Below are 72,089 nucleotides of genomic sequence, written 5' to 3'. Positions count from 1 at the left end.
CTAGAGGGAAGGTTGGTTACGCTCCAGAACTGTGCAATTTCTTGAGGGAGTTGCTCAGCCTGCAACTAGACAAATTCCGAAGAAAAAGCCTATGAGGGAGATGTAACAAGATCTAATGCATAGGTTATCATTTTGCAAGAAAAATGTTGAAGCTTGTGTACTTGACAAGGCAAGACATGCTGTTGTGAAAGGTTAGTAGGGAGGCTACAAAAAGAAGCTAAGGAAAAATTTTGGAGGGTGGTTGTAGCTGCTACAACAGATCCACAACCATCAATGTATTCTTATCCATTTTTCTTAATATCACCCCTCTACACATGGAAGACAAGTCCCACCTTGGTGTGTATTTTTTCTTAGATTTGATTTATTATAAACTATATCGACTGTCATTTACAAGTAAAATATAAATGAATATAGTAGGTTTTAGAGAGTTAGTACTTTATAGTAATAAGAGAGAGTGACTTAGATATTTGATGTATGCTTTATTTCTATCTTGGAACTACTTGGATGTGTAAAACCGTTAAATCATCCTAGTTGTAGCTTTCTTTGCAAATTTCTATAGGTTGTAAAGCACTTTGTAGGTCTACAAGGGATCCTATTGTTTCCGAGAAAACTAATGTCTATTCAAATCTGCTAGTCCCACTAAGATGGGTAGCTATCTTAGAAACAAACAATTCAAAGTAACTTGTGTTTTCCTTTATGGGAGATAGATGAGAGAGAAGCAAAGAGCACTAACCTTAGTTTTTCGCTTGGCTCCTTGCTTGTTTCCTCTCTCCTTTGATAGAGCTTCGTACTCCTTTCTCACGTGTCCCGCTTCAAAGAACACCTATAGAGGCAAAGCCGCAAAATACCATCAAAGCATAGAGATCTATAACCATAAACAATGTAGAATCAGATGTACATTAACCATACAAATGCACACACAAATACAATATTTAGAAATAAGCAAGCATATGGAGGAAAACTCAAATAGCTTTATTAATAGAATTAGAAGAGAGGATTGCAACCCAGCTGTCTGATCTAGCACCATCCTCCCAGCATCAAAGCCCTCTTCACCTCATGAAAAGCTAGATCACCCAACAATACAATGTTTCACTGAGAAACCAACAACACTTCCTTACAAAATACAAAATTCTAGCCTCTGGATCTCTAGGATGAGGGATCCATATATAGATATTTGCAGGGGGGTGAGTCAGCTTCTGGGATTTTGATTAGTGTCATTTCACTAATAGTTCTTGGTTCCACTTGGAGATTTCATGATCTCTTACTCATCCCTGGGTGAATTCAGAGAGGCAAGTGTCATATGAGTAGTTTCTAGAAGATTCTCTGAGTTTCCACCTAGCAAACTGCCTCTACCATTTGTCTACTCTCGCTCATCACACCCTACAGAAGGGCTTTTCAGTATGCATCACACCCCTTGTGTGTAACAGGTGAGATGCATCGCACCCTCAGCATGGAGCAGTCTATATGGTCCAGTTTTGACTAGTTTTGAGTAGTTTTTCAAGGAGAACTTCTGGGAAATGATGTAATTAGTTGACCTTGATCCTTTAGGGTATGAAACAACACTTTTAGGGGTTTTAAGAGCCCTTGGTTTATCGACATATGTGTTTGGAGTTGCAGTGCCCAAATATGCCAATAACAGTTGCCCCCTAAAGCATGAGGTCGTAAATCTTCTGATGTTGGGTGAAATTCTTTATCATGAGGATCCGAGGTTTTTCGAACTGGAAGGTGACCTGTAATAAGATACACTACAATAAATTATCTTCATAATATTTTCATGATCTAGCTGAGGCGGGCATTCCCATGCTCAGCTTTATAAATTCATTTTCATGTACATAGGGCAGACAACCGTCTGTGTGGCAGACTGGTGATTCTGGCAAAGCCATCATCCGGGGTATTCAAACTCGTTCAATCTTCGCTCAATGTAGAAGTCGATCCATGTCAAAAGATGTTCTGAAGTTGAACATGGAAAGACATCGCCTGATTACCAGCCAATGATGTAGGTTGTTAACGGGCGCGAGAGGAATCACCAGTAATGATAATGACCCTCAAGGTACTACAGTACAATTCACGTGGTGTGAATACATGAGTCGATGTCAAACACCACACAAAATATTTCGGTTGAAGGCCATTGATGTAAAACTGTCGCCGGAAGTGAGAAACTTGCCATAGAGGCATGCAAGCTTCAAAGTACTAAAACGGTTGTTTCTAAGTCAACTTCTTGGATAATGAGCTGTTGTCGACAAAAAGTGACTCATCATAGGAATGCCTTAATGAATCCCACATCTACGACACAAAACGAAGCAAATGATTTTCTGGAGGTGAAAACGATCTGATGATACAAGGTTTAGGGTGGCGATCATGAAAAATGAAGCGTGAAGGTACTATAGTGGATGAGGTGTTAGCCAGGTTGGTGAAATTTCTAAGCGACTTCTCTTGAACATATCAGTGACACTGTGATGGATCAGTAGCGTTAACCCCATGGATGGTATGGAAGATCAATGGTGATGGTGAACGGAATAACCCAACCCGACTCAATCATGGTGATGGAGTGAAAGTGTCATGTTCAAAAGCGACCTGCTACCAATAAAGTTCTTCAAGTTTTCTTTCCTTTTTCCCAAACCATTGCTAACCAGTACCTCTTTATTTTTTTCAAGCTTGAGGAGGATAACATATGCTTGTTCTATAATTTTCCCTTCGAGCAAACCTGTCGCTATGTTTTAGCGAGCCTAGTGACAGTGAAACTCGCTCTTGCCCGGATGGACAAGTTTGTCACTATTGTTTTAACGAGTTTAACGAAAAAGATAACTTGGTCCTTTTCATGTTTAGAGAGTTTGAAAAGAGGCAGAAAGGAAACTCCAGTAATCCTTTTTCGTGGGGTAATCCCTTAAGTCTGAAAAAGTATATAACAATACGAAAGGGGTGACTTTTCTTATCACTTTAGCGAGCCAAAAAAGACAAGCGCTCGATCTTTTTGTGTGATAATCCCTCAGGTCCAAAAAGATTAAAATACAGGAGGGATGGCACTTCTAATCACTTTAGTGAGATGGAGAGGCCAATTTCTCGACAATATTTTCATATTTAGCGAGTCCAAAAATAGTTTAAAGTAGACTCATTATTTCCAAACACTTTAATGAGCTGGAATGCTCGACAATATTTTCATATTTAACGAGTCTGAAAAGGGTTTAAAGAAAACTCAGTTTTTGAGGAACGAGTGATGTTTTCAGGTAGCAACTTGTTCCAGGTAAGTTTGGAACTTCTCAAAACATGGCAATGTGAAGAGGGTGGCTAACAGAATCACTCGTCGCAGCTGTTCCTCAAAAGGGTAAACAATCAAGTGGAAGCATATGATCAGTCAAATGGATGGAGGTGATGGAAAGAACACAACCAAGGTTTGAAAGGCAGATAGAATGGCAATCACAAAGGTTATTTACCAAGGGTGGATTCATTTTTTAATGAGCTTGAATCGGAAGAAACTATGCTCAGCTTCGTTTTCATGTTTACACAAGCTTAAAACAAAAAACTATGCTTGTTATAAGTTCGATGCCCCTAGCATAATGACGCAAATCAAGGTGCATGCCCCCCAAGTTTCATTGCATTCAACGCGGTGGTTGGAGTGAAGGTTTACCTTTGAGATCTTTGAAAGACTCGACTTGGATTTTATGAGATCATAATCAAATACTCGATTTGGAAAGGGAGTTGTTTCATTTTTTAATGAGGTTTACATAGTAAAAGAACTATCCTCATAACCCTTGTTTCATTTTGTAACAAGGTCGACACAAGATAAGAACCGTCCTCAGTGACCCATAGTATCAAAATGGTCTGAGTTCTTCTTAATCTTTGATGATGTAGAAGATATCTTATGACAGGTTTCCACTATGGCCACTGCCGCCAGATTACTTGGAGGCGGGAGGGAAAAAGTACCCATTAAGGAAGGGTCTTTTAGGAGACCTAATCCGACATTTTTAAGCAATTGAGAACTTCTATGGACGAATGGAATGCTTCCAGTAGCTTGTGAACAGTTGGGGAAAAAGGTTATTTGGTCAACGATTGTAATTCCACCTTTGAAGGGAAATTCAATCTTTCTAAAATATGTTGACACAACGACAGCCATAGCATAAATCCAGGGCCTGCCCAGTAGGATATTGTAGTCAAGGTTTCAATCAATGACCTTGACTTCAATTTCTACTATCTTGCCCCCCAATTCAACTTGCAAGTTACTTAAAATCCCGTACAGCGTGTATGTTCTTCCATCAAATGCTTTTAATGTCGTTGATGATCTCAACAAGGGTGGTGAGCCTAAAGTTTTGCAGCAACTCATTGACATAATACAGGTAGATGCCCCCCATCAATGATTGTTCGATGAACAGTTTTTTTGAGGGCTTTTACCTGTAAAAGGAAGGTGAGTTAGGCCGGTAACTGAGGTTCATATCCTTTGTGGTTAAAGGCCACAAGATTGGAATCCATTGGGTCAATCCGACCTATTGTTGATAATAAAGCTTGCTTTTGGGAGGGGCAATTTTATAGTACTTCAAGTGTTGACATAGCAGATGGATATTGAGCCAGATCCTCTACTATATTATAATTTTGTGCTACTCGAGCATGAGGATTAAAGGTTGACTTATGTACTGCTCCCTTTGGTGGCTTTATTGTTAGTTCAGGAATGATGGGTGGCACAACCTCTGACGAAGTTGTTGTCGAACTACTAGGTTGATCTGTAGACTTGTTGTTTGACATCTGTGGATTCCCATAATCTTTATTCCTTGTCAATATCGAAGCATCATCTTGCTATTTCAACATGGATAACATAAGCACTTGGGATTTGGAAGCATGATCGATAGCAACCAGGTTGGTTTCTGGGTTTGAAAACGGATCAGTCAACACCATTGAGGTAGTTGAAGTCTTTAAAAATTTCGCAACCTCAGCTCGATGTGGACAATCTCTCATGAAATGCTCGTTGTTACATGTTAAACATGGATAATGAAGTTTCTGTTTCCCAGTATGGTTTTTAGAAGATTTCTCAGGGGTCGAATATTCTTGTTTCTTCTTTTTTTTTTCCCTTTCTTCTCGTCCCCTAGTTGCTTTGGTTCTTTGCCCTTGTCAGACGACACGACATTAACCTTAGAGGCAGGAATTTTTTCATTTTATTTTTTACTGGAAAATGCAAGGGCTTTACCAGATGGGGCCTTTGTAGTTTTCGTACTTGAGGTTCCATTCACGCCATCACCATCATGAGAGTCCCTATTTGATTTAGGAGGAGGAGGAACGGAAAATTCTAGTCTAGGAGCATCAGTAATTTTGTCATAGAGCGTGCCAGACTGAGTATAGATCAAGTCTAGATATTGTGCACAAGTAATGACTTGCTCTTCAGTAATGACCCCTCCCTTGGCCACATCTTCTATAATAGAAGGTAACAATGACTTAATAAACCATTCAGCTAGAAGCTAATCAAGAACATATGTCTTTACCATTCGACGATGACGTCGTCACTCATGAAAATGATCAAATATGTGAGTGGATGTTGTCTATTTAGAATTGGTAAGGAGCTCCATTCCTATTTCGTACCTTATAGGTAACTAAAAATGGGTTAAAAAGGTAGTGGCAAGGGTGCTGAAGTTATCGAATGAAGCTCTAGGAAATTAGATGTACCATTTCGCTGCCAGACCAGTTAGCGTTCGCTGAAAAAGGTGAAGCCTAATCAAATCATCATTGAGGGTGTTGGACAAACACCACAAATGAAAGGTCATTACATGATTCGATGGATCTTCACCCGGATTTCCATTGAATTTATGAATATCTAACAGAAGTTTATGAGGAATCGCTAGCCACCAAGGGGCATAAGCAATTGGATCATTTGTTAGCTGATTCAGATCTAGTAATTCTAAAGTTGCTATGAAAGGCAACTGTTGATTCAAGTTTGGCGAAGCATACCCAGGATAAGATGGGATCGCTTGAGCAGTGGGTCTTTGCATACCAGCATAATGTATCTGATGTTGATAACTTTGATAAGGTTGATGGACATAACCATTATAATACAATTGTTGGTAACCATTTTGAACATACAGTTGCCCATTACCTGCAAAGATTTGTTGCTCAGGTCCTCAGTAAGCTTGTTGGAATTATGGTTGTTGATATTGTACCAACCATGGTTGTTGGACCATTTTTTGTTGTCCAATACTGGATGTTTGACCAAGATGAGGGGTTATAGTACCCGTTTGAGCCTCAATCGCTCCTGTTAAGGAGGCACTAATATGAGGTTGTTATTGACCCATAGAGACAAGAGTCTATTGTATTACAACCTGAGAGACTTGAGGTTGACATACAACAGGCAACGCTTGTACTTGCGACACCATCACAATAGCAGGTGTAGTGGGAATGTTCGACATAGGTTGATTTGGTTGCATTGAATATACAACTCTTGGTTGTTGAGGTTGTATTGGTACCCAACCACTGGATGCAATTCCAACTTGACCCAAATTTTGTTGTGAACTCTCATATGGTTTCTCTCCCGGAGGGAACAATGAAAAGGCATACTACCCCCCATATGGCAGAAATCCAGTGTTCAAAGGGTAAATTGGTCTTTGGAGACTAGACTGCCCAAATTGATACTGATGTGAAGGATCAATTTGTTGATTCTCAACATAAGAAATTCCAGATAAGATTTTGGATGAACAAATAGGAACAGACTATGTTGTCGAAACAGTCCCTAGGTGGACTCCATCTAGTGGTTGAGAACTAGTTGGGACAGATGGTATACCAGCAAACATTGTCGGAGTAGTGGCAAGAGGCTCTGCTATTGCTGTATCAGATGACACAGTCCTATATGTTGATGGTTGTTTAGACATATTGAGCCTATCCAAAAGATTTCCTAGCGATTCGACAGGAACTTGCGATGAAGGGTGATTAAAAGAACTAACTTCTGTAGTATAAGGATATAGGTGGATCCCAATTATAAAATGCAATGGGGTATTGGATGGAAGATCCTCCAAAATCTCTTGTATAGTAATCAGGCCAAGTGGAAGAGGTAGTTTGTCAAGTCCGTAAAATATTTCTGGTGCCGAAGAAGGTATAGACTCTGCAGCGATAGATGCTGGAGGGGTGACACCTTCTGAATCAGCCCTAGATGGAGCTGGTTCAGGAATAGAAGTGTTTATCATTAAACTACGATCAGTTCTAATGTCCTCTTGTAACTACAAAACTTCTTTTGTAGAGGTAGGGGTACCAGAAATAATTGGAGTAACTAGAGTGTTTGATGATGTTGAACCACAAGTTTCAAATAAACCAGGAGATTTCGACCCAGTTAAACGAGACCGTTTGGCCTGAAACGGTTTCATTTCCAAAGTCAAAGACGGTTGACTCGTTAGTCTCAGCGAACGATGTGATTTTGATTGACTTTCTTCCACGATTGTGGATTACTTGATCAACTCAAAATTAAAAGGGGAAAATGTTATTCTGAATTAAATGAATTTTATGACGCTTTAACACAACTGGCTTTTTCAATTTTTAAGAGTCAAGAAAAAGCTAAAGGTGACTCTAGTCGCCTTCAATTTTTAATGAGCCTGAAGTGACAAGTGCTTAGATGGACCTTTTCTTTTAAGGAGTCGAAAAGGAATGAAAGTGACTACTCTAGAAATCTAGATAGATGGATTACCAAACCAATCGCAAAACTGCAATATACACCTCGGTGGTAAATTAAAGAGAAATTACCGAGGACTTTATGTACAGCAGTAAATCTTCTCGAATGTTGTGTTCAGTGCATTACGATCAATAGGGCGACAGACACGGCTTCCTAAGGATAAAGGATATCAGCCTATTGTGGTATCCCAATATATACTCGACAGTACGTGGGAGCACAAGTCTGTACTGGCACTTGTCATATCAAAGAGGAGGAATCACCCAACCTATGATGAAAATGATAGTTGCCACACTTTACAATGCTGGAATACGTCTCTAGCCTAGACTTCTAGATGTTGTGCGTTAGGTTCCAAAGCATTTTTATGTTCATAGATGTTTATTTTATAGTTGATCTTTCTTAAGAAGTTTGCCTTTCAAGGTTCACCACGTGATGTAGATGTACAATTCCTAAATATGAAATCTAAATGATAAACAGTCGTTTGTTTTCTTTTAGCAATGAAAATCCTAGCTATTAAGGAAAGAAGAGTTCGATTCTCTCATTAGAGAGCAAAGAGCACACATTAGATGCACTTTTCCTAAATCAATTTCCGCATGCAGTCTAAATGCAAATGCACATGCATGTATTTGTTTATCTGTTTCCTTAATGTGAGAATGCCAAAAAGGAAACAAAGTACAGATCTGAAATAATTTTCTTCAAAGTGACTTTAGTAATTTCTTTTCAAAAACGAAAGGAAGACTAAGACGACACTTTCAATTTCGAATGGGAAACTGCTTTCAACACTTCAAATACTGAAAATTCAAATCAAATACAATGGCAAAAGTACAATTGACTATTTGAAATAGGAAGACTTTAAAACACTCTTTTCTTGACTCAAAACGACAGTTACGACACTTTCGAATCAAAAGACGACAGTTTGATTAAGCTACTTTTTTCAAAGGAGGATTGTAAATGATGAAAAATACATAAAAAACATTTACAATTCCTTATCAATGGAGGTTGAATAATGTAAAGGAAGAAGGTTTCAACAATGATATACTGAACATAAGTAGCAAAACTACTGAATAGAGCTGAAAATAATGAAGAAAAAACCAAATTCCAGAGAGGGAAACAATCTCATTCAATCATCGCACCTGTCCTTAAGGGAAATAGGGATGCATCTCACCTGCAGCACACGGGAGGTGCGATGCATCCAAACTGCCAATGAGAGACAGTGCGATGGTCCAGGGATGAGACTGAGCTTGGTTTTCACCCACAGTTTTCAACTAAGTTCAAGGATTTAGGTCGAGCTTATGATAGACAATAAACACAAAGTATATAGGTATGATCTAATGAGGTTATTGAGCTACCACCAGGGCACTTAGGATGTTTGCAAGTCAGATGTTCAGTTCATAAACCAACTCAGAGATTGACTGAAGTAGCGTTGATCTACTTTGTAGTTTCACAGCAAAAGCAATTCGAAGGCTAGCTGGCTTAACTTTAGGCTCCGTCTGTAGTTTATAAAGCAAACAATAGTAACAAAAAAACAAACTATTTTCTCCGCAGTGGAGTCGGCATTTTGTTTCCGAGAAAACTAGTGTCTATTCAAATCTGCTAGTCCCACTAAGATGGGTAGCTATCTTAGAAACCAACAATTAAAAGTAACTTGTGTTTTCCTTTATGGGAGATAGATGGGAGAGAAACAGAGAGTACCAACCTTAGTTTTTCGCTTGGCTCCATGCTTGTTTCCTCTCTCCTTGTATATATCTTCTCCACTCCTTTCTCACTTGTCCCGCTTCAAAGAACACCTATAGAGGCAAAGCAGCAAAATACCATCAAAGCATAGAGATCTATAACCATAAACAATGTAGAATCAGATGTACATTAACCATACAAATGAATACACAAATACAAGATTCAGAAATAAGCAAGCATATGGAGGAAAACTCAAATAGCTTTATTGATAGAAGTAGAAGAGAGGATTACAACCCAACTGTCTGATCCAACGCCATCCTCCCAACATGAAATCCCTCTTCACCTCATAAAAAGCTAGATCACCCAATAATACAATGTTTCACAGAGAAACCAACAGTGCTTCCTTACAAAATACAAAATTCCAGCCTCTGGATCTCTAGGATGAGGGATCCATATATAGATATTTGCAGGGGGGTGAGTCAGCTTCTGGGATTTTTATTAGTGTCATTGCATTGATAGTTCTTGGTTCCACTTGGAGATTTCATGATCTCTTACTCATCCCTGGCCGAGTTCAGAGAGGCAAGTGTCATATGAGCAGTTTCTAGAAGATTATCTGAGTTTCCACCTAGCAAACTGCCTCTACCATTTGTCTGCTCTCACTCATCACACCCTACAGAAGGGCTTTTCAGTATGCATCACACCCCTTGTGTGTAACAGGTGAGATGCATCGCACCCTCAGCATGGAGCAGTCTGTATGGTCCAGTTTTGACCAATTCTGAGTAGTTTTTTAGGGAGAACTTCTAGGAAATGATGTAATCAGTTGACCTTGATCGTTTAGGGTATGAAACAACACTTTTAGGGGTTTTAAGAGCCCTTGGTTTATTGACATATGTGTTTTGGGTTGCAGTTCCCAAATATGTCTATAACACCTATATGACCCCCTTTTCGAAGAAAACGAAGGATAATGGCTATGATATTTTTTCAAAGGTTGAATATGGGCATTATATATCTCTTTATGAGTTTTGTATTTGAATCTTTTCACAATTTTGAAAATCGGTAGACTTAATATTTCATATAACATCCAATAGAAATATATTGATTGTTGTTTTAATATTTTAGGGTGTTGTGTTGATATATTTTTGTTTGTAATGGTTGTATTATCATGTTCGATCAATCCATGATCACCTACAAGCTTGGAATATTTATAATGGTGTTGGAGTAGTGAGGTTCTTATAGGAACCTATGGGTGGCCTATTCAATGTCCTGAGTAGTGATTAAAAGATTTTGAATTTTGGAGAAAGTGGTTTTTATGAAGGTTTAGGACATATGGAAAAGAAATGAGGTGAAATGGAATGGAAGTGAGGTGGAACAGAATGTAAATGAGGGAAATAGAATCCTTATATTACCAATCAATTGTTTTGAAATAAGAAATGGGCTATATAAAAATACCCATGCTTATAGCTATTGTACAATGCACTCTTGTTGATATTGATGTTAATGGATACCTATTGGACTATTTTTAATCTTATTGTTACTTGTTTGTAGATCTTGATGAAGTGATCTATTCCTACTATTATAGAATTGGTGTTTTTTTATATGTTTTATACTAGTTGTTTAAGTCCTTGTTGATGTAGTTCATGTAGGTATTTCCAATTTATAATTTTTATTGGAGTGGAGAATACCTACATATCAATCAAATAATTTGGAAAAAGAAGACAATCAAACAAAAAATAATTTTTTTATTTTTACTTTTTTCTTCCCTTTGTTCTTCTTTCTTCTTCTCAAAGTAATGGTGCAATTGTTGGTTTTCATCATTTCTCTACCTTGTTGATCTTTTAAAGGTTTTATCAATAGAGTACTATTCTTATTGAAAACCTATACCTACCTCCAAGGAGGTTTTCAACTCTCCCAAGTGCCTTATGGAGGTCTTAGCATTATGTTGACGGTTCTGGACCCAGCAACATTCAAGGGGTCTCCCTAATATGTGGTCCCAATTAGACCTCACACCATTTGAGATAGGAGCCCAATCTGGTATATGGTCTAGTTGTCAGTTTCTTAAATATTTTCCTTGGCTCTAACTGTTAACAAGAGATAGGAATGCATATGTACTTTCGAAAAGAAAGTGAGTGTTCCTATTCATTGTTCAATTATAGATGTGTCAAGGTTCTTCTATTGCGGAGGGGAATAAAAGGTGAGTCTATAAGAGAGAGGTAATAGTGCCACTCTAGTTGGAACACACACAAACAAGAATAAATCATCCAACATCCAACAGAATAGTCCACGAAAATGCATCGGTCATGAAACTAACTTAATCAAGGAGGATTTTTATAACATCCAATGGATTAATCCAAAAATATGTGATAGTCATAGAAACCATTACAACACATTCTCAATATGATAAGTACTATAATAAACGAAATAGTTCAAGTACTTTAGTACAGGTGAAAGCAAACATGAATTACAAACATACACAAAACAATCTTACAAATATTCATAATCCATGCATGAAGAACGTGTTGGCCATTAGGCTTCATATATTAAGTAAAATTTCTCATACACATGTATACAATGAACACCACTAGATCCAATAGTGGATTATTGGATCCACTCCCTGCTCCCCAAAAGAACTAGTCACAAGTGTAAACCTCCCCTTTCCCACCAGCTTGCATTTCAAGTGCATATCACTTTGAAAGGTAAAGGTATACACCGAACTATCATCGACGAAGGTGCTTCAACCTGCGTCATGTCAGCTTCATGTTGGCTCGACCTGGGTTCCCCGACCCTATCCCCACTGTCGAACTCCCTTAAAGCTTTTGATGGCCACACCTTCATCCCAAAAGGATACCTAACCAGTTTTCCCATCACATTGTATGGGAAAACAGTAATCGTGGACGTAGAAGTCGTGGACCAGAAACTTGACAATAATATGTTGTTGGGTCATAGTTGGACATATGCCATGACGGTCGTCGTATCCACTGTCTTTTGTATCATCCAATTTCCATTGGATGGAAAGGTCATTATAGTGGATCAGTTGTCTTTCTGCACCCCTGATTATTCCCCATTACCAAGTGGCTCTGTACCCCTAGTAGGAGGTGGAACTGACTGCTATGTCAGTTTAGGTACCGGTCTATTGAAGGCTTCCTCCCTGATGGGTTGTTTTCCTCTACAGCTGCCCCAAGTTCCATAATCAGTCAACATGCTTTCATATATTCCTCATGAACCGACCGATCCATGGATCCTACCAGCTCCTTCGAACCTTGACACATTCGGAGACCAGATGCCGCTGTCACTAGCTGAGTTGGCCTACCAAGCCATTCAATCCACATCCAAACCTCCGATCATGTCGGTTACTACCGATGGTACCACCACCCCTTCCATAACCGTGCCTTCTTTCAACCTCCTTGATCAATTCCTACCTGCAGACAAAGTTATTCGAGAAGTCATGAGTTTAGAAGATCGACCTTGGGAAGATTGGCATCATCGTGTTTCGATATCTAATTCAAACATGATGCTTCTTCAAATCATGTCTCCTGACATACCAGAAATCATTTCCTCTCCCTATACCACCATCCAAATTTTGGATGTGGAAGGAAACATGGGCAATATTTCAAAGACATTGCTCATCGATATTTTTGTCAAGGAAGGCATCGTGGAAAACATCCAGGTTGGAGTCGATTGCAATCCTGAGGAAATTGCAAGCTTCACCTGCCTATTTAAGGAATTTCGTGATGTATTCACCTAGTCTTATGAGGAAATTCCCGGCATAGATCCTTCTATCATCGAGCATGAGATCAAGCTTTACAACAATGTAAAACCTATCTGTCAAAGAGTTCGACCAGTCCATCCCCGAAAAACAGCAGTAATAAAAACCGAAGTGGAAAAATTGTTACATGTTGGTTTCGTTTATCATGTTCCTTTAACAGAATGGGTTTCCAATCTAGTTCCTGTAGATAAAAAACAGGGAACCATCCGAGTATGTGCCAATTACCGAGACTTGAATGCCACATGTCTGAAGGATAATTATCCGACACTGTTCGTCTACCAAATCATCGATGACTGCGGAGGTTGTGAATCATTTTTATTTATGGATGGATTATCAGGTTATAACCATATTGCTATAAAACCCAATGACCAGCATAAAACTGCCTTCGTGTGCCCTTGGGGTGTCTTTGCCTATAGAAAACTCCCATTCAGTTTAAAGAATTAAGGAGCAACTTTTCAAAGAGCTGTGGATTACGCATTTCACGATATCAAGCATATCGTTCAAGCTTACTTGGACGACCTCCTAACCCATTCCAAGTTATGAACACAGCACCTCAATCATTTAAGAGCAATCTTTCTAAGCTGTTGGTTTTACAACATCCGCCTGAATTAGCATAAATGCGTTTTATTCGTCGAATCTGGATGCTTACTTGGATTCATTGTCTCCAAGTACAGGATTAGGGTTGATCCCGATAAGGTAAAAGCAATTGTCCAATTGCCAGAACCACAAACCGTCCTTCAGCTCCAACGTTTGCAAGGGAAAGCAAAAATTTTACGACGATTCATCGTAAATTATGTCGAATTAACGAAAGGCTTCATGCGCCTACTTAAGAAAGAAGTGTCGTATATATGGGATGAGCAAGCTCAATGATCATTTGTTGCCTTGAAAAAGGCACTTATATCCACTCCTCTCCTCAGCGCTCCCAACTATAGTCGCAACTTTCATCTTTACCTGGTAGCCTCACCATCCTCCCTTGGAATGGTCTTGGTTCAAACACACGATGACCAGAGTGAACATGTGATTTATTATTTGTCCAAAGACCTAGCTAGACTTGAGCTCAGATATTCACATGTGGAGAAGCTGTCATTGGCAGTCATCTTTTCTAAACCATTTCCGACACTAAATCATGTTGCAACAGACTACTGTCATTGCCTTGGAGAATCCCATGAGACATATTTTGTCTCGTCAAGTAATTGGAGGAAAATATTCAAAATGGATTGTCATACTCCAACAATTTGATTTTGTTTTCATAGCCACCAAGGCAAAGAACTCATTAGTCTTCACCGAACTTTTGTCGGACCTTCCCATCATCAATCCGAATGAGATAGCCCATGACCCTTTACCGAATGAAGCTATCTATCTTATCAACACCACCGATCCTTGGTATGGAGACATTCTTGTCTACCTTCAAGCACAACGGTTCCACCCTGAACTCACGATAGGCAACTGTCGTCACATCTGTCACCAAGCACGACACTATCTCATGCTTAACGATATGTTATATCGTCGCAGTGCAGATACAGTTCTTCAGTGATGCCTCAGTCATGAAGAGGCAGAGCACGTTTTAAATGACTGCCATGCTGGGGCATGTGGCGGTCATCTTTCTATCAATCTACTGCACAGAAAATCCTGCACGCAGGCTATTACTGGTCGACCTTGTTCATAGATTGTGTCAAGGCTGTCCGGAAATGCAATACTTGTCAAATATTCACAAAGAAAATGCACGCCCCTCCGGCTCTACTGCACCCGATGGTTTCCGTTGACCCGTTTTCCAAATGGGGGATCGACTTCATCACCCGTAATCCCGTTTCCTCTGCTAGACACAACTATATCATAGTAGCTATGGACTATTTCACGAAATGGGCCAAAGCCCTTCCTACCTACAGCGCTAATGGAGAAACTGTGGCGTTATTCCTGTTTAATCAGGTCTTCTGTCATTTTGGTGTACCCAGTACAATCATTACAGACCATGGATCTCACTTCCAGAACCATATGATGTCTGATTTAACATCACTGCTTGGTTTTCATCAGGATCAATCTTCCTCCTACTACCCCCAAGCTAATGGTGAAGTAGAAGCTATAAATTGCGTCTTGAAAACCATGATCCGAAGGTTGGTAGGAAACCATAAAACCGATTGGCACCGAATTTTATATTCGGCGCTATGGGCATACCGAACTTTAGTAAAGACTACCATGGGCTTTACACCCTTTCAACTAGTGTACGGCCTAGAAGCAATTCTACCCATTGAGTGTTAGATCCCTTCCCTCCACTACTGCCGAAGAAGAAATCTTATTATACCTTGCTCAATTGGACGAAACCCATCGAGATGCCAAACTGGCACTCGAAGCTCACAAGTGGCAAGTCAAATCCTAATACGACAAAAAAGTTAAGCTTCGTTCTTACCAAGAGGGTGACCTTGTGTTAGTCTATGATCAAAAACATGATCTCTTGGGGGCAGGCACACTCCAAGCATTATGGCTAGGTCCCTATATTGTCAAGAAAGTCCTCTCAAAAGGGCCATATGAATTACAGGACTGGGAAGGAGTCCCGCTCAAGGATCCCAGGAATGAGCTCTACCTAAAGAAGTTTTATGCCTAGTATTGCACTAGGCATATGCTGTGTAATTTTATGTAATAGAGCACTTTTGGAGATATTTTATTGATCTTTAAAAAATATAAACATCTCCAAGTTTTTTGTCATGGGGCTCGTTAAACATATACCGCAATCAATAGAGCACTTTTAGGGATATTTTATTGCTCTTTAAAAAATATAAACATCTCTGAGTTTTCATCGTTAAGCTCGTTAAATCTTTGCAACGATGGTCAGAGCACATTTTGTGATATTTTATTACTCTTTAAAAAATATAAACATCTCCGAGTTTTCATCATTGCGTTTGTTAAAGACATGTAACGATGCTTTGAGCAACTCTTTTTCGATCTTTTTTCAGCTCATAAACTAAAAAAGACCAAAGGAGCATTCTTTTTAGGTGCTTTTTTTCTCGCTCTTTAAACTAAAAAAATCCCGAGCTATGTCTTGTCGCTTGTTAAAATTGCTAAAGATAACCTGAGCTATGTCTTGTTGCTCGTTAAACTTGCTAAAGATGACCCCAGCATTCTTTTAGGTACTTTTCTCGCTCGTTAAACTAAAAAACCCCGAGTCTTTGTTACTAGGCTTGTTAAAAATTCACGACAAAATGCAAGTTTAGTCTGTCGCCTCATACTCGTAACAAAATAAGGTCGACATCTATAAAAATAGGTTTCTCTTTATCCGGGTTCAATAGATTAAAATACAGAAAAGTAACCGATCCTAGTATACTATTAATCTTTTGTTGCACCCGGTTAACAACTATGACAAAGGGACCACCATGGAGTCTCACTTTACCATCGTTTCAGACTCTTTAAAAATGAAAATACCACTGAGTTGTCTATTCTAGACTCTTTAAATTACACAGACAAGATATAAAGTCGTTCTTTTTACGATACTTTTTAGACTCTTAAAATATGAAAAAATCGACGAGTTTGCCTGTTTGGACTCATTAAACTAATCAGATAGGGCAAAGAGTCGTTCTTTTTGTGATCCTTTTCAAACTCTTTAAACATGAAAAGATCAATGACTTTACCCATCTGGACTCATTAAAAAATCAGATGGGGAAAGTGGACAATACAACTGTATTCTGTATTTGAAAGCATGGTTTGGCAGCAACCGTTCCCTTGAACATGGCATTCCCTCAGATAAACCTTCATTTTGATAGCCTCTCAATATGAACCCTACTAACCTATGAGTTTTAGCCTATATACCCTAATGACACTGCATCTATGTATCCTAACACTCTGTAGTGTTCATGAATCTAGTGTTGTCTGGTTAAAACCATTGTCATGCCTTCTATTGTTCAAGGGTCCCCATTTGTTTCCTCTATCAACCAATCACACATACCCTTTCATCATGCCCTCTGTTTTTTAGACCCAAATGCTCAAAAGATTCCTCAAAACAAAATCATATTGTCAAGTTTCATGTCGACTGATGTAGGACACATCATTGCCTACCTTTCGATAGGTTTCTTCCTATCGACTTCAACACTCTATCTTGGAAGATAACCCAGAAACACATTTAGTGCCTTGGTACTTGTAGACATTAATGGCAGGTTACCTTATGTTTGATCACGGGTTTTCATTATTAGCTCCTGGTTAAGCAATTCTACGAGTGTTTGATGACAAAGAAATCTTTCACACTTTCTAGTTTGAACTGTGCATCTTGGATACCATCACCATTATCGGTGGCCTTCCTCGCATCTGTTGACGGTCTCCATTATTGGTTGGTAATCAGATGATTTCGTGCATGTTCGACATCAACACATCTTATCACATGTACCTATCTATTTTTTTCGGTGAAGTGGAAATCAAGACCTTGGGTAGAGGCTTGCATCATTCAGCCTTGTTTCCTCTCTCAAGCTATGGATATTGTTCTTTGGAGATAGCTATTTCAAGATGATATATTATGACACTGGATCCGCTCTGTGCTTATTAGTGGCCAGCATTGTTATATCTCATAAGAGAAAATTACTCTGACATAGCTACTGAGCATGGGAATGCCCGACTCAGGACATGATTTTAGCAGTTTATACATATGTATATGTGTTGTATCAGGTTTTCCTTGCCGCTCGAAACTTCTCTCTCTCTACAAAATTCTGATATAAAATTACAGTTTTTTCTAAATTATTTTGGCCATCATCTCTTCCTCTAATCTCATACTTTAGGGGGCATCTGTTATAGGTCAAAATGCCCTTCTCATCAACTCAGAGGTGAAAGACAGGATACTGAAGCAAATACCACAATTGAAAGCCTTGAATCCACACCAATTCTCTATGCACACTGCTAACCTGCTTTATAAAGCTTGTTACCAAGCATAGAGGAGCGTTAGTCACCCTGCTAACTCAAGTTGTTAGACCAGGGGGAGCGTTAGTGAAACTAAGGGAAGTTCAGAAGGTCAAGCCAATGAATCTGCTCACAAATATCTAGATATTTATCCCTAAATTTGCTCAAGAAAAGCAAGGAAACTCCAAAAATCAAGATATTTGGAAAAATTCCAATATAAGAATGAAGGAAAATGGGAAAAAGCTTGAAAACAGGGCAGGTTCATGGCTTTTTCCCTAATGAACTCTAGGAGGAGCTTGGCAGCCCTAATTTGATTGCTACATAAGCAGCGAGAGGGCCATTGTGAAAGGGGTTAGAGCATTTGGAAGGATAGCCCATTAAGCTATTGTGAAATTTTCATACACTTGAAGAAGTGAGTTGAAGGAGAGAGAGAGAGAGAGGAAGAAGGGGCAAAGGAAGGCTGATACAACAGATGGTTGTAATCACTCTTCCATTATAAATATAGAACTGCAGTTGTGTTCCCTACTCCATAGTGTCGGTAATGTTGTTCATTTATTTGTTCATTCTAATGCTTGTCAAGATGAGTAGTTAAGTTATACACTAATATATGTTTATTGTGCATTCTTACATTAGTTTTCAAGAGCGTATGTTGTGATTGGTTTACCTTTTCCTTTGTGCAGGAATTGTCTTGGCACCGGCCTTGAAGGAGTTTTTCTTGCCGCATAGAGATCTCCAAACAAATCTATAAGCAACTAAAGGTGATCCTCTTTCCATACCTTATCAATTTATGTTTGATAGATGAACATGTGTGTAACCTGGTAGCTTTTTCAGATAATCTTACAGTCTGTCGAAGGTCCCACGAAGGCCTTTGAGGGTAGTTTTCATCTTACATACACCGTGCATTTTACCCCATGGCACTCACCAAAAGTGTCACCAAAGAAAGAATTAGTGATGGGCCTTTAACGGCCCTCACCAAAATTTTCATTGAAAATGGCTTTGGTGACAAACCTTAAAGGACCATCACTATATACACTTACAACAACGGTTTTTTTAACACTGACACCATATGAGACAGTGGTGACGGACCTTAAAGGTTCGTCACATGCATTAAGCATCATAAAAAACTCATTGGAATGATCAATGATGACGAACATTTTTGGACCATCACCAAAAGTAACCAAAAAGAGCATTGGTGGGGGTCAATAAAAGATCATCACTAGAAGTGTCACCAAAGAGAGAATTCGTGATGGGCCTTTAACAACCCTCACCAAAAGTGTCACCAAAGAGAGAATTAGTGACGGGCCTTTAACGACCCTCACCAAAAGTGTCAATGAAAATGGCTTTGGTGACAAACCTTAAAGGACCATCACTATATACACTTACAACAACGCTTTTTTAAAGACCGTCACCATATGCAACATTGGTAAAGGTCCATCACAGACATGATCCTCACTAATGACCTTTTTTCTTGTAATGCATCTTGCGGCCATTCACCAACTCATTTGTAGTGGTATACTTGGATGACATCCTGATCTTAAACCAGAGTTGGGAAGATCACCTCCACAACATCCAACAAGTTCTCCAAACACTACGGCAACACAAGTTCTGTGCCAATTTTTAGAAATGCACTTTTGGCTTGACCCAGGTTCAGTATCTAGGATACATTATTGATGAATAGGAGGTGCATGTGGATCTAGCCAAGATTCAATTCATTCAGGATTGGCTAGTGCCAACCACTGTGACAGAAATCCACAGCTTTTTGGTTCTTTCCAATTTCTACCGCAGGTTCGTGTTCAGATTCTCTCATATCACTTGGCCCTTGAGTCATGTGTCCAAGGGAGGAGTGAAAGAAAAATTATTTTTTGTCTGAATCTCAACAAAAGAAATTTGTAGAGTTGAAACATCGCCTTTGCTCTGCACCAGTGCTCACATTACCAGACTTACAATAGCCATTTGAGATTGCGACAGATGCCTCTGACTATGCTATTTGGGCAGTCCTTACTCAATAGAGGCATCCAATGGCATATCACAGTGAGACACTTTCAGACACAGTCCGGAAGTATCCCACTTATGAAAAAGAGATGTATTCCATTGTGCAGGCCTGGCGACAATGGAAGCATTACATTTTGGGGAAGGAAACTGTCATCCACACAGACCATCGACCCCTGCAGTTCATACAGATGCAAGGGAAGTTGCAAAATGATCACCATCAGAAGTGGTCCACATACTTGAAACAGTTCCATTTGAATATCAATTATAAGAAGGGCAACACCAATAATGTTGTAGACTGCCTCAGGCAACCACCGATCATGGCGTTAACCACCATGCTCAAATATTGTGGGCACGTGACTTCTGATTGGCCACTTCTCTACAAAAGTGACCCAGAATTTGGACACACATACCATACGCTCTTGGAGGGTCAGCAAGTTCCAGATTTTCACCTCCAGGATGCCCTATTATGCCACCAAGGACACCTTTATGTTCCTTCAAGCAAGCATGCTAAGATGATTTGGGAAGCACACTATAGTGGGGTCACTGGGCATTTCAGGGTCAAGAAATTGGTGGCACTACTACAAAAGTATTTCTATTGGTTGAATCCTCGATAGGATGTCGGGAAGTACATCAGATCCTACACTGCCTGTGCCATTACCAAACCAACCATTAAGAAGAAAGACCTCTATACTTTTCTACCTACCCCTAGTTGACCTTAGGAGTCCATCTCCATGGATTACATGTCGTGCCTTCCTTCTACTAAGCATGGAAATGATTGTGTTTTTGTGGTTGTCGGCATATTCTCGAAGATGGCCATTATGGAGGCCTACAAGAAGAATATCACAGCAGAAGCCATTGCTAAACTCTTCTTTGAACGAGTGTGGGTGCACTTTGGGATCCCACAGTCTATCATCTCATATCGAGACAGCAGGTTCCTCAGTAGATTTTGATCCAGTCTCTGGTCGATGCTGGACACCAAGATCACTAAGTCCATAGCTTTCCATCCCCAAACTGATAGCCAGACAGAGGTCATCAATAGGATGATCATACACATTTTACGCATGTACAACTCAAAGAATCCACACAAATGGGATGAGAGTCTCCCATATGTCCATCACAGCTATAACTAGGCTCTCCACAGCTTGACTAGCCACAGCCCTCTTCAGTTCGGCTTGGGATTCCAGCCACTATGTCCCATTGATGTGGCCATACCATTTGCAGCTACTCGTGAAAATTTGACTCATGTCCAGTCCGAAGCCGATAAGGCAAACATCTTTATTGAGCACACCAACATATCTGCCAGCAGTTCCATGACATTCTAGAGAAATCAAATGCCAAGTACAAGCAGTGACATGATCAACATCGAATGCCACACAAGTTTCAAGTGGGCAACAATGTATGGTTCCATTTGTAGAAGGAATGCCTTACCGGAGTCTATCGGAAACTCAGACCACTCTGATATGATCCTTACACCATTACCAAGGCTATGGGAGACAATGCATTTGAGCTCAGCATTCCCACATTCCTTGGCCTACACCTAGTGTTTAATGTGGACCACCTTTGACCATACTTCCCACCATTGCTGGACACATCAAACATTGCAGAACAACTCACACCTACAAAGTTAAATCCAGATTCCATGGAACAAGCCAAAACTAATCATATCATGGACATGCAGATCAATAACACCTAACAACAAAGGATCCAACTATATCGAGTTGTCAATGTAGGTCAACTCCTTCACCAAGGCAAGTGGCTTGCCAGGAACCAAGTTCAAAAGAAGTTTCCTCATCTCATGGAGGAACTCAACGCAATGGGGACCATTGCTTCATAAGGGAAGAGGAATGATCCAGGTGGATATTGGTGGCCACCCACCTATTCCACTTGGTTCCCCTCCATTGTTTTTTCAGTTTTTCAATTTCCTTATTTGTAGCACAATTTACAATTTTTGGCATTTTTTCGGGTCCTGAACTTTTGGAGCCATTTTGAGGCCCTAAACGACGTTTTTTGGGAAAATCGAGAGTAATAATTGGCCATTCAAAAGTTGTAGTCCTCATATAGATCTTTCTAACGAGGTATTGTTCACATCAAACAGAGATTGTATGCCAAAATTACGACCTCGGGAATTTGATGTACCAATTTACCCAAACGAGGCCCACAGTTTGGCGCTTCATCTCCTAGGGTTTAGGTTTTTGGATGCTTAGGGTTTTCCATTGTTTCTCAATAATAAATAGGCCTTTGAGCCTCATTGTAACATAGTTCAGAGGCATGTAGCTAGTGGTCACTTTAATTGCTTATTGAATTAAACAACAAAGTGCTACATAAATTGTCAACCCAGGGAAGTCTTGTTATTTCAAAGGCAACTGCATACTATATGTACTCAATTCTAAAAGCAACAAAAGTTGTAGTACAAACAAATCACACCTCAATTTAACAAACTGAAGCTCCACTCTGAATTACAGCAAATACACTCTATTGCAGATAACTATCAAAGAATGCTTAATTTCATTCAAAAAGTCATATAATGGAAAAGAATCAATCCACAAAGGAAAACAATGGTTGTGCTATAACGAAGAATTAAGGCCCTATCCCTAGAGTGGTAATCTTCCGCACCTGCCTCTGATTATCTAGCTTTCCAATTCACTTTGTAACTTAATCACCGGTGAAACACTCATGAACTAACTTTGAATATTACAATAATCAATTGAGAAAGAAATAGAGTTTCAGCAAAGGTATTATAAACGATATTCAACAAACAGTACTTGCTAACAAGGCATGAATAAAAGACACACTTTACACACTGCAAAAATATGATGGGTGAATCTTGTGATGAAGGTGGGCCCTGTCCTTCTCACAAGATTCCCCAGGAGACAAGAACTAGAAAAAGATGTTCAAAACAAAATCTTATTCATCCATCAATATGTCATATTACAAAAAGGATTCTAGTCCTATTCCTTCAGCTGAGCCTTTTCCACAGTCCGTTCCTCCCCTCTCTAATGTAGATGTCTCCTCTTTATAAAGAGGAGACATCTATTACAAAAGATTTACATTATAAATTCTATTTTTACCCATTATACAAAAATAGGGAAATCAGTTTCTCGTCAACAAAATGTTGTTACAGTAATACTGTCTTTAGATTATGGGCGTTACATCCAGTGTAACAGCTTCCTCGGTGATCAATCTGGTTCCTCTGTTGCTGTCAAACTTAGAATGCAGATCTCAATTGTTTCAACTTCGAAATTTGCGTGTCGTTCTTACTATTTCAACAACTACAAAAATAGTCTTGCAAACTCCAGGCAGTTCAGCAAGGTGGAATGCACATCATTCTTTAACTGTTCAGCAACTTGACAAATTAAAGATCAACTATGAAGATATCGTGATTATATGCTAAATAATTAAACGTATAGTGATGAGAAGAATCATTGCATACCTTTGGGATAATTGGGTTAAAACACTAACAAGGACTTTTAAATATAGGTTGAAAAGGATGATATCATGGCAAAATGTATGGTAAAAAAGGGACAATATGAGGTCCTAACATCCCCCCCAACTGAAGCAGTTTCATGTCCCCATGCAACATTTACTCTAAGTCTGAGTTGGAGTACTGGGATGTACAGTGCAAATTACTTATACAGTAAGTATAGAAGTTGCTATCAACCGAATCTTTGAAGCCCTGGACACTCTGTAATCTCTACCATGCTGCAAGCTCCTCATTTTTTGACACCTTGAAGTAGGCCTTATGTTGCTGTACTGGCAACCAGAGAAGCAGGAAATGAAAATGATAACCCAACCATTTTTCACCACACTGTTGAACACATTTAACATAATTAGGTATTCGTGAAATTGTTGCCTGAAGATTAAGAGGGTTAAAGAGATGGTATTCCCTTCTCTCCTTAGGGCAATGTTCCAAAAATAGATTGTTTTGCCTGTATGGCAAGAGGTCCTTTATTTTTGACATATTGTTGACACTCCTTTAATACTACTGCCTGTAATTCTCTGATATGCTCAGTCATTCCTGGTTCTCCTATAACCCGATGATGTTCAGCAACAAAAACAGCAGCATTCTGTGGTTCAGCCCGGATCCACAGAAGGCGATTTTCTTCGTTATGTTTCGCTGAAAAGAAAGCATTTTGCCACGTGATTTGATTGGCCATGAAAAAGACAAAGGCTCTAATCTGAATGTCACTAGCCACAGGAATCAAATTAAGCTTTCTATCCTCCGCCATGGATTCATTAGGGAGATAGAGTTCACATACTAGATTCTTTTCACTGACTGATGCTGCTGCAAAGGTTTCAATAAACTGCTGGGGTGTAGACACCTCATGAGGTCATCCATCTCTGACTTCTTTTACTTGGAAGAATGCTAGGCATTCTACTAGAAACACATAATAGTTAAAGGATGGTTTCCTGGTGGCCAAAAGTCTTTGAACTAACTCAAAGATAAGAGACAGTATAGTTTTCAACTCCTTATTTTCCTTATGTTGTGCATGGAACTGTTCCAGGACTTCCCAATTTCTATATACATGATTCTGCCATAATGATTTATGTTCCTGCAATGCCTTTTCTTGTGACAAGGCATACTCTTTCTTCCATATATCCCTAAGTTCTTGAATTCTTGAGGTCTGAGTGAAGATAGTCTCTGCACACCGAGGTTCATGCTGGGTAAACACCGTCTTTGCAGACTTTGGTGCAGGATTTTCAGCTTTAACGACCAGGGTAAGCCGGGATACTTGCGGTTTCACTTCTTCTTCAGAAATCTTTGAAGACCCTGCTGGTTCTTGTGTAACAGCAGGGCATTCCTTTTTAACTATAACAGGAGTAACTACAGGAGTGGATCCAAGCAATGGGGCTTCGATTATCTTATAACTAGATCGAGAATAGAGATCACCACATTGGTTGCACATGTAGTCATTGTATCGATCCTTTTCCGCACTTTTCTCAGCTGCAGATGCTACCTAAGCTAAAGCATACATATTAAGTTCCTTTTCATAGGCTTCCCTTGCCATCATTAACTCCTGCTTATAAACCTCAATCTCAGATTTCATAAACTCATTTTCTTGTTGAAGGGAAGCTAACGTGACAGGGCCTTTTGTAGCAGTTTCAGTCTCTATAGTTGGTTCAAGTGGATGGGAGGATCGTTGTTTGGTGGCAACTTCATTATTTGCATCCTCAGCAGGTGGTTCTTGTGTGACAACTGTTGGGTCATCAGATAGTTCTGTAAGAGTTATATCGTCCTGAGCATTCGAATTTTGCATATCAGCCGACTAAGTGGCTAGTTCTTCTGTAACAGCTACAGTTTGTGGCGTACTGTTGTAGGGAAAAGTATCCGACTCGGATGACCCTATCCCACTCTAAGGGTGATAGTTCCTTAGCAACAACTGTAAAACAAACTACTTAAGGTTTACTTCTTTATGAAAGCAAAAGAGAATGGAGAAATGCACTAACCGTTGCCTTGCGCTTAATGTTGAATCCAAACTCTTCTCTTTGGCCGCTTGCTCCTAGCTCCTTGTTCTTTTGCTTGCCCAGCTACAATGAGATCCTGCAAAATAACAAAGAAGGAAACTACAAGAGGCATGCAATCATAACTGGTTCATGGATTAGTGTAAACCAAACATGCAATCATCACAATATATTATTGAAACAAGAGCACATAGAAGAACCTCAATAGCTTTTATTAATGAAGAAGTAAAGGTTCTGAGAGTATTACAACCATTGAAGGCTCCAACCCAGCAACACCTCCCAGCAGAAAGAATTGCTCCTCTTCACCTCTCTCAAACAATCACCCAATAACTCAATAGTGAAACCAACAGCATATCATTACTTTGCACAAAATTCCAGCCTCTTGAGCTCATAGGAGAGAGCTCAATATATAGATGAATTGAGAAAGGATGAGTCAGCTTGCAACTGATGTGTAGCTGCCTTGTGTCCTCTCTCTCTTCAGTTAATCTTTAGTTGATCTTCAGTTCTTGAGTCCACTTGGAGAACCTTGCTTCCACTTGGAGAAACAGAGCCTCTGACTCATCACAAGGCGAAATACCTGATCCAAGTGTCATTTTTGGAAGATTCCAAAGCAATGACTCATTGTGCCACTTGTCCCATCTCGCTCAGCGCAGGTGGCCTTTGTTCCACTTGCTTTGCAACGCAGGTACACCATGGAGCAACTGAGTTTCAGCGCAGAAACCTAGTGGAGCACCTGCTTTGATTTCAGGATTGCTTGTTTTTGAGTGTTTTCAGGTGGAGAACTGATCTGAGAGCTGTTGGTTTGCTGACCTTGTTCCTCTAGGGGTAGGAACATCATGTTTAGGGAACTTTGGATCCCTTGGATTATTGACAATTCATGCTTGTTGCTGTAAGGCACAAAATTGTCTATAACAGATGCCCCCTAAAGTATGAGGTCGTTTATCGGGTGAAATGCTTTATTGAGAGGATCCGAAGTTCATTCAATCTGCTGAGAAGTGTCCTGTAATAAGATACAATACAATACATTATTTTTCATACATTTTCATGATCTAGCTGAGGCGGGCATTCCCATGCTCAGCTTTATAAATACATTTCGGTACATAGAACAGACGATCGTCTGATTGTAGACTGATAATTCTCTGCTGAAATTATCATCCTTTGAGAAGGATGATCATCTGCTGTAATGATGTACATATCAAATGTTTTTATGTCCTGAATATATATCGCAGCCCGGATGGATGAAACTAGATCCGGGGTCTTCAATCTCTTCCGATCTTCACTCGATGTACAAGTCGATCCATGTGAGAATTTCTTGAAGTCGAACATGGAAAGACATCGCTTGATTACCGGTCAATGATGTAAATCGTTAACAAGCGCGAGAGGAATCACCGATAAGGATGATGACCCTCAAGGTACGGCAGTACAATCTAAAAGGACTTGGCGTCGACCACCATGCAAAATCTTCTGGTCGAAGGTCATTGATGTATACCTGTCGCCGGAAGTGAGAAACTTGCCATTGAGGCATGCAAGCTTCAAAGTACTGAAGGGGGTGTTCCTAGATCAACTCCTTGGATAATGAGCTGATGTCGACAAGGAGCGATCCGTCAAAGGAGGGCCTTAATGAATCCCACATCAGTGACACGGAACGAAGCTAGTGATTGTGATGAGGTGAAAACAAACTGTGATGTATGATTCAGGGTGGCGGTCATGAAGTGGATGAAGGATAATGTATGGCAGTGGGTGGAACACGGTTGACTCTTTGCAGAACCACATCTCTTGAACATATAACGACACTGATGTGATGGTTTGGTAGCATTACCCCAATTGTGGATGGTGTGGCGAGGACCATGGTTATGAGACCGGTGAATGAAACAACCCAACCCGATGCGATACGGAGGACAAAGTGTCATGTTCAAGAGTGACTTGCTACCATTAATGCTGTGAGGTTCTCCCAATTTTTCCCCAGTCATTGCTGACCAGTACCTCTTTATTTTTGTCAAGCTTGAGGAGGATAACATATGCTTGTTCTATAACCTGCCCTTCGGGCAAGCCCATCGCTATGTTTTAACGAGCCTAGCGATAGGGAAACTCGTTCTCATCTAAAGACAAGTTTGTCGCTATTTAATCATTTTAACGAGTCTAACGACAAAGAAAACTCGGTCCTTTTCATTTTTAGAGAGTCTGAAAAGGTACAAAAAGTTAACTCCACAATTCCTTTTTCGTCTTCTAATCCCTTAAGTCCGAAAAAGTATAAAACCATACAGAAGGGATGAATTTTCGATTTCTTTAACGAGCCGAACAAGACAAGCGCTCGATCTTTTTGTGCAATAATCCCTCAGGTCCAAAAAGATTAAAATCTAGAGGAGGGATAGCTCTTCTTGTCCTTTAACGAGCTGGAAGGCCAAAACTCGGCAAACTTTTCATATTTTACGAGTCAGTGAAAAGAGCTCAAAGAAGACTCATCTTTTGAGGAACGAGTGATGAACAGGGATAGCAGCAGATTCCAGGTACAGGTTGGAATTTTCCAATCACGGCAGTGTCACAAGGATGGCTAAGTGAAATCACTCTTCGCAGCTGTTCCTCAAAATGGGTAAACAAACATATGGAGGTGAACGATTGGCCAAATGAACGGATGGAGGTGATGGCATATAAACACGACCAAGGGCTTTTAATATGGCTTTCAAAGGTTACATTTCTCCAGGTTATTTACCGGTTCATTTTTTCTGGATGAGCTTGAACTGTAGGGAAAGATTGCTCACAACTTGTGTTTATTTTTTAACGAGCATGAACTCTGTACAAAACTGCTCGATTCTTGCGTTTATTTTTTAACGAGCATGAACATTGCTAAAACTGCTCGATTCTATACCAGTCTTGATACAAGGAATGCTTTAGGTGAGGTAATCTTATTTAAGGAGCGATACCTCACTAATTACTCCAATTTGGCAGGTTTTAACTTTTGCCCTTCATCCTTTCTTTATGCAAGCTGGAAACGGCTAATCCTACGAGTTTAACGGGTTATACCTACGGGTTTAAAGGGAGGACCTAAAAATTTAAAAAAATAAATAGTCGTCCCGTGCTTGCACTCCAAAAGGTTTGCATGCCCCTAGGTATAAAGTATAATTTCTAGATTCTGTCCTCTTACTTATTATCCGAAAAATGGCTTTGTTTGCTGCCGCAAACTAGACTTTCTTTTCGGCGATGTCTATCATTAGGTTGCTAAGGATGGTGACTACTTGTTACAGCAATTTCCTCTCTTTCTTTGAAGACTGCCCCTACTCTCTTTCAAAACATATTGTTTTAATGGGTGAGGCTTGACATTCAAAGATGGTGCCTTCTTGCTGCCACAAATAGATCCCCTCCTTAGGAGAGCCCACTTCTTTAGACAAAGGGAGCGATTCTTCCGCTTCAACATAACTTTGACAAAAGAATTTTATCCTAGAACAACCCTCTCTTCCTTTTTTGGACGGGGTACGGACTAGTCCATTCTTCTGCGGAAATTAACTTTATACCTAAGGTTTTCTCTGCCCGAGGCAGGCCAGGGTGCATGCCCCCTGGGTCCCAGTTCTTTTCTTCTCGAATTACTCGCATTCATCGGGAAGTAGAACCGGGGGCGGTGGCATTCCTTGAGTGAATAGACCGTTAAGGGATGGTATTTGACTATTTGCAATGCGTGATCCTGGAAATGAAAGTTGGTCTACGAGCTTGACCATTCTTCCTTCGTGCGGAAAACACATGACTCTAAAGAGCGAGGACACTATTGCCTCCATGCAATATATATAGTCTCGTCCAAGGAGTAAGTTATAAACTAAGGGTCCCTGGACGACCATGATGTTCATATGAACTGTTTTCCCTTTCAATGTAATTGGTACATTGGGGAGAATCCCTAACGGGTGACTGGTTCCTTTATCAAAACCTGATAGATTTCTCATCTCAGGTAAAAGCGCCGGGCAACCCAGTGCTTTCCAAGCAACAGAGGAAAGGATACTCACAGATGCCCCTTCATCAATGATAGTTCCAGCCATCACCATTCTGTAGATTTGGACTATGATTCTGAATGGGATACTGGCTGGTAACCGGGGTCTACCTAGTTGATTCCAATCAAAGGATACAACTAGGTTGCTTGGTGGTGGGACCAAATATACGGCCGGATACGACCCTGACGATGTTCCTTCCTGCGATAAAGGAATGGGCGCATTGCCCTGATGCTCATCAGAGTCTGTGTTGATGAAAAGGATATGGACGGTGTCATCTTTATCCTCTTCAGTGAGGGTGTCATTTGAAGATGGGTCTTCAATGACGGAGTCATTGGATGATGAAACCTCTGAAGGAAGAACCAGGTCAACTGCCGTTTCGACCTTTAGACTTTCGTTTGGTCTGGATTCAGTAGGTTCATTCTCAATGACCGACACTTCAGCTGACCACTTGAGCGGGTCAGCTGGATTTTCAACTATCGAGGGATTAGGCGCGAGTTTTTGGTATCCAGGAGGAAGTCGTAGCGGTGAAACCGGACGATCTTCCAAAACTCTCTTTGCCTCATCTAAGAATGGACATTTGTGGATGGCGTGATCGCCTTCACACAATATACACGGTGATCTTGGTCTCCCTCTTCGTCCTTCACTCTCGCTAGTTGACGGACTGCAATCAACATGACTACCAGAGGTTGATGCTACCGGATTGTGCAACCTTGGGGACCAGTCCCTTAGTATCCGGGGAATACAAGGACAATCACGATGGAAGTAGGCCCCTTTGCAAATGACACATGGTGATTTAGGCCCGGTCGGTGTAGTGTGTGGGTTTTTGTCAGCTGTCTTTTGCTTGCCCCCAGTCGCCTTCGCCATAGGCCCCTTCTGCTTCTTTTCTCTCTTCTTCTTTTCCTTCTTCTCCATGGGAGGCTGACTTTTGCCGGCTCTACCTTGTGAAGATGAAGGATCAGAGGAAGAATTGTAAGAAGTGGAAGGCTGGTGGGTAGTTCTAGACTGGTCTGACTGTTGATTCGACTGCTCAGGATTAGTGGCGATCTGGACTACATTAGTTGAAAAGAGCCATACAGGTAGGCCAATTGTCAATCCTGGAAGTGACAATGTTGCCATATGAGGCGCACCAACATCTCCCCAAGAGGAGAAGGGATTTGGACTTCCTCCAAGGTTATTTCCTTGGTTGGTGGGCTCCATACTTTTCAACTGAAAGATCAACGTGGGAATAACAGGTGATTATGTTCCGCTTAAAATAAATTTTATTAACGACGCTTTTAGACACAAACTTGATTTTTCATGTTTTAAGAGTCGAGAAAAAGCTAAAGATGACTCTAGTCGCCTTCGATGTTTTAACGAGCCCGAAGTGACAAATGCTCGGATGGACTTTTTCAGTTATAGAGTTTGAAAAAGGCCAAAAGAAACTTCTCTGGAGTTCTAGGCAGAGGGTGTGCCAAACTTTTCGCGAAACCACAGAATACGTTTTACGGTACGGGTGGTCGATCTTCGTGAATGCTGTGTTCACTGCATCGCGATCAGTAGGGCGGCCGACACGGCTTCCTATGGATAAAGGATAATTGCCTATAGGGGTCTCCCAATATATACGCGACGGTACGTGGGAGCACAAGTCCGTATTAGTGCCACCGACTCTCAGGAGGAATCACCCACCTTCGTAGAGATCGACAGTCACTATGTTTAACGACGCCGGAACACGTCTCTACCTAGACCTCTATGTGTTTGTGTTATGTTACAAAGCGTTGTTATGTAAATTGGGTTTATTTTAATGTTGATCTTGCTTAGCAGTTTGCCTTTAAGGATCACCACGAGATGTATATAACAAATTCCTGAATGCAGTCTAAGATGAGAAGCAAACTTTTCAATCTTTCAACTTTGAAAACCTTAACTACTGAGGGAAAAGAAAGGCAAATATTTTCACACAGATCACAGAGCACACACTAAAATGCAAATTTTTCCTAAATCGTCAAGCACACAGTCAAATGCAAAATGCACAATGCATGTATTTTCTTTTCCCTTTCTTAATGTGGATGGATTACAAAAAGAAAGTGGTTATATAACTTTGATTTCGATTTAGAGCGAAAACAAACAAGTTTGTCCAAAATCAAAAGACACCTTAAGATTCACTTGCTTAATCACTAGAAATACATGAAATCAAACCATACTGACGAAAGTAAAATGACTAATCAGCTATGGACAGCAAACAAGCTAACTCTTTAGACCAGCAAAATGCCTAACATAGGTTCAGATCTAAGAGGCCAAAAGCAAGACTAGTTTACTCTTCGTTATGGGAAATTGTAAATGAGTAAGAAATACAAAGAACAAGTACAATTTCGTTATATAACAGAGGCAGAATGATGGCAAGTAATATTGGTTTCAGAACAGGTACAAGACTGACACTTAGCAGCAAAATCTAAGTGAAAACAGGCAGGAGAAAGGGAGGAAACCCCAAATGCACTAGGCAAATTTGGGCCAACGCAGGTGCTGCACAGCCAAACTGGCTCTCAGCGCAGGTGGCCCCTTCGGGACCTGCGTTGCAAAGCAAGTAGCCTGTGTACTACCTGCTTTGGAAAACGAGAATTGCGTTTTCACAGTTTCCGGGTCATAATTTTCTCAAAAATGCACGGTTTTTGCTCAAATCAGAAACAATCAGTCAAGCACACTCAAAGGGATGATTAGGAAGATGCAAAGCTATCACTAAGAGATTACAAGGATCCTTGTAGATCAGCTCTTCAAATCATGAACTTGCTCAGAAATGAGCTAGAGTAGCTGCCCTCTACTTTGCTTTTGATATAGTCAAAAGCTTTTCGATTTGGTACTCTTTTGTTCAGGAAATGAATAGAAAAATACTACAAACACAATCAAACGGATACGATCCCTAGTGGAGTCGCCAGTTTGTTGTAGGGAAAAGTATCCAACTCGGATGACCCTATCCCACTCTAAGGGTGATAGTTCCTTAGCAACAACTGTAAAACAAACTACTTAAGGTTTACTTCTTTATGAAAGCAAAAGAGAATGGAGAAATGCACTAACCGTTGCCTTGCGCTTAATGTTGAATCCAAACTCTTCTCTTTGGCCGCTTGCTCCTAGCTCCTTGTTCTTTTGCTTGCCCAGCTACAATGAGATCCTGCAAAATAACAAAGAAGGAAACTACAAGAGGCATGCAATCATAACTGGTTCATGGATTAGTGTAAACCAAACATGCAATCATCACAATATATTATTGAAACAAGAGCACATAGAAGAACCTCAATAGCTTTTATTAATGAAGAAGTAAAGGTTCTGAGAGTATTACAACCATTGAAGGCTCCAACCCAGCAACACCTCCCAGCAGAAAGAATTGCTCCTCTTCACCTCTCTCAAACAATCACCCAATAACTCAATAGTGAAACCAACAGCATATCATTACTTTGCACAAAATTCCAGCCTCCTGAGCTCATAGGAGAGAGCTCAATATATAGATGAATTGAGAAAGGATGAGTCAGCTTGCAACTGATGTGTAGCTGCCTTGTGTCCTCTCTCTCTTCAGTTAATCTTTAGTTGATCTTCAGTTCTTGAGTCCACTTGGAGAACCTTGCTTCCACTTGGAGAAACAGAGCCTCTGACTCATCACAAGGCGAAATACCTGATCCAAGTGTCATTTTTGGAAGATTCCAAAGCAATGACTCATTGTGCCACTTGTCCCATCTCGCTCAGCGCAGGTGGCCTTTGTTCCACTTGCTTTGCAACGCAGGTACACCATGGAGCAACTGAGTTTCAGCGCAGAAACCTAGTGGAGCACCTGCTTTGATTTCAGGATTGCTTGTTTTTGAGTGTTTTCAGGTGGAGAACTGATCTGAGAGCTGTTGGTTTGCTGACCTTGTTCCTCTAGGGGTAGGAACATCATGTTTAGGGAACTTTGGATCCCTTGGATTATTGACAATTCATGCTTGTTGCTGTAAGGCACAAAATTGTCTATAACACGTACCCTGGTTATCTACACTTTGCTCATCAGCAGGTGGTTCTTTTGTATCAACTGTTGAGTCAGTAGCAGCCAAGTCTTGGTTTGTTTCCTAGTCATGGTCGTCAGCAGGTGGTTCTTGTGTGACACTTGCTAAGCCAGTAGCTAGTTCTTGTGGGGCAGCTACCTCTAGGTCATCTATCTTTTGCTCCTCAGCAGGTGGTTCTTGTGTAACACCTATTGAGCCAGTAGCTAGTTCTTGTGGGGTAGCTACCTCTAGGCCGTCTATCTTTTGCTCCTCAGCAGGTGGTTCTTGTGTAACACCTGTTGAGACAGTAGTTGGTTCTTGTGGGGCAGCTACCTCTAGGTCGTCTATCTTTTGCTCCTCAGCAAGTGGTTCTTGTGTAACACCTGTTGAGTCAGTAGCTGGTTCTTGTGGGGTAGCTACATGTTGTACGTCGTATTGGGTGTCTACTTTTGATAAATCAGTAGCTGGTTCTTGTGTAACAGTTGTGTCTTCTGAAAGGAATGATGTCACAAAATCCTGAACATTTTTCATTTTGAGGAAGGTAAGGATTCAGGGTCTGGTGGGGTATGGGGTTTTAGGATAATGGGTGGGGAATTTGGGGTGGCGGTCTCAATTACTTCTTTAGAAGACGTCCTCCTTCGTCTTCGAGGTAAGGAGGTAGGAAAAACAATGGTTTTTCTTTTATGGGTAGCCTTCTCTGGGGTAGGAGGGTCATCAGAAGTGATAGCTTCTTTAATTAAGGCCCTTGTTCGTCTTTTTGATGGGGGCACAGCCTTTTCTTGCTTTTTCCTTTTCAGCTTAGCAAGGGAAATGTCGTCGTCTAAATCATCGCTAGGGATATGGACAGTGGGAGTGGATGATTTAGGTAAATTATGGGGTGGGGTTGATGCAATGGAGGGGTCAATTGGACTAACTTTCATGGGTGGCTGGGGATTTCCAGCATTTAATTAGGGAGTTTCGGCTGCTGCTTGAGAAATTTCGGTAGTTTCTTGAGGGTTTTTGGCTGCTGGTTGAGGAACTTCAGCAGCTTCCTAGGGGTTTTCAGCTGCTGGTTGAGGAACTTCAGCAACTTCCTAGGGTGGGTTGTTAAGGGGAGGAGGATTCTGCAGGGCAAAGCCCCTCTGGATTAGAAGTTAAACTAGGCAATGGTGAGTGAGAGAGAGGAGTAGGTACTTTGCATTCGTGGAATAATGTGACATATTCTTTAGACACCCAAGCAGATAGTATGGCATATTTAATAAACGACCATGTCTAAAATGATTCAACAACACAAATTCATGCTGGTACACTACCTAGTAACGTCCTTTGCAGGTAAGGTAGTGCTTGACAAACTCTGCAACATTTTTCCATGGAGGTGGTAATGAATGCAGTGCAACACCCCCACCTTTAGGTTCGACCCGTTCCCCAGGTAGAAGAAAATCTTGCTGTGCGTTCAGAATGATGTGTTTACGACTGAACCAACGAATGCCATCGGCTGGTAATCCTGAAACCTGCGCTATATCTTCCTCTGTTACTGGAATTCGCACTCCCTGAATAGTAGAGTAACCTTCCTTTAAATTACGTGCGAATTCCAGGACTTGTTGAGAATCAAATCCTTGGAGCCTTTGGAAATAGTCCACCCAGCCTGCTTGTAGAAAAATTTGATATGCTTCTGGGTGTAATTCCAATAGAGCCATTGAACCAGGTTCATTTCGAACAGCGTTACCTCCCATAGTTATCGGTTCAGTAAAATGCACAATACAAAGCCGAGTTACCGCAGCAGAGACAGAGTAAGATATTGCAAATGAGGTTATGACATAATAAGACAGAGACGGGGTGACGGGACATGGTCGTAATAAAAAAGATGGTGATTGGCATATCGGGTAATGATTGCAAGATTTTGATATTCCCCCCCCCCCAACTACGGCTAAAATGATAAGTTTTTAATGTACGGAAATTTCGGAAATCATATCAGAATCTTCTCATTAACTATAATTTAATATTTACACATAAACACGCATACCTCACATTTTACCTTCGATTGTTGTGCTGAAAGTATAATCTCGTCATTAATAGATCACCAATGGTTATAAAAAGGGGTTGTAAGATATGAGGGTACTTATATGAAAGCCTTTCTATATAGTGAAGGAACACAATTATCAGGATGAATGGCTGATTCTCTCAATGGAAAGTGATATGTATTGGTCGTTTTTGAGAGGAATTGATTCCTCAATTACGGAAAAATGGGAAAATTGATGCTTTTTAGGAAAGATGGAAAAATTTGGTGTTTCGGCAATGGAGAAATCAGTGTCTCAGCAATGGGGAAAAGTTGGTGTCTCAGCAACGGGGAAAATGGGCAAAGATTGGTGTTTCAGCAACGAAGAAATTAGTTTTTCAACAACGGAGAAATTGGTGTTTCAGCAATGGTAAAAAGAGATGTTGTTGTTAAAGAAAAATAGAAAAATGTTGCTGAAGGGTAGTATGAGGAGATGGATTATGAATTGAGGTGGAATGGTAATGTTTCCCAAACTGAAACCTGATCCTGCTTGCAATGCAGTTGTTCCTTCAGCCAGCCTCCAAATCTAAGACCTGCAAAATAATAAATTGTAACATGGCAGCCCTTGACAGGGATTATTAGTTAAGAAATCTAATCTAATAAAAAATTATAATAGAAAAATTAGGTGCAATGAGGGGTAGTAGACTCCCCCAAGAAGATATAATGTGAATCTGTCATACAAGTGGTTTTAAAATCCTCTTTAGAAATAGGTTGTTGGTACAAACAGAGCTGATACCCATTCACTAACAATGGTGTTCTGGAATCATCAATTGTTAGGAGCCTTACTGTACCATTTGGAAAAACAGTATCTATCTCGTAAGGTCCCAGCCACCTTGTTCGTAGTTTCCCTTGAAAATTTTCAAATCTGGAATCATATAATAGAGCCCAATTGCCTTTTTGGAACTGCTTATGCTTAATAGTTTTATCATGCCAACTGGTTCTTTGTTGTTGAATCATAGTTGTTTGATGGATGACATCCAACCTTTTTTCATCCAATTCCTGCATCTGCTGCAACTTAGTTGTCTGTGCATCAGTCAAATCAAGGTTAACAACTAAAGCAGTTCTTAAGATTTTAATTTCAAATTCCACAGGAAAAACAACACTTTTACCATAAACCAATTCATAAGGTGAAAAACCTGTAGTGTTTCTCCACGTAGTTCTATAAGCCCATAATGCCTCAGGCAGTCTTTGAGACCAATCCTTCCTATTCTCCTTCACTGTTTTTGTTAAAATAGCTTCTATGGCTTTATTTATACTTTCCACCTGACCATTAGCTTGGGGGTGGTAAGGTGTAGTCATTTTATGATTGATATGATATTTTTGAAGCGTAGCTTTAAAACCATGAGAATTGAAAGGAGGTACTCCATCTGTGACTAGTTCTCTAGGCACTCCAAATCTAACAAAGATTTCTTCAAATAAAAAGGTTAAGACAGATTCTTCATTATCTTTAATAAGTGCCTTAGCTTCCACCCATTTAGTCATATAATCTGTACAAACCAATATATAAACTCTTTGGTTGGATGGAGGATTGATGGGCCCTACAAAATCTAGAGCCCATCTTTCAAAGGGTTCAAGGATTACGTGAGGGTTCAGTGGCATTTCATCTCTATGATTGGGTTGGCCCATTCTCTGACAACTGTCGCAGGCCCTGACATATTTCTTTGCATCCTTGAAAAGTGAGGGCCAATAATAACCCATCCTGAGAATTTTATGTGTTGTTCTCTTATCAGAAAAATGCCCACCACAAGGGCCATCATGACAAGCCTTCAATATATCATAAACCTCATCTTCTCTAATGCATCTTCGGATTTCCTGATCAAGTCCTGTATGAAAAAGACACCCACTTATCCAGCTATACCGAGCACTTTGTTGAATGATCTTTCTTTTCTCCCGATGTGATAGGTGTGATGGTAGCTTTCCTGCAACCAGATAATTGGCAATGTCTACATACCATGGTGAGTGAGCAGATACTGCAAACAAGTATTCATCAGGAAAGGAATCATCTACTGGAGTATTATCATCAGTTTTTATCCGAGAAAGGAAATCAGCAACTACATTTTCTTTACTTGGTCAATCCACAATTGTAATATCAAATTCTTGTAGTAACAATAACCACCTGGTAACTCGAGCATTTGTAACAAATTTATTTATTAAATACTTAATAGTCGAGTGGTTAGTATGAAAAAAAGTAGGATAACCAGTAATGTAATGTCAAAATTTATTAATAGCATAAATAACTACTAAAAATTCTTTCTCAATAATTGTGTAATTAAGCTCAGCAGGGGTCATATTCTTACTAATGAAATAGATAGCATAAGGAAGATTATTCTCTTTTTGTCCCAAGACAGCTCCAATTGCAGTATCCAAAGCATCAGAGGATATATGAAAGGGAAGTGCCCAATCAGGTCCCCTCAGAATAGGAGATGTAGACAACTGATGCTTAAGTTCATCAAATGCTTTTTGACAGGCATCAGTCCACTTAAATTCAACATTTTTCATAAGTAACAGAAACAAAGGAGACGTTATTTTGGAAAAAAAATTGATAAATCTTCTGTAATATCCAGCATGTCCTAAAAAAATTCTTACATCAGTTTGTGTTTTAGGAATAGGAAGGGTTTGAATTACCTGTACTTTGGATGGATCCATTTGAATCCCAAGGAATGAAATGAAGTGTCCTAGTACAATTCCTTCGTTCATCATCATATGACATTTTTCGGTACTCAAGGAAAGATTAGCTTGTATGTATCGTTTAAGTACTTTCTCAAGGTTTTGTAATGCATCTTCAAAAGTCACACCATAGGGAGTGAAATCATCCATAAATATCTCCAAAGAATCATTAAGCATATTAGAAAATATTCCTATCACTGCTCTTTGAAACATTGCTAGAGAATTACATAGTCCAAATGGGAGAACTCTATAAGCAAAAGTCCCCCAAGGACTAGTAAAAGTGGTCTTGTCTTGATCTTGGGGTACAATTCTAATTTTGTTATATCCACTAAAACCATCTAAAAAGGAAAAGAATTTCTTTCCTAAAAAGCTGTCAACACTTGATCAATAAATGGCAAGGGGAAAGTTGTTTTCACACTCTGTTTGGTAGTCCGTTTGGAGAGAGTGCTGAGTTTGTGGCCTCTGAGAGCTTAGCCTCTAGGATGTCTCAGCTTTTGAAATAATCTCATTGATGAAAATTTTTCTTCATCCTCTTCCTTTGCCCTTGCCACCTGTAGGATTATTTTTCTTGCGTCCTCTCATGCATCCTGCATATCTACAAGAAAATCATCAGTGCTTTTAAAATTTATAATTGCTTTTCCCGGCAATGACGCCAAAATGTTGATCACTTTAACTGCTTATTAAATTAAACAACAAAGTGCTACATAAATTGTCAACCCAGGGAAGTCTTGTTATTTCAAAGGCAACTGTGTACTATATGTACTCAATTCTAAAAGCAACAAAAGTTGTAGTACAAACAAATCACACCTCAATTTAACTAACTAAAGCTCCAGTCTGAATTACAGCAAATACACTCTATTGTAGATAACTATCAAAGAATGCTTAATTTCATTCAAAAATTCATATAATGGAAAAGAATCAATCTGCAAAGGAAAACAATGGTTGTGCTATAATAGAGAATCAAGGCCCTATCCCCAGAGCGGGAATCTTCAGCACCTGCCTCTGATTATCTAGCTTGCCAATTCACTCTGTAACTTAATCACCAGTGAAACACTCATGAACTAACTTTGAATATTACAATAATCAATTGAGAAAGAAATAGAGTTTCAGCAAAGGTATTATAAACGATATTCAGCAAACAGTACTTGTTAACAAGGCATGAATAAAAGACACACTTTACACACTGCAGAAATATGATGGGTGAATCTTGTGATGAAGGTGGGCCCTGTCCTTCTCACAAGATTCCCTAGGAGACAAGAACTAGAAAAAGATGTTCAGAATAAAATCTTATTCATCCATCAATATGTCATATTACAAAAGGATTCTAGTCCTGTTCCTTCAGCTGAGCCTTTTCCACAGTCCGTTCCTCCCCTCTCCAATGTAGATGTATCCTCTTTATAAAGAGGAGACATCTATTACAAAATATTTACATTATAAATTCTATTTTAACCCATTATACAAAAATAGGGAAATCAGTTTCCCGTCAACAAAATGCTATTACAGTAATACTATCTTTAGATTATGGGTGTTACATCTAGTGTAACAGCTTCCTCGGTGATCAGTCTGGTTCCTCTGTTGCTGTCAAACTTAGAATGCAGATCTCAACTGTTTCAGCTTCGAGATTTGTGTTTCGTTCTTACTGTTTCAGCAACTGAAAAAATAGTCTTGCAAACTCCAGGCAGTTCAGCAATGCGAACTGCACATCATTCTTTAACTATTCAGCAACTTGACAAATTAAAGATTAACTATGAAGATATCATGATTATATGCTAAATAATTAAACGTATAGTGATGAGAAGAATCATTGCATACCTTTGGGATAATTGGGTTAAAACACTAACAAGGAATTTTAAATATAGGTTGAAAAGGATGATATCATGGCAAAATGTATGGTCAAAAAGGGACAATATGAGGTCTTAACAATAGCCACCACATCTCTTCTCAGAGATAAGCTACTATCGCCCGAGCTAGTCTTATTTCCATTCTGTCTGTAAGCATATTCAAGTATTTGATATTAATGAAATGAATTTTTATTTCTACTGCATCTTTGTATTTATGGTTATATCTATAATTTTTTGTGTTCCTATTTAAATCTAGATCATATCAGTACACGGTGATGCCTTTTGGATTAAATAATGTGCCTACTATATTTTCCAGAGTTGTAGTTGCGGCATTTAAAGAATGTATACACAATTTTATGGAAGTATACTTCAACGATTGGACAGTGTTTGCGCTATTAAACAAGCATTTGGCAAGATTAAAGTTGATGTTGGATACATGTAGGTAGTTCCAGGTCTCATTGAACTTCAAGAAGTGCATCTTTTGTGCACCATTGGGTATACTGTTGCGACATGTAGTTTGTAAACATGGATTAATGGTGGATCCCTTGAAGATCGCAGTTATTGTGAACCTGCCATCACTAAAAATAGTGAGACAAATGTGCACAACACTGGGACACATTGGCTACTACAGAAAGTTTATAAAGGGGTGTGCGCACATAAATGCGTCGATGGAGAAATTGTTGAAGAAAGATGTGACTTTTTAACGAAGTGAAGAGTGTGAGAAGAGCTTGGATGTACTAAAAGAGAAGATGGTAACTAATCCTTTTCTATTTTTCCCATACTGGAATAAGGGGTTCCATGTACATGTTGATGCATCTTGCATAGCATTGAGTGTAGTGTTAGTGTAGCCAATAGCAAGAGAAATTGATCATCCCATAGAATTTTCAAGCAGGAAAATGTCTAGTGCTGAAAAGAAATATAGCACGACAGAAAGAGAGGGATTAGCTATGGTATATGCATTGCAAAAGTTCAGGCACTAATTTTTGGAGGCACATTTCAAATTGTTCATTAATCACTCCACACTGAAATATTTGGTGAATAAGCTTGTTTTAGGAGGAAAGATCTATCGATGGTTTTTATTATTTCAGGAGTATGACTTCGAAGTTATAGTGAAGCCAGGGAAATTGAATTTTGGGCCTGATCATCTATGAAGAATAGAAACAGGAGAAGAACCCACAAATATCAATGATAACCTACCCAGTACATAGCTATTCGCAATTAGAGTTGCATATGATCACTTCGTGGATATTATTTAGTTTCTAGCCACACGAATGGAGCCCTCGGAGTACACTATGAAGCAAAAGAAGGAGTTGGAGGTTCAAGCAGCTGATTTCTAGTTGATTGTTGGAAACTTGTACAAAATAGGATCATATGAAGCACTATGCAGACACATCCTTGAACACGAATGATAGATTATTCTAATAGAAGCTCATGGAGGAGTTGCAAGTGGGCACTATATCGGAAAATTCACTGCATAGAAAATATTGAGAGTTGGGCTATGGTAGCCCACAGTACATAAGGATGCACAAGAATTATGTCAAGAATGTGATGTATGTCAAAGAACAGGAAATCCATCTAGAAGAGATGAGATGTAGCTAGTACCACAAGTAACCTTGCAGGCTTTTGACAAATGGGCTATTGATTTTGTTGGACCTATCAGTCTGCCGGGAAAGAAGACTAGTGTGAGATATATCATCACTGCCACTTATTATTTGACAAGATGGACTCAGGCACAACTAGTGAAGGATTCCAGTGAAAAAACTATTGTTAAGTTCATCTTTGAATATATACTATCCAGGTTTGGCTACCCGAACATCTTGATGAGTGACCAAGGCACACATTTCTTGAACAAGACCAGTAAGGCATTAATTGAGGAATTTCAGGTGTACCACTAGAAGAGCACTCCTTATCATCCTCAGGAAAATGGAATAGTGGAAGCTTTCAACAAGATTCTGGAGAATGCATTGACCAAGGTATGCAGTGTGAATAGAGATGACTGGGATTTATGGATTCCAGTGGTGTTGTGGTCATATATAACAACATGTAAGAAATTGACAGGGCAGACACCGTTTAGTTTGGTATATGGAAATGAGACAGTTATGTCTATGGAATACATCATGCCAAGTTTGAGAATTGTAGTTGTCAAACACATGGCAGATCCTGACATTATGAAGGATAGAATATCACAGATACTAACTCTACAAGAAGACAAGTTCATAGTAGGCTTCCATCAGCAAGTACAGAGAGCAAGGGATAAATCATAGCATGATAGGCATATCAAGAAGAAGGCATTCTGGGAAGGAGATCTTGTATTATTATATGACAAAAAATTCGTGAAGTTCCTGGGAAAATTTAAAACACATTGGTTAGGACCATATATCATCAAGCACATCTTTGATGGTGATGCAGCTCAACTCGCGAAGTTGAATGGTCAGCCAATTCTAGGACAAGTAAATGGTAGCAGGTTGAATATATACAGGGATGACTCTGTCCCTAGAGCTTCGCACTAAAAATGAAGGGAAGGAATTCTTAGTGCCACTTGTAGTTGAAAGTGGGCGCGAGACTATAAACTACTATGTTGAAAAGGGACTTCACCGAAGGAAGATTACCATGTGATACTCAGGAATATGATGAATTCTGAAGGAATTGCAACAAAGAAAAGGTGATTATTCCATGAGGAAAGGTTCGTCGAAGTTGGCCAAAAATATTACCATTGGGAGGAAAAATTTACTGTTAAAATGAAATTTTCGTTAAGTGACACGGGTGAAGAGAATTTATGAAGCAAAGTTGGTTGTATCTAGCCCCATACCTGCATTAAATGAGAAAATCTTGAGGCAATCATGAGGTTGGAATTCAAATTTGTTATAAAAACCATATCTCACACCACATTTGATACTTTGTTGTTTGGAAAAGTTGATAAATTTCATCTAAGAGTGAAGAGAAGAGAGCTATTATATGTCTGAGAGGCGTTTTGAGGAACTTGTTTGAATATTTGTAGAGAAAGGATTAGCGGGTATTATGGAGGCACAAGAAGTGTGTTGGGCCGCCAAATTAACATACACTTTCACTCCATTTTCACCTTTATCCTCATTTTTTCACCTCATTTCATCACATTATCTTTACATAACCCTATATTTCCATTACCATATGGGTTCATATTTTCATTTTCCAAAGTTATTAATTTTATGTATTTAAAGTGAATTTATGATTAAAAGTTAGAAAAATAACCTGTATTTGCTTATACCTAAAGGTGGAATGAGTTTGGTGACATGTGTAGGTGATTTGGAATGTTCCGAGACACTCTTATGTGGCCTCCAAGACTCAAATTCGAATTCTCTTGAAGATTTTAAGGAGATTTGGGATAGGGGTCAAGCATATCTCATGGAGAAAAACCATGGATAAAGGAATATGTGTCTCATATTGGTTGTAACCATATGAAGGATTTGTGGATCTAGAAGGGATTAGTGAATCTCCATTAATGAGTTAGTTGCTTATGTTTTTGTATAAATAGGAGACCTCTTCCATTCCAAAGGGAGGACTCTTGGAGCATGTATCCTAACTTATGATGAAATAGAATAAATTTTTCTTTCTACAATTTTAGTATAAATCATCTTAATGTAGCATATGAATTTATGTAATAGTTTGTCACTTTGTTCTTAAGAGAATTGAGCTCACTCTAAAAGGATCAAAGAAACATTTTATTTCATCATATATTTTATTTCATTATAGATTTTATTTTCATTTAATTACTTAGATGTTTGAAGATTTTTCATTATTAATGAATGAATTTTAGTTTAAATCTTATTAGCATATGAAAGGACAAACAAGGGTCTAAGTTAGGCTCTCTTCCATTTGATATGAGTAATAATTGAAATTCATTCTCTTTTTCTAGTTTCAAGTTATTTATGAATTCTTGATTTTTGATGCTTATGAATGAATTTTAGTTGAGTTCTAATCAGAATATGAGGGGACAACCAAGAGTCTAAGTTAGGCTCTCCTTCTATTTGTCTGAACAATAATTAAAGTTCATTTCCTTTCTTTATTTCAAGTTATTTTTGAGTTTATGCAATGGTAATGTTGTTGGAATAGAACTATGAGGAAGGACAACCAAGACCTCCTAAGTTAGGAGCCCCTTCTCTTGCTTTCTATACATCACATACTGCTGCTCTTTAGTTTCTCTTCTTGAGGATAGTACTGTGGGGAAGGACAACCAGGACCTCCTGAATTGGGAGCCTCTTCCTTTGCTTGTTGCATCTTGAACTAGAAACTTTTTAGTTTTAGAAGTTATTTGTAATATGCATTTCCATTCTTTATTTCCATTCTAAACAAACCTCCTACAATAGTCTCATCTAAGGTCCCGTATATTTTGTCTTTCTTCTAAGTTTATGAAACCCCCAGATTGACAAATTAAATGACATTTATTTAACATACAATTAAAAAACCCAACAAAGCGAAGGTACCCTTGTCCCCAAGGTGCTAGAGGTCGCCAAGAAAGTGGGTACCCATAGAACCACAACCACATAAGAAGCAGGAAAAGACACCAGCTGAGGTCTCTGGAGCAGAACTCAAAACATCCCTGAGGAAGAAAAAACAGAAGGAAGTTTGCACGAAGAACAAAGAAGATAAGAGGAAGAAGCCTGTGCATAAAGGAAATAAGTTGATGCAGGAGAAGGTGCCTCAGCAAATCAATGATAGTGAAGAGGATTCTAAATTTCATCGCATAGAGAGAGAGGATGAAAGAATTTTCCATTGTGCTCCCACCTTACATGCCACCAAGGAAACCAAATGCCAAGTTGGTTAAGGAACCAGAGGAGGGTAAGACTACCATGTACACTCCATTGTTGTCAGAGGAAGTGTTGTTTGATGGTGAAGTGTTGGGGAAGATTCCCCAGTTGAATATGGAAGACTGAGACTTTAACGATTGGAGAAAATACCCTCAATTTGAACCAAGTAGATATCTGAAGCAGGTTTGGTACCCAGAAAGTCGATTCACAAGGTTGGAACCGGACTAGTGGGCTGTAGGATTGCGGAGAGTGGGCCTCTTGAATATGTTGAATGTGCCACACTTCAGCCGAAGCACATTCAGTATAATCTATGTGTGACAGATCTTCGCACTAGTACATGATGGATGTAGTTGGTTAGGGACGAGGATCTCGATCAATGAGATGTTAATCAGAAAAATTACAGCATTGCCTCATCAAGAAAAAAACCCCATAGAAGAATTTGTGGGCAAGAATAAGGACAAGGTGATGGCACAAATGATGAAGGAAAATTTTGGATTAGTGAAGAAGTCACGGTAATTTGATATCAATTCCATCAATGACCAAGGAGTGTGTTTCGCCGTGCACATTCAAGTAGGGTAAAATAATCAGGGAGTGTAGGGGCAATGACGTGCCTACAGTTTTAGTATCTTTCGTTGCACAGTGCAGCGCAGGAGTCCAGTTTAACTAGGTTGCCTATCTGTGCAAGGAATTTTTGGAAAACTGTAGGAAAGCACAGGAAGAGGGGAAGATGTTCCACTATGCTTGGCTGATAATATTGATTGTGCTAATTGTGTGGAAAGAACCAAAATACTCATAGTTTCCATCTGTCGAGGTGGATGTTTGTGAGACAATGAGGTATGCCTCCCTCTGGTTTACTAAGGAGCCGACGCGCACAACAGAGAATAGGATTTTATTTGTGGTGATGGAAATGGATATACACATGGTGGTGAATCAGCATCCAAGGTTGTCACCCAGTTTATATAAGCAGTATTGTCACATTGCGGACTTCAAAGTAGACTTCCACAGAGCCTATGTGAGGGCAATGAAGTACTCGACTGGTACATGGCACCTATTTGCATACTTAGTAACTGAAGATGATTTGCTCGATGTAGTACAGAAATGGTTAGAAGAATGGATGACTCCACCCGATGGAGTGGTTGGAAGAGAGAAGAGTACCCCACAAGATGCAAGTACAAGTGCAAGGATGCAAAGATAGAAACAGAGGAAATAGATCAGGATCATGACGAACCCCTTAGTGATGTAGGAGTATCAGAGGATTCACCTTTTATTGTCAGAAGGAGAGACATGAAAACTATGGAAGGAAGGAGGAAAAAGAAAAAAGTGGATAATTCCAAGGGTGCAGAAGCACTTTTCCTCACTGATGGGGACATCGGTGCAATCAGAGAGAAGGTTTAGGAGATCACAGCAGAGACCTGGGACATAATTGATGATCGATATTGAATGATATTGGCTGAGGTACAGTAAGGCATCATGGAGCTGAAGGCATTTCTGCAAGTAGCAAAACAACCATAACAAATAGCTTAGCCACTGCAGGGAGAGCGAAGAATAGAAACGCAATTCGGCATTAGAATTTTGCAGGTGCCAGCTAGAGCACTACAGCGGTACACACCGGAGGATAGAGAATGATCCAAAGCATGGAAGATCATTAAAATAAACATTTTCAAGTTGCCCATTCAGGTGTCGCATAAATTCCATCAAAGTTTAACAACCGAGCTGCAGGAGTGGGAACAGTGAAAATCATCATTGACGATGCAGATGGAAAAGGAGAAATTTGCGCTGAAGAAGGAGATGGATTATGTGGCTAAAAAAATATATGATGTATGTCAGCAACAACAACAGTTGTAAAAGGCCATCAAATATAGTTGTAACACAGTCTTGGATGTGAAGGTCGGTGAGGAGGAACCAACAGAAGAGAAGGTCACGAAGCTCACCCTTGCTATCAAGGAATCAAAGAATACACTAGTGAAGATAAAATTCGAGTATGAAGTGTAGATATAAGAGTTTTAAATAAGGTTGCAGCCAACCACGCCACCAGAAGTGCAGGAGAAGAGGCAAAAAGACTTAAATTCATCATTGAAAGGTATCTCTAACACAGTGGCAGACTGTGGGAAATTATTGGATGACACGATGCAGACTTGGACCTTACTACAGGAGGATCCAAACATCCAAAATATCGAGGACGAATTACAAGTGAAGCAAAAGTAGTGTGACAAGATCTTGCCAATTGTAAAGACCCTACTATTCTTGTATAAACTCGCTAGTGTTACTGAAGGAAATAAGTTCCAAAAGAAGGTAGATGATCTTCGGAGGAAGGAGAAATTTTTCCAAGCAAGGACTCAGCCATGGCAAGATGACACCCTCAGAATTTCTCAGGTAGTGGATGAAAGGCTCAAAGAACTAAATAAAAGGGAGGCAGAAATACTGCAAAAGGTTGTTGGCCTAACCACAAAGGCATTGTTGGAGGAGGTGCACAAACAGGAGAAACAAATTGCAGAAACAGATAGTAGTATAATGTATTCTACAATGAAATTGCAGCAAAAATCAAGGGAACCGTAGCTGAGTGACTCGGGACGAGTCATGGGTGAGTGTTTGGGGCCTGTTGGGGGCAACCGAACTTGCTCCAAGTTATAGTCAAAGACTATGCATTTTTAGGAGTGAAGCGCGTGGAGCTGGAGAAGTTCTATTCATTGCGCAGTGTTTAGGGGCCTTGGCGTGGGTCAAAAGTCACTTATTTCGTAACAGGTTTCAGGTATTAATCCATTGTTTTCTCGGATCCATGGTTTGTGGACCGTGGTCTTGTAATATGGAAGCCTATATAAATAATATGTAATACTTTGTCAAATATAACTAACTAAGCATATATTGTTCGTATTCTCTATCTTAAGTCTCTATTTTTTGGGAAGGCTCCGCAACTGAGTGCGTAGAGGCCTTGAAGAGTCTGCAGCTGAGTGCTTAGATCATAAGAAGTTGGATGCACGGGTTAGGGAAGAGCATGTATTGAAGATCCTTATTAATAAATAAGACGTTTTGGCGAAGTATTGTGTATCTTTCTGTGTTCATTCTTTGTTGTTATTGATATCATTATGCATGTTTTTTACTAAATTATGTGAAATAATACATGTTATACTGTTTTCTGTTATGACTATGCGTTAAGTACCAATCTGTAAGGTTAATAATCGACATGAATTTATTCATGCACATAGATTTGTAGGTAGATATAAAAAATAAGTGAACACCTGGATGCCACAGTGCGCATATCCCTCTGGCTGTAGAAACCTGGTTCTACAACCTCCTATAACTACTTGAGGTGAGACTACGATTTGCTTGCAGGTTGTTGTTGAAAGGGCCAGTGGTTGAGGATTTTGTTTGTGTGCAAAACACTTTGAACCTAGATCAAGCCCCCTTAAACCAATAGTACTTCAATGTCAAGGGCTCTTCAATGACTACTCTCCATCACTACCCTCACTATTCTCCACATAGCACACTCGTTCCTCTTGCTGCAGTATCAGACAAAGTCCTCTCAGGTGCTTCTACCTCTTTGTCGCTATGGGCTCCACTCACAGCTTAATACTCTCACACATTTTCTCAACTCCCCCCAGCTCAATGGAAGTTCTAATTTTTGTTCTTGTGCTACACTAAGCTCAATGTTGTCTCTGTTGCCATCCATAATGCCCAAGTGTGTGCTCTTAGCACGGCACTCCATTCTTTTGTTGCATCACACTTTACAAATTATGTCGCTACATTAAAACATAAGAATGGGCTCCGTTCATTTCATCATCTCACTGTATGACTCTCCATGTTGAGAGTTTAATCTTAGTCCACGTGCATACTCCATTGAGACTCCCCATGCCTACTCATGACTCACAGAGCTTGACTGTAATTCCACATGGCTTTTATGTTTTTCATTTATTTCTATAATATGTGCATGGGATATCATATATGGCTTTCTTTCAACATCGAGACAAGCCCAGAAGTTCTTTGACAGTAGCCATTACTCATATGACTAACTCCTTTGTTCCGCATTCAATCCTACAGTTGTTGACCCATACGCCTTTAACTCTCTGTATTACACTATATCAGATCTTTGCCTTATTGGAACTTTATTCTTAAGAGACATTATGAAAATAGTGAGTTCTAACATCCTTGGCCCTTTTTGTTTAGCCCTTTTCTATTTTCCTCCATGGGACTGCTGCTTATGACCATCGATATAGAACTTAGGTGCTAAGTCCTTTACAATCCTACTAGGGGCCTTTCTCCTAGTATTATTTCTTTGCACCCTTAGTTTTCTCAGTTTCCTCTTGACGATGTGCTAACACATCGAAGCCCCTTCCATCAGAACTTTATCAAGTGATATAAAGTGTCGAAGTCCTCAATCCTCTGATCACCAACTTCCGATATGATGTCATCACTACCACGTGGTGACTCTTGAGTGGTGACATGTGTCACCCAGATATGGACCATTAGAACTCCCAATATGGTTGAATATGCATGTCATGTGTCCTATCGTACTAACATGTCATGATGATGTCAGCTGCCACTTGTCCCTTATCGGAGCCAATCAGATCCTGCCATGTGTCCTTATCAAATCCAACCAGATGTTGCCATGTGTCCTTATTGGGACCAATCATATGCCACCACGTGTCCTTCTAGAGGAGAGAGAAAAGGGCTTGCCCACCATTGCTTTTGTGACAAAATCTTTTGTTAATTATCTTTTGGCCTTCCTGACGTCTTTTAAAACTATTGACACTTTTAAAATATCACAACTCTTTAAAGGTTTTCACATGAAGAATTTTTTATTCTCCAATTGTTGATATTCTTTATGTTTCGATGCTCTGATATTCAGGACCTCTGATATGTAATCGTTGATATGGATATACTATGATGTTGTGATGTGCTAGTATGCCCGACCTCTGATATATGATTGATGATATGGCTGATCTTTGGGGTTGTGATCATCAATATGTCGATACTCTAATGTTGTGATGCACTGGTATGCCCGACCTCCGATATGTGATCGTTGATATGGCTGATCTTCAAGGTTGCAATTGCTGATATGGTTGGCCTATGATCTTTTGATCTCCGATATGCCTATATTCCTTTCTGCCTAAGGCATTAAATCCTTGAACTTCAGTGGGCCATAACTTTTGAACCAAGAGTCCATTTTTGGACTTCTGCATATCATTGGAAATATTATTCAGAGAACATTCCAATGGGGAGGATCTGATATAGTATTTGATTCCTTTTGCTACTTGTGAGGTGACTGCAAACTTCTCTGCCCATTGACTCTTTGGCTAGTTGAACACCAACTACCATGATAATAATTTTATGGCTTCTTCAGTAAGCCTATAGTTACCAGGTATTTCCATCCAAACACCCAATCATCATGCTAACCCTTGTTTGACATCAATGCTAACACTTACACAGCCACCTATACACCATCAAATGTCCAACAATATCCCCCTTTGGCATTGATGGAAACACCATAAGCTCCCCCTTGAGCTTGGCACAGTCTACTCCGATGCCAATATTCTCCCCCTTTGACATCATTGTCAAAGAATACTTCACAAGCACTCCCCCTGAACCATTGTAGTCTACTCTCCCATGAATTCTACATGCTGAGTTGTTGCCACCACCTACCAAAATGGTCATTTGGAGGGAGGAGTCACAACTCATATGTGTTGCCTAAGATACTCAAATGGTTCCTTTTCTAGTGGCTTGGTAAATTTATTTTCCAGTTGCTCTTTAGTGGGTATATATACAAGTTTTAAAATGTTGGTTGCAACATGTTCCCTCAAGAAATGATACTTGGTAGTAATATTCTTAGTCTTTGAATGCATGACTGGATTTTTAGAGATGTTGATCACAAGTGTGTTTTCACACATTATTGGAATGGGACCAGACAACTCTACCTGTATATCTTTTAAGATTTTCTTCGTCCATATAATTTGTGTGCAATAGGTAGTAGCAGCAATATACTCTACTTCAACAGTCGACAGATAGATAGAACCTTGTTTCTTACTAACCCATGACACCAAGCATTCACCCAGAAAGAAATTTGCACCATAAGCACTTTTTCTGTCATCAAGGCTTCCAGCCCCAATATGCATTTGTGTAGGCATTCAAATTGAAATATTCACTCTTAGCATACCATAGTCTATAATTTTTGTACCTTGAATATATTTGAAGATCCTCTTGACAACAACAACATGGATTTCTCATCAAAAAGCCTAAAATTTGACCATAATCCCCACTGCTTGCATGATGTCTAGCCTCGAGGTTGTTACATACAATAAGCTTCCTATCATTGACCTATATTTAGTCTTATTTACTGGCAGTGTTCCATCTTCTTTGCACAATTCACAGCCTGCAGTCATGGGCGTGTTGACAGGTTTGCAATCTTCCATTCCAAATCTCTTCAGAGTATCCTTGAGATATTTGGATTGGGATATAAACACTCCTTGTGGATACTGGGTAATTTGCAAACCCAAAAAGAAGGACAGTTCTCCAATCATGGACATTTCAAACTCTATTTGCATACAATTTGCAAATCGATGCCCCAACTATTCCACATTGCTGCCAAATATTATATCATCCACATACACAACCACTATCAGTAGATGGTCACCTTCAAATTTTACATAAATATTATTGTCAATTGTGCCTTTCTTAAACCCTTGTTGCTAAATATACCTATCCAGCCTTTCATACCAAGCTCTAGGGGCCTATTTCAAACCATACATGGCCTTCTTTAGTTTGCATACGAGCCCTTCATCAGAGGAGAGAAGAAATCCTTCTAGTTGCTCAATGTAAACCTCCTCTTCTAAATCTCCATTGAGAAAGGAAGAATTTACATCCATATTATATACCTTGATATTCTTATGGATGACAAGAGCAAGAAATATTCTTATAGCTTCCAGTCGAGCTACTGGTGCAAAGTTTTCTTCTAAATCTACCCCTTCTATTTGGGCATACCCTTTGCAGAACAATCAAGCTTTTTTCCTAATTACTTGACCCTCTTCATTTAGTTTGTTCTTGAAAACCCACTTGGTTCCAATAACATTTTTGTCTCTCCACCTTGGAACAAGCTCCCATGTGTCATTATTTTCAATATGGTTCATTCCTTCATTCATGGCTTTCGCCTAGAACTTATCTTCACTTGCTTGACAAAGGCTATTGGGTTCTATCTGTAATAGTATAGCTAAATTTGCATGACTTGTATTGCCCACAAGTTTCCTTCTGGTCTGGACCCCCTGTCTTTGATCTCCAAGAATCTGACTCTCAAGATGTTCCTTCTGTACATACTTGGAGGGTGTCTTTGGCCTTGAAGATGTGCTTAATTCCTCACCTTCATTGTTTGAATCTATTTCATTCAGATCAGCGGACCTCAAATATGAGCTTTCTTCATCATCTGAGTTCATTTTTCTTTTAGAGGATTCAGGTTGTGAACCTACTTCATCTACTATTACGTCGATGTAATCCTCAATATTCCTTGTCCGCTTGTTGTAACACTTATATCCTTTTCTTTGAATATAGTTTCTGAGAAATATTCCTTCATTGTGTGTGAGTCAAACTTCTCAATGTTCTTTTCATTCCTTTTAATGAAGTACATGCTCCCAAACACCTTGAGGTGTTTAACTGATGCAGATCTTCCCTTCCATACTCATAGGGAGTTTTATCACTATTGGGCCTGAGTTGAGCTCTGTTTGATAGATATACTATTGTATGGGCTAATTCTCCCCAGAATTTGTGAGACACCCTTGCTTCAATTAACATTGCTCTAGCCATTTCCTAGATTGTTATGTTCTTCCTCTCTACTACTCCATTTTGCTGAGGATTTCTAGCCACTAAGTATTGCCTCCTAATGCCTTGCTCTTCATAGAATTCCTCAAACTCTCTTGAGTTTTACTCTCCCCCTTTGTCTAATATTAAGCATTTTATCTTCAAATCTTTCTCATTTTCTACCTGAGATTTGAATTTCTTGAAATTCTTTAATGGATATAATTTTTCTTTTAAGAGAACAATCCAAGTAGCCTTGTTGAAATCATAAATGAGAAACATGAATTATTCTTCTCCTTTTGAGGTATTTGCTCCTGAATGAGCTCCATAGGTGTGGATGAGGCAAATTATTTTGATTTGAAATGAGTTCTAGCCTACTTGCCAAACTGACATGATTTGTAGATTGTGATATTGGGCTTCGACATTCTTGGTAATCCATTCACTGCTCCCATCTTTCTTACTTTTAACAAACTGTCAAAATTCATATGCCCAAGTCTCTTGTACCATAACCGTGCTTCACTTGTTTTACTTAAATAGCAGTTAACCCTGTAATCATCAAACACATTTACATTATTGTTGGTTCTGGTTTCTTTTCCCACCAATTTTCCATTCTTTATGTTGCGTATCTCACAATCTTTAGATCGAAAGGTCACATTATAGTCATTATCACACATTTAGCTAACATTGAGCAGATTGTGCTTGAGACCTTCTACATACAGCACATTTTATGCTTTTGTTTTTTATCAAGACTCACTACATCTTTCCCCTAATTCTTATTGGAGCATTGTTTCCAAAGCTGACATTGCTTCCTCTTCCCTTTTCCTTAAGCGATAGAAAATTCATTTTTTCCCTAGACATATGTTTGGAACAACCACTATCCACATACCATGTTTTCCTTGGTTATGAGCTGATAAGGCAAGTCCACGCCACATGCCTTCTCTAGCCTTCCATTTCCAACTCCCATTATCCTTCTGGATAGCTGATTGTCTATCATATTAGGACTTAGACAGGTGTTCAAACTTGCATCTACACCCACTTGCTTTGTGCCCAAAACTATTGCATTTGAAGCATTCTACTTCACTTAGTAGGGGATAGAAGACATTTCAATTTCTAAGAGAGGAATCTTGAGACTTAGAAATCTGGTGCGTATTATATTTGAAATTTTCATCTCTTTCAACTTTAATCCTTCTACAATCAATGGATTTATGTCCAAATATATGACTCTTATAGTAGTGACCATAAAACAAATAGGCATGCCTATTGTTAAAAGCATTATGAGATTGAGTAGAAAAACACCTTGGTTGTCTAACTGATTGGTTCACTCTCCATTGAAGATCTCCTCTTTGTTTTGTTGCTCTTTTGTCTTCATTAATTCTTTCATGATGCTTCTTCCTATGGCATTACGGTTCTTCGAATCCTGCAGACCTAGAATTAATCTTCCCAATAGAATATTTTTGTGTCTTAGAGTATCCCAGACCTGTTTTGATTCCTGAAGGCCTTTGACTATTCAAGATCTGATCTTGTTTCATTGTCCCTTCAACAAACTTTCATTTAGAACCTTCTCGTCCATTATTTTCTCAAGAATGGTTCTCAAAGAGACAACCTCTGCTTCAAGACTCTGATAGTTCTCTTCCCATTCTTGAATCATATTTTGAAGAAATTCTTATTTTTGTTTGGCCTCCTCCAACTCTACTTTCAAAGACAGAATATCATCTTTGCATATTTGTCACCTTGTCACCTTTTTTAACTTGATCACCTCTAGTTTGAACTACTTGTTCTCCTCTTCTAGACTCTCACAGTTTCCTTGATTTTCTTTCAGTAAAAGGACTAGGCTTTCCTTTCTCTTGATAGCTTCTTCAAGCTTTTGTTTTTTATATGAATACTCCTCATTATCAGTGTTATACATACCTTCCTATGCAAGTTGTAATTGTTCCTTTAGTTGCTTATTCTTCTTCCTTTCTTTCTTTAACTCATCGAGGGCACTAATAAGTTCACCTTCATGGTCTACTACTCCTTCTTCCTCTTTAGAGTCCATAATACCTTCTTTCTTGGAGTTTGTTTCAAAGGCCATAAAAATATACTTACCTAACTCATTTTCTGATGAGTCTTCACAGACTGGCTCTGGTGTTGAACTATCTTCTTTGGAGTAGAACCCCTTCTTCTTATAGGGATTTTTCTTCTGATGTATCTGAGACTTGTTTCCAAATTTCATATCCTCTTCCCTTTTAGCCTTTTCTTTATAATGGAAATTGGAAGAGAAATTTCCAACTTTTCCATAGTCAAAACACTTAAATGGAAACTTCCCTTTATATTTTCGTAAGCCACGCTTCAATCTTCTGACTAGTTGAGCCAGCTCCTAATCAAATTCACGACTGGAGTAATCTTGATTATCTTTGTGCTCCTTTCCCTTTCTGGATACTTTGAACGTCGCTTCCTTTGGTTCAAACTTTTCTATTCCTACTCTCATCTCATAGGTTGTGAGAATACCATGCAGTTGATCCATCTTGAGATCCTTTAAATTAGCCATTTCCTCAATAGCTGAGATTTTGGCATTAAATCTCATGGGTAGATATCTTAATATTTTATGAATGATCATCTCTTCCTTGACTTCTTCACCAAGTCCTCTAATCATATTAATCACTTCATCAACTACTAATGAATTATTCTTCTATGCTTTCATTCCCATTCATTCTCAAGCTTTTAAACCTCGTTTTGAAAGTCTGAAGTTTTGCTTGCTTGACTTTGTCATCTCCTTCATGACACTGGTTAAGTTTTACCCACATTTCATTAGCGAACTTACAATGCATAACTTTTATTGGTTGACTAAGACCAAGGATAATGGCATGCTTGGCTTTACCATTTCTCAGATATAATTTTTTTCCATCTGCATCAATGGGAGGAATACTAGGGAAATTGTAGTCTACTAGCACTGAAGTCCAAACATCTACTCCCAGGGAAATAAGGTACACTTCCATTCTCACTTTCCAAAAATAATAGTTTGTCTCATCAAAGAGTGGTAATCTAATTGAGTAAACTTCTAGACTCTCTTGCCTAGACATAATTCCGTATAGATCTACCTTCTAGTGTTTAAATTGTTGCTGAAAGAACCTAGGCTCTAATACCAATTGCTAGAAAAATGAATTGCTAAGAGGGGGGTAAATCAGTAATTAAGAACTCTTTTTTATTTTTGTTACAATGCTTATAGTCCCTTCTTATGTTCTTTAATTTGTGAGAGCATTCATTCACAAAACAAAGAAACAATAATATTTCAAACACACATATTCAAACATGATAAGCACACAGTTGACACAGTGTTTTTCACATAGAAACCCAGAGGGAAAAAACCACTAATTTGTTGTTTGTTTTATGATGTAAATTAAGCACCCACTTAATTACATTTTTTTGTTTGTGAGCACCCACTATTAGGAGGAACTGACCCCCTTTGTTTAGCAAGCACCAACTTTCCAAGAGGCACCAACCTACCCTTGCCAATGTTCTACTATTTCATACAATTTTCAAACTAAAAACAGAGGTATACAATTATAAAATTAAAATACCAATAAATGGTTTTCTGGAGATTCAACTTCTGCACTCTACTTTTTATGCTCACTTGTAGTAGATCTCCTCTTGCTGCTCACAGTAACACTTCCTCTACACTATGCCTTCACTGTCAAGGGCTCTTCACTAACTTCTCTCCAGCATTACCCTCGTTATTCTCCACACAGCACACTCACTGCTCTTGATTCAATATCATAAAAATTCCTCGCATGTGCTTCAACCTCTCTGTCACTAAGTACTCCACTCACGGCTCAATATTCTCACACATCTGCTCAACTCCCCCTATCTCAATGGAAGTTCTGAATTTTGTTATTGTGTTGCAGTGAACTCAATGTTTTCTTTGTCACCATCCACACTGCTCGAGTGTATACTCTTGGCATGGCACTCCATTCTTCCGTTGCATCCCACTTTACAAAATTTTTTGATGCATTAAAACATAAGAATGGGCTTTGTTCACTTCATCATCTCACTAAGTGACTCTCCATGCTAAGTGTTTAATCTTAGTCCACCTGCAGACTCAACTGAGACTCTCGGTGCCTACTCATGGCTCACATAGCTTGACTATAATTTTGCATGGCTTCTCTATTTTTCATTTATTTCTATAATACATGCACGGGATATCAGAGATGGCTTTCTTTCAACATCGAGACAATCCCAACAGTTCTTTGATAGTAGTCATTACTCATGTGACCAACTCCTCTATTCCACATTCAATCCTGCAGTTGTCGACTCGTACGCCTTTAACTCTAGTGTTACACTAAATAGAAGATTTTCCTTATCGGAACTTTATTCTTAAGATACATTATGAAAATAGTGAGTTCTGATGTCCTTGACCCTTTTTGTTTAGTCCCTTTCTATTTTCCTCCATGGGACCGCTTCTTGTGACTGTCAATATAGCACTTAGGTGCTAAGTCCTTTAGCATCCTGCCAGGGGCCTTTCTCCTAGTGCTATTGCTCTACACCCTTATTTTTCTTAGTTTCCTCTTGACCATGTGCTAACACATTGGAGCCCCTTCCATCATAGCTTTATCAAGTGTTACAAAGTGTTGACATCCTCAATCCTCTGATTCTCGACTTCTGATATGACATCATCACTACCACATGGTGACTCCTGAGTGGTGACATGTGTCACCCAGATATGGCCTATTAGACCACCCAATATGGTTGAATATACTTGCCACATGTCTTATCGTACTGCCACATCAAGATGGCGTCTGCTGCCACTTGTCCCTTATCGGAGCCAATCAAATCATGCCATGTGTCCTTATTGGATCCAACCAGACGCTACCATGTGTCCTTATCAGGACCAATCATATGCCACCTCGTGTCCTACTAGATGAGAGAGAAAAGGAATCGCCCACATTTGGTTTTATGATGAAATCCTTTGTTAATTCTCTTTTGGCCTTCCTAACAGATTTTAACACTATGGGCACTTTTAACATATCCTAACTCTTTAAATATTTTCACACGAAGAATTTTTTATTCTTCGATTTTCAATATGCCTGATATGTCGATGCTCCGATATGTAGGACCTATGATATGCGATCGTCGATATAGCTATACTATGATTTTGTGATGCACTTGTATTCCTGACCTCTTATATGCGATCGTCGATATGGTTGATCTTTGGGGTTGTGATCTCTGATATGTCGATACTCTGATGTTGTGATGCATTGGTATGCCAAAACCTTGATATGAAATCACTGATATAGATGATATTCAGGGTTTTAATTGCTGGTATGGCTGGCCTTTGATCTTCAGATCTCCAATATGACTATATTCCTTCCTGCCTAAGGCTCCAAATCCCTGAACTTCAGCAAACCATAACTTTTGAACCAGGAGTCCATTTTTGGACTTCCACATATCGTTGGAAAGCTTATTCAGAGAAATTTCCAATGGTGAGGATCCAATATAGGATTTGATTCCTTCTACTTCTTGGAAGGTGACTGCAAACTTCTCTACCCATTGACTCTCTGGCCAATTGAACACCACCTATCATGATGATCATTTTATAACTTCTTTAGTAATCCTGCAACTCCCATGGATTTTGATCTATATATGAGATCTAAAACAATTAACAAGTTATTACAGACTTATGTGCATGGATTATTCTATGTCATTATATGCAATGGATTGATAAGATTGTGAAATGCACAGACAATGAAGCAGTAAACAAACATAATATATAACACATGACACAACAAATTTAATGAGTTCACCCAATATTCCTGGGCTACATCTCCTGGTCTAGCCTTTAGTGGTGGCCTCTCTATTATGTCTTCAAGAAGAGTTTTGTTTACAACAATGAGCCCAATTTGAGCCTCGCACACAAACAGATTATAACAAGAGCTTCACTTGAATCCCTCAAGCTTCCTCTGAGTACACAGACTCCCACACAGCTCTCAATTTGTCTCGCATTTTCTTTTGAACACTGCCTACCTATTTGTGCTCTGTCTGTGGCTTTTAAAGCCATTTTGGGTTGTCTATTTGTTTCATCTCCTTGTCCTTCAGTCTCACAGGCCTCTGTCCGTTTGAATCCCTCTTCCAACATTTCCCAGGTATGGCATAATGCCTGAAGGGGAGGTGTCCACCGATTCCGAAATGGAAGAATGCCCAGGTCCCTTGAACTCCATCGGATTCCCAAATGCGACTCTTTTTCATCAACACAGAGAAATAGGCATAAACAAGAAAAATCCACCAAAACATGATATGTCGGACTTCAAAGTCCTTTAAATATGGTTTAATCCCCTATCGGGTCCGCCCACTAGTCGTATATTGCATATCGGGATGGTTCTACCTCTGTGTATTTCGTTTAATACGAAAATACACAAAAACGTTGTAAATCCCCGCATGCTGGACTTGAAATTATGTCTAATATTGTTAATGAACCCTCTCAAGTCTGTAACATCGCATCGGCACCTTTCCCTTTGGTTTTTTGTTTGTTTGCGAAAATGTGATTTATAAAGGAAAACATAGTTTTCCGGACTTCAATATATATGCAATTCTACCTATCGGATTATTAGGTCCATAATATCGCTGCCTTTATGGGTATCGGCCCTGCTCCATGGAATATTTCTTATGCGATGCGGCGATGCGATATATCACAATCGCTCATCGCAATAACTCTTGGGCCATTATAAAGCACTCCTTTGTATACTCCGACAGTGATCCGCCGATTTAATATGTGTCGTCGATCTACGCGCTTCATCGATGGTCCAGATTCACTCTGCCATTCGCTCATCGCAATATATATATAAAGCGTTGATCCCTGCCGATAGCGATTCGCCGATCGCATTCGCAAGACTCATGTGGATCCCACCAATCTCTGCCGAAGGTCACCACCGGTTGCGATTACCGATCTGATCTAGACCGTTGATTAGCCAGATCAGACGGTTACAGTGCATCACTTATTCCGCTTGTCTTTTTATTGATTTCACGGGTTTTGGGCCTCCGAATAGTGTTTCTCCACCTCACTAAGAGTGTCCCTCTTTCTTTGTTTTCGATCCTTTAAGGGAATTTTAACCTTGGGCATGATTTTTAATAGTTTTGTGAAGACTTAGAGGCATTCTTGGATCCATTTGGATCATGCCTTCCCACTGAAAAAGGCTTTTGGACCGACAAAAGTTGGTTTTCAAGCATCAATCAAGTGAGGATATTACTGCCTCACTTGTCCAATCTCTATCCATTTTGCACTGTTGGGTTTTGAACCTTTGAGTTTAATCCTTAGATACTCAACATCTCCTCTGCACGTTGTCCTCACCTTCCTGTCCAGAACTATATCTTCTTGTAGCTCATTGAGGTATTTAGGCAACAGATCATCAATGGAAGGCAATTGACTTTGCTCTTCAGGATCTTCAATTAGTGAAGGTTCAAACAGTCTTAAATTTTCTGCATTTACTACTGAATAGATGTGCATGTATGCTGGTAGATCAAGGCCAAAAGCATTCTCACCAATTTTCTCAAGTACCTTAAAAGGCCCATACCTTATTGGCTTCAGCTTCTTTCCTTCACCTTGCATTATGTCGTTGCTGATATATAGCCATACTTGATTGCCAACTTGGAAGTTGTGCTCCACTCGTTGTTTATCATGCCTTGCCTTGTATTTGGCTTGGCTCTTTTCCAGTTGTTCCTGCATTGCCTAGTGAATCTCTTGGATTTTTTCAATGAATCTGGTTGCTTTTCCACATCACTGTGTCCAGCAACTGCTATATCTTTTTCAAAGACAAAATCCAAGGGAGACCTTGGTATAAATCCAAAACAGGTCTCAAAAGTAGATCTCTGTGTAGAATAATTTTTAGCACGGTTGTAACCATGTTGCACATAACATAAATATTCATCCCAAATCTTAGGATGCTTGCTACAATAACCCCGAAGCAACTAGATCACAGTCCGGTTGACTACCTCTATTTGGCTATCTGCCTGTGGATGAAAGGTTGTGCTTTTCTTCAGTCTGGTGTCCATTAATTCCCACAGACTTGACCAAAACTTTCCAACAAATCGGGAGTCTCGGTCAGATACTATGGAAGTGGGTAACCCAAAATGCACCCAGACATGTTGAAATAATAATTTTGTTGTTTTTTCAGCTGTATTCTGCTTATTACAAGGTATTAAAATACACATTTTGCTGAACCTGCCCACAATAACGTATAAATAGTCATGTCCTTTTCTAGATTTGGAAATCCCCCAACAAATTCCATGGAAACACTTTCCCAAGGAAGGGAAGGGACTGGTAGTGGAGTGTACAAGCCTAGTTTTCTATTGCTTAGCTTGCTTTTAGCACACATGGTACATACTCTTACATATCTAGAAACTGTTTCATGCATTTTTGGCCAATAGCAGTATCTTTGTAGTTGTGCAATTGTTTTGCTTACTCCAAAATGACCTGATATCAGAGAAGTATGTGCTTCCCTAATTATATTAATTCTCTCTGTTTGTGGAATGCATAGCTTTCCCAAATGATACAAGTGTTGGTCCTTAATATAGTAATCCACATCTTCTACCTTTTTTCCATTACTTAAAGCTGCATATACATCTTTAAAGTCTATATCTTGAACATATTGTTCAATGTAGCTTTCATGCATTACTGAGTTATGCTTAAGTATAGTAGATGCATTTATGATTGGTCTGGAAAACATATCTGCAACTTTATTGTGTATGCCCCTTTTATATCTAATGACTAAATGAAACTATTGTAGGAAACCCATCCACCTATTGTGTCTTTATTGTTGCAACTTAGTTTGTGAGTGCAAGTACTGAAATGGTTGATGATCAGTATGTATTACTGTTTCTTTGCCCACTAAGTAATGTTTCCACTTTTTCACACTCTGGACTAATGCATACAATTATTTATCATATGTAGGTTAATTAACTACTGTAGAATTAAAAGTCTCATAATGGTAGCATATGGGTTTACCATGTTTCATCAACACTACTCCCATGGCATAATCACTGGCATCGGTTTCAATCTCAAATGGTTGTTGAATATTTGGCAATGCTAGTACTGGTGTTGTACTAAATTTTTCTTTCAAGGTGTCGAAGACTTTCTGTTGTTTGCCTCCCCAGTGAAACACCTTGTTCAATCCTGTCAATACATGTAAAGGAGCTGCAATTAAGGAAAAGTTAGCAATAAACTTTCTCCAATATTGTGTTGCCCCTAGGAAGCTTCTAACTTCCATAGTAGACTTGGGTTTAGGCCAGTTTACAATGACTGTGACCTTAGAGGGATCTATCTTCAATTCACCACCGCCTACTATGTGACCCAAATAATTCAAAGATGTTTTTCCAAATTCACATTTTGATAATTTAATATAGATATTTTTCCTTTTTCAAAACATATAGAGTCTGCTTTAAATGCTGCAAATGTTCTTCCCATGTTTTAATAAACACAAGAATTTCATCCAAATATACAATTAAAAAATCATCAATAAAAGGCCTGATTACATCATTCATTACTCTCATGAAAGTGGCAGGAGCATTAGTTAAGCCAAAAGGCATAACTATCCATTCATACAACCCTTGCTTTGTTTTGAAAGCAGTCTTCCATGCATCTTGCTCTGCTACTCTGACCTGATGGTAACCACTACGTAGGTCCAACTTGGAAAATTAAACAGTCTCTTTCAGCTGATACAATAGATCATCTATGTGAGGAAGGGGGTAACGATTCTTGATCGTTATTTTATTGAGTGCTCTGTAGTCAATGCACATCCTCCACGAACCGTCCTTCTTTCTCACCAACACTATTGGGGATCTGCATGGGGATGTGCTTGGTATTATGAACCCTTTCTTGAGTAGCTCCTATACCTGCTTCTTGATTTTTTCATTCTCTAAAGTGGATAACCTATACATTCCGATGTTAGGCAATGGAGCATCTTGCTGCAAATTAATAGCATGTACAATTTCCCTTTTTGGTGGCAGACCTTTAGGTTCTTGAAATAAGATATCATATTCTGAAACAACTTTTTCTAAATCAGCTTGCTCTTTAGCATCACAACCTTCAAATACATCGGTATTATCAGGTTTCTTTTGCTTTACAACCATCAATAAAAATTTCTTGCATGAATTTACAATTCTTTTCATCTGCCCTAAGTTTATGAGAGTATAATTTCTCTTGAGTTTGTGAGCTCTTACAATATATTCTATCCCATCTTTAACAATTTGATACTTATTTTCAGATCTATAGAATATGGCTTTTCTATCATACAAGTAACGACTTCCTAAAACAATTCCACACATATCCAAGGGAACAATATCTAACTCAACCTCATCCACAAATGTTGGCCCAAAAGAAAACCTAATTTTACATTGTCTAGTCACTTGTAGTTTTGCTTTATCACATACCCAACCTAATGGATATGGCTTCTTGTGAGGTGTGGTTAGTAATCCCAGTTTCTTTACAATTGCTTCAGAAATTAATTTTACTTGTGAGCCACTATCAAACAAATTATAAACCTTTTGATGCTTGGAAATAACTATAATATGAAAAGCTCATGTCTTCTTCTCTCATTTTCTTCACTATCAATAGTTTGGGCAGAATTACTAGTAGATGCTTTAGAATTTTTACCTTTTATACCTATGGCTGCAATTATTGTTTCATCACCTGAGTCTGACCCCAAATCTTTTTGTATAGTGGCATCAGTTTTCTTCTTCTTGCCATCGAACTTCTTGGGTTTCAGCTCTGGATGCAAATACCAACAATGTTCATCATCATGTTCATCCTTCTTACAGTGAGTGCATGAAAGTTTGGCCTTTTGTACAGTATTGGCCTTCCTCTCTTTCCATTTTTGCTTCCTCTTTTCCTTTTTCTTGCTTGCAATGGGGTTTGGATGGTCCGCCAATCTCTGGGACCACATTCTTGCCCCTAGCCTCTAGATGGGTAGCTTGAACAGATACCTCATCTATGCTAGTAGGGTTAAACATGATAATGGTATGTCTCAAATAACTATGTAGGCCACCTATATACTTCAGCAAAGTTTCAAGTGAGTCTAAAAAAATGCCTAGAATCAAAGCTCTTTTTCTAAACTCTTGAGTGTAGCTTTGTACACTTTACCCTTTTACTTGGCGAAGAGTTTTCCAACTCATCATAGTTTGCTGCATATAAGCTAGTGGATAGAATTTTTTTTTAATTGCATAAACAAATTCACTCCAGACAGAAAGAATTTTACCATGCTTCTTCAAGTCAGCTTGTGTCCTGCCTTCCCACCATGCCAAGGCAGTTCCTCCAAGGCGTAGGCTGGCTAGCTGAATCTTACTTCTTTCTGAGTCAATATTCTGCACCTTGCAATACACATCAATCTGTCTAATCTAGATATCCAGCTTCTCTACATTTAACTCTCCATCATATATTGGAAAATAAAATTTAACATCTAATTTAATCGAAGATGCTTTCTTATTTTTATTTTTAGGGCTATCAGGAGGTGTGGGAAGCTTTTCTTCTTTCCTTTTGCCTTTAGAATGGTCATTAAGGAGAGATTCTTCTGCTCCTTTGTCATGCTCCAAAGTTGAAGAATATTCACTTCGACCTTTCTTGAATTCTCTATACATTTCTTCAACCATGGCTCTCATAGTCATGAAACTGTCCATGAACTGAGAGTCTGATTCCAAGGGAATTTCTTCTGACATTTTCCTCCTAGTATAGACTCTACCAATTTCTGGGTTAGATTCAACCAATTCTCCTTTTCCTAATTTAAGCTTTGATCTAGTTATCATTCACAAACAGTCCAGCACAAGCTCGTCTAACCTTAGCAACCTAAAGCTCTGATACCACTTAATCTATAGATGAGATCTAAAACAATTAATAAGGTATTACAAACTTATGTGCATGGATTAGTCTATGTCATTATATGCAATGGATCGATAAGATTGTGAAATGCACAGACAATGAAGCAATAAACAAACATAATAGATAACACATGACACAACAAGTTTAATACGGAGTTCACCCAATACTCATGGGCTACATCTCCTATTCCAGCCTTCAGTGGTGGCTTCTCTATTATGTCTTCAAGCAGAGTTTTGTTTACAATAGTGAGCTCAATTTGAGCCTCACACATAAAAAGATTATAACAAGAGCTTCACTTGAATCCCTCAAGCTTCCTTTGAGTACACAGACTCCCACACAGCTCTCAATCTGCTCTAAACTCTATCTCGCATTTGCTTTTGAACACTGCCTGCCTGTTTGCACTTTGTCTGTGGCTTTTAAAGCCATTTTGGGTTGTCTATTCATTTCATCTCCTTGTCCTTCAGTCTCCCGGGCCTCTGTCCATTTGAATCCCTCTTCTAGCGTTTCTCATGTATGGCATAACACCTGAAGGGGAGGTGGCCACCGATTCCTTAACATAAGAATGCTCGGGTCCCTTGAACTCCATCGGATTCCCAAACACGGTCTTTTTCATCAACACATATAAATAGGCATGAATAGGAAAATCCCAACAAAACATGATATGTCGGACTTCAAAGTCCTTTAAATATGGTTTAATCCCCTATTGGGTCCACCCATCGGTCGCATATCGGGATGGTTCTACCTCTATGTATTTTCTTTAATATGAAAATACACTAAAACGTCGTAAATCCCCACATTCTGGACTTTAAATTCTGTCTAATATTGTTAATGAACCCTCTCGGGTCTACAACATCTCATCGGCGCCTTTCCCTTTAGTTTTTCGTTTGTTCGCGAAAATGTGATTTACAAAGGAAAACATAGTTTTCCGGACTTCAATATATATGCAATCCTGCCTATTGGATTATTGGGTCTATAATATCACTACCCTTATGGTATCGGCCCTGCTCCACTGCATAATTTCGATGCGATGCGGCGATGCGATATATCGTAATCGCTCATCGCAATAATCCTCGGGCCATTATAAAGCGCTCCTCTGTATACTCCAAAAGGGATCCACCGATTTAATATGGGTTGTCGATCTGCGCGCTTAATCAATGGTCCAGATTCACTCCACCATTCACTCATCGCAATATATATATATATATAAAGTGTCGATCCCCGCCGATAGTCTCTGTCGATAGCGATCCACTAATCACAGTCGCAAGACTCATGTGGATCCCATCAATCTCTGCCGAAGGTCACTGCAGATTGTGATTACCAATCCGATCTAGACTGTTGGTCGACCAGATAGAATGGTTACTGTGCATCACTTATTCTTCTTCTCCATTTATTGATTTCACGGGTTTTGGGCCTCTTGATAGTGTTTCTCCGCCTCGCTAAGGGTGTCCCTCTTTCACTGTTTTCAATCCTTTAAGGGATTTTTAACCTTGGGCATGATTTTTAATAGTTTTATGAAGACTTAGAGGCATTCTTGGATCCATTTGGATCAGAGTTCCATCCAAACACTCAATCATCATGCTGACCTTTGTTTGACATCAATGCCAACACTTACACAACCACCTATACACCATAAAATTTCCAACAATATCTCCATTAAATAATGAATTACCAATTGTTGATTAGGAAGAAGAATTTTTAAATGATTATATTTTCAATTAACCTGAAAATTGCCATCATTTTGAATTCAAACTTGTTTCTTGTTCTATTGTATCTTATGAGAAGGAAGAGAATGGTAATGAGCATTGTGAATTTATTTATGATGAATCATACATAAAGGATATCGATTTATTTAACCCTTCATTAAATATGTCTGTTCAAACTTAGGCTATATTAAAAAATGAAGAAAACCCTAATTCAGAATTTATTCTGATAATTCCTCATTTTCAAACATTTAATCATCTTAATGATTTCAGTGTGCAAGAATCCATCCCAATTTATGATTCTTATGATGATCAAGTTCTCATTCATATTCATGGCCTTGAGCCTCTTCTACTTCCACAAGTAGATGTTAGTAATAATTTCAATTGAATTATTTTCGCTAACTCTTGTGGGAAGGAAATTATTTTAAGAAAATCCCAAGTTTCTTATAAAACTATTTGTAATATTAGTGCAAATAACCATGTAATTGTACTTTCCTCTTGGTTTGTTTCTAATTTTTATTCAACTACTATATTTCTTCCTTTTGATAATTTATATTCATGCTAGCATTTTGAGCATTTAGGCACTTAACACTCATCAAGTGCATTAAAAGGAAAACATGAAAATCAATTTTAAGTCCTCAATCGTGGGCATCAACAATTTCTAATTTTAGAATTTTATTTGATGTTTATACCATATCAACTCATTCCTTTTGTTCAAATGAATTTTCAGCAAGCCTTAGGACTTGAAGGTGTACCAATTAAATTTTGTCTGCTATCTAATTTGTTTAAAAATATTTTGAAAAATTCATTGAATTTCCAACCTTGCTTTCATGATCCATTTCAAAGTTGCTTGGAAAGTTCAATTCAACAAAAGATTCCTAATAGTTTACCTCTTGTACATAAAACTAACATTTTTCCACAGGTTGTAGAATTTAAAGATATATCATTAAAGCTTGCTCTGTTATCCTCTCTCCCTTTGAATTCAGTTCAACCACTAATTGAAATTCATCCATATTTTTATGATCCCATAGAGTTTTGGTCAGAGGAAACTTTTCAAAAGAGAATGACTATAAAGAACTTATTTTGTATATACATTAGCAATAGATGTACATATTGCATTCATGTTTACTTTTGTGAGTTCAATCATATTTTTACTTTTGTTAGTGAATTTTGATATGTATATATGTGCAGGGAAAAAACTAAGTGAATGGCTTCAATATAAGTATGAATTTACTTAGTTTTAGTATGTTATGCTATATTAAATTAGGAATAGGATTAGTTTAAATTGAGATTTTTTCTCTTTCTTCTAATAATGCAGGTAGAACAAGAAGCGAGTAGATAGCTTTTTCCCAATGAAATTTTCTCACAAATATGTTCAAGGGAAGTATTCATCTATTCAATAGAATTTATTTATTTTTGTGATTTCTACAAATACTTCTTTTATTTTTCACAATTATAAGAGAAGTTATAATCATGCTTTGCTTGTTTCATTGATGCAGCTATAAAATAAAACATGTCTTCTTATTTTATGTTATGTCACACATATTTGGTTTCTAAAGTTTTCAATGCTTAATCAAAAAATGGTTCTTGAAGGTGAAAGGTAAATTACAATTAATTTACAATAATTGGCAAAATGATCCAGCTTCATTGTCATGTTCCTGTGATTTTTGGGTTGTGTTGAGTCAAACATTTTCACCGTAATGCTCATCATGTATCTTTTATTTTGGTTCCATTTTTTTAATTTTCCCTGGGATGATTCAATGCCTACACAAACATTCTATTTGCATGTCATATTATATTGGACCCTATTTTCATACCATCTCAATATTGTTGGAATTTGTTTCCCTTTTTCCATGACATCTTGAGCTTTGTCCTTCCGGTGATCCTTTAGTTGTATCCTTTGCATCTTTTGGGTTTTAGTTTTTGGGTTGATGTAAACACAAGGTGCGGGCCTAGCTCCACATGGCTTCTCCTCATAAGCACTCTCTCGTGTTTTGATTTTCCCACATGGCACATAATCCCTCTTTTTATTTCCCTAGTAGTATCATTCATACCCTCTTCCATTTTCTCTAGGATTTCATCCTTTCTGGATGACATAGACACATTGCCCCATTCCTTCACTTTCTTCATTTTTCTGGACCCTTGCTTCATTGACACATAGACTAGAGGTCTTATCCTAGGTCATTCCTTATTTTCATTTCTCACATACTTATGGGATTTCCTTAGCAGGCTTGCTCATCTTGTTTCATGTGCATCTTGCCTTATTTTTATTGGCCATCCACGGATTACACTTTACACATCGGCCTGCTACCTCTTGCATGGAGGTTATATTTTTTCCCTCTTTAATAAGTGTCAAGACAGCTCACATATCATAAATCTGTCTTTCTAATTTCTCATTGGATAATACTAATGTTGTGTTAGGTCACTCCTCATACTTTGCGATTAATTCTTCCCCTTCTAAGCCATCTCGAATTGTTCATTCAATATTCAAATCTTTTCATATTAGATCATGTGTGTTACATTTACACATCATCCTGCATCCTACTCATCCTATTAATCCCCTAATAAAATTTATTCTCCTTCTTATAACACATTACCCAACAACTCATCATCTTGTGGCCTGCTTTCATCTTACTTTTCAATTCATTATTAGACGTTGGCCTTTTCCCTTTCCATGTCATCCCACTACTTTTAGCTCAGAAGTCACATTATTTGTAGCTTTAATAAGCGTCGCAATAGAAAGTGTCATTACAGCTCATCATTTGTTTCCCACTTACACTTGTTTCTATTATATTTCTTATTAGATGCTTGGCCTTTTCCCTTTCCACATTCGCTCACTCTATTCATCGTGATTGTTCCTTTAGTGTGTATCCTTCATTATTTATAGGTTTGAGCTTGCATGCTGCTATAAGTATCCATGATCTCTTCTAACATTTCTCGCCTCAATCAGATTGCAACAATTGTCATACTTGAGCAATGGTCTTATTAATGGATTGAATCAGTAAACATGCAAAGGTAATGGATTGTGATTAATTTATATTTGGTTCTTAAATCTCTTGTGATTCAATTATATATATCACTCCACTTTAATGCTTAACACGTTAAAGTTCAAGTCCTCTTCACATTTATATAAATTGCTACATAAGTTGGGATTTTGGATTGACTCCATGGGATTTTATCAAAGTTTTAGAGTTGATACAAAATCAGAAAAAGGCAAAGAAAATAAGCGTAACTACTATACAGAGAAAAACACATTTTCATTTTTGTTTCTGATGATTTTTATTTTTGATTCCTTGAACAAGAGTTAATCCTTTCTAGATTAATGTTCGCCTTAGTTTTAATTCAATAAGAATGATGGTTTTGAGCATATGTGAATTTCATTAAAGTTGCAATTTATTCACTTTGTAATGTTGATCATAAGAAGGGATTGCTTATTTAAACCTATTTTTCAAAGGTAAAATTTCATATGCTTAAGCTCATATTTTATTAATTTTTATTTTGATTCTAGTCTCGGTTTTTATTTTAGTATTTATTGATCTAAACCTATAATTTTGTAGGTCTTTAGGAATTCCTTTGAAAATATAGTGCCCCTACTTTCTGAAATTCGAAATTCACTCTCCTCGTTTTGATTATTTTTGGATTAAGCAAAGCAGTTGTGATGTTGGTCAAATTGCAAATAATCTAAATCAGGGAGTCTCTTGTTGGCATTATGATACATATGTCGTACTTGATGGCAACCCACTCATCTCAGATAATAAATTATAATGTAGAGAAAATTTCACGCACTTATATGCAGAGAAAATTTTATTTCATGTAGAGAAAAGTTCACGCACTTTTATGCAGAGAAAAGTTTATTTCATGTAGAGAAAAGTTCACGCACTTTTATGCAGAGAAAATTTTATTTCATGTAGAGAAAAGTTCACGCACTTTTATGCAGAGAAAAGTTTATTTCATGTAGAGAAAAAGTTCACGCACTTTCATGCAAGGAAAAGCGTGTATATGTTGGAGAACTTACCTTTGGTCCATGGTAGTTAGTCCTTGGTATTTGAACCTATGGTTTTGGACCATGGTACCTCGTCAGAAGTGTTGATCCCAAGTATTGGGTTTGTGGTATTGGTTTATTATGGTTTTGGTCCGTGGTATTGCATCCAAAAGTGTTGATCTCACGCACTTTCATGGTTGGTTCATGGTATTAGTCCGATAGTTTTTTATCCTATGGTTTTGGTTCGTGGTATTGCATCCAAAAGTGTTGATCTCACGCACTTTCATGGTTGGTTCATGGTATTAGTCCAACAGTTTTTTGATCCTATGGTTTTGGACCGTGGTATTGTGGAAGGCCTAAGACTATATAAGAGGAAGAAGATCATTTGGCAAGGGATCATCGAATGAATTGAATATCTAATAAGTGCTAGATCTGAAATATTTGTGATTGGGTTATGGTGCAGATCTGGATCTGAATGAAGGAGGAACCTTAGCGCATAAAGAAGGATAAGTTCTATTGATGGGTCATAATCTTTATGCTTGAATAATAGTATCTTTGTATGATTTTGATCTGTTATATGAGGCGCATGCTTGATCTATAAATCTGACAATCTGGGTAAATTAGTGTCTGAATATTTGAAAGAAGGAATTATCCTTTATAGATCTGCACGCAGGTTTCAGGTTGTTGAAGTAGCGTATATCTTTAAATTATGATCTAGCTGCCTCTGTCTATTGCTACAATATTCTGGGTTCAGAATTTGGTGTGTGGTTACTGTTACTGTGTTCTGGGTACAACTGTCAGAGAAGTGTTTACTTGATTCAGTGCTAATTGGGAAAAGGAGATTGTTTGATGCAGATATACTTTATGATTGATTGATGTTCATGGATCCAGTTTGAAAATTTATGAAAAGTGGTCCTTGAAAGAAAAGAAGTAGGGGGTTGTAACTCCCTTCCAGGAGAGAGAGTTGTAGCTCTCTGCAGGTTGCAGCCTGCATACTGGTAAAGAACTGCACCAGTACAAAATCATTGTAAAAGGAATTTCTAATTGAAAGAAGATAGAGACATATTGCAGCAGGTGGTTTTCACCCACATTGGGTTTCCACCTTATATCTAGTGTTCTTTGGTGTGACTATCTGTTTTTCTTGTTCATGCTCATTATTTTATGGTACTGACATACAATAATTCAAAGTATAAATATATTGAAAAAGAATTAGATAATACTGATTCACCCCCCCTCTCAGTATTATTTCCAACATCTCTCAACCCCTATTTTGCTTTTTCATAAGCCTTACTTTTATTATAAAATTGTTAAGATGTTTTCATTGAGGCTTAATTTTGAAACAAGAAAATTTGCAAAGGGAAAGACACCTTATTTGACTTCATTTTTCTCTCATAACATCTATCTAGTATTTGTTTTAAAATTCTATTACCTATTACTCTACAAGATTTAATTCATCAAAATCTCAACTTAAGAAAACATATATTTTTCCCTCATACATGTTCTTTTGTTGAGACATTTTTATAAATAGTCTTGTTAGGGTTTCTTTTAAATATGTATTTTCTTTTAGCTTTCCTTTTTGGTTTTTATTTTCTTTTTCATTTGCAATCTTTGGAGTTTGCCGATTTCACTTTTTCTTTGGATTGGTTTTAGTGATATAACCAACATTTATATGAAGAAAAAACAAATCTTACCCAACATTGGTCAGCATGTATGGAGAATTTTTACTCTACCATTTTCATGGGTTTTCATTTACCTTAGAGGGGAATCTATATTTAATTCTAAATCCTCTCACCTTAATTCATTTCCCTCCGAGGAACATTCAACTTTTCCAAGTGATAAGGTTCATCTTTTCAAGGAAAGAGTTGGCTTGAGTCTAACTCAATGAACCTCACTCATTCCCCCAATTCACATTTAAAAGCTTCTAGATTGATAGTTGTAAGGAAAGATAAGGTAGTCAAAATTTTATAAGTAATATATTCATTGCCTTTGAAATCTCTTGTACCACCCCACCCTCTTCACCCAATTGCAAAAAGATAATTATCTAAATAAAGTTTATCCAAAGGGTGGTAAAAGAGGGTTGAAAGCACATTTGTTTAGTAAACATGTAGGCGTATTGAACAGGC

Source organism: Pinus tabuliformis, chromosome 2_1 (assembly GCF_031772625.1).
Source record: "Pinus tabuliformis cultivar Carrire ecotype Pingquan chromosome 2_1, CPIR1, whole genome shotgun sequence".
NCBI lineage: Eukaryota > Viridiplantae > Streptophyta > Pinopsida > Pinales > Pinaceae > Pinus > Pinus tabuliformis.
Note: the sequence above shows the minus strand (reverse complement) of the source record.